The sequence below is a fragment of the Trachinotus anak genome, unplaced genomic scaffold (genome assembly GCF_046630095.1).
Source record: "Trachinotus anak isolate AG129_WGS33_773 ecotype Australia unplaced genomic scaffold, CSIRO_AGI_Tana_v1 ptg000012l, whole genome shotgun sequence".
Lineage (NCBI taxonomy): Eukaryota > Metazoa > Chordata > Actinopteri > Carangiformes > Carangidae > Trachinotus > Trachinotus anak.
In genome coordinates, this window is record NW_027273863.1 from 15,040,253 (window position 1) to 15,105,000 (window position 64,748).

The 64,748-nt window shown below is 40.4% G+C and overlaps 4 protein-coding genes across 7 annotated transcripts in view; 1 reads left to right on the forward strand and 3 right to left on the reverse strand.

Moving 5' to 3' along the window:
* Positions 1–27,690: 27,690 nt before the first annotated feature.
* dsc2l (desmocollin 2 like) lies at positions 27,691–36,775 on the reverse strand. Its single transcript, XM_071491493.1, has 16 exons — positions 36,456–36,775; positions 36,124–36,214; positions 35,755–35,963; positions 35,541–35,645; positions 34,919–35,074; positions 34,356–34,500; positions 34,112–34,266; positions 33,860–33,994; positions 33,533–33,718; positions 33,121–33,368; positions 32,769–32,911; positions 32,028–32,249; positions 30,054–30,275; positions 29,663–29,778; positions 29,247–29,534; positions 27,691–28,784 (listed from the first exon to the last, which is right to left on the reverse strand). Exons 1-16 carry the CDS (start codon positions 36,492–36,494, stop codon positions 28,587–28,589), a joined length of 2,658 nt encoding a protein of 885 aa, XP_071347594.1. The 5' UTR covers positions 36,495–36,775; the 3' UTR covers positions 27,691–28,586.
* Positions 36,776–40,007: 3,232 nt separating this feature from the next.
* On the forward strand, positions 40,008–48,396 carry LOC139629062 (desmoglein-2-like protein). The gene is made up of 14 exons (XM_071491417.1): positions 40,008–40,196; positions 40,930–41,046; positions 41,737–41,892; positions 41,992–42,133; positions 42,237–42,400; positions 42,775–42,909; positions 43,000–43,185; positions 43,325–43,596; positions 43,694–43,836; positions 43,931–44,152; positions 44,676–44,906; positions 45,226–45,353; positions 45,484–45,774; positions 46,604–48,396. The coding sequence occupies exons 1-14, from the start codon at positions 40,143–40,145 to the stop codon at positions 47,561–47,563; spliced, it is 3,201 nt and encodes a 1,066-aa protein (XP_071347518.1). The 5' UTR covers positions 40,008–40,142; the 3' UTR covers positions 47,564–48,396.
* Positions 48,397–52,828: 4,432 nt separating this feature from the next.
* On the reverse strand, positions 52,829–57,235 carry LOC139629494 (tubulin beta-2A chain). 4 transcript variants are annotated; one of them, XM_071492138.1, is made up of 5 exons: positions 57,031–57,235; positions 56,453–56,561; positions 56,140–56,148; positions 55,025–55,135; positions 52,829–54,281 (listed from the first exon to the last, which is right to left on the reverse strand). In XM_071492138.1, exons 1-5 carry the CDS (start codon positions 57,085–57,087, stop codon positions 53,197–53,199), a joined length of 1,371 nt encoding a protein of 456 aa, XP_071348239.1. In that variant the 5' UTR covers positions 57,088–57,235; the 3' UTR covers positions 52,829–53,196. The 4 variants fall into 4 exon arrangements, with proteins under 4 accessions (XP_071348239.1, XP_071348240.1, XP_071348241.1 ...); XM_071492139.1 differs by lacking the exon at positions 56,140–56,148; XM_071492140.1 differs by lacking the exons at positions 56,140–56,148; positions 56,453–56,561; positions 57,031–57,235 and adding an exon at positions 55,445–56,053.
* Positions 57,236–61,536: 4,301 nt separating this feature from the next.
* Positions 61,537–64,748, reverse strand: part of LOC139628853 (solute carrier family 22 member 23-like) — a 30,496-nt gene continuing 27,284 nt past the window's right edge. Inside the window, exons 9-10 of the mRNA XM_071490964.1 lie at positions 64,445–64,568; positions 61,537–63,691 (exon numbers count right to left, since the gene is read on the reverse strand). Coding sequence (XP_071347065.1) covers positions 62,110–63,691; positions 64,445–64,568 — 1,706 coding nt within the window. The 3' untranslated portion in view covers positions 61,537–62,109. The remainder of the gene's footprint in view (positions 63,692–64,444; positions 64,569–64,748) is intronic.

Here is a 64,748-nt window from a genome sequence, read left to right on the forward strand (position 1 = left end):
GGGTAGTTAGGGCTTAGAGCTTTTGATACACCGCGGCTGTCCATCTACACTTCCCCTGTGGATGTCCAATACTAATGAGATGAGTAATTTCCTAAATTGCATAAACAGACACAAAATTCAGCTAATTTGGTGGGTATGGCAAACTTTATTTGTAGGACTATTTGTTTGACAGATGGCCGAGAAAAGATATTATCATTCTTGTTAATTCTGCTGCTATGTGGATAGCATGGAGTAATGATACACCCCACCTAACTGAAAATTTTCTGACAATAAAGTTCTCAAGCATGATCTGCAGCTAGACATCATACCTAAAATGAGCAATGCAATATGGCAGCAGGCAATCTCAGAGACTCCTGGGTTTATAACTCTTCCAGCCTTTGGATTGGAAACTGTCCCGCCAACTAAATAGCCAAGTATTTGGCTGCCTCGTAGCCCAGGCGATTTAACGGGCCCTGGGCTCCGGCTTGCAAGATATGGTTGATCCAATTTAGACCATGCTCAATCAACCTGATTCTACAGGGGACACGGAGGCTGGGTACTGCAGTGTGTGCAAGAATGGATTGCTCAACAAAGCAGCTTTTAAAGGTCATGTTTTTGCTGCCGCCATGCTTACAAGATCCTTATGGAAGGCACCGTTTGCAAACTGAGTGTGTAAATTCATCACAAACCTCCAACTTAACAGTGATTTATGCTGTGAACCTAAGGGGCTTCGGTTTTGACTCAGAATGGGCGTATAAAATGCAGCGTGGCGTCTCCAAGGTCCAGTTTGTGGAAATCTGCACTCCAAGAAGTTGGGGAATCTTTTAAAACTACACTGACATTACAAGCATTAAGTGTTTCGGAGTAAATAAGTACAACCTTCAAACTCTTGTTTCACTGCTTGCTCTTGCTTTCTTTTTGTTGTGGACGCAGTAATTACTTGCTAACACTGCACTTGCTAACACTTGTCACAGACGTATGCACGTGTGCACATCAACAAGGTTTTCCTGCTCCTTTTCAGTATCCTCATCTTTCTCGTGGGGTGCACGAAGTCATGCTTTTGCTTCTGCCATACAAGAAGCCAATTATATTATCAGCATGGGACCTCCGCTTGACATCGCATGTCCTGATGGTATAATGAAATTATACCAGGTTTCACACACATGCTCCCACTGTGTCCTTGACGTTTGGAAATGTCTACTTTGCAATTTCTGTAATTTGGGAGAGGAGTGTATTTTCAAAGATACCGTGGTGTTGAACGTTCCCCACAGGGGACAGGCAACTCTGGCTTCCATTTCAAGGAGTGACTCTGTTGTTTTCCACATTGTGAAACTTGCTGTTGGGTTTTTCTGAATACCAGTGAAACCCTCATCTTTTCTTTTACATTACGGTTGAATCAAAATAATAACTGTAATGTGAGTTTATTGTTAATTACTGTTGGGTCTGTTTAGAGTTTTGTTCATCATCTTGCTAACAATAACAATGTAGTGACCTAGTGAATAGCTGAAATCTGGAAACATTGCTAAGAGCAAGCTTGATTGTTAAGAATGCAGATGAAGACAGAATATAGACATTTTAACCCCAAGTTATAAACATCCATTAGCATTATTGTGTTTTTATGTCCTTTTAAACTGGATATTTCTTGGGTTTTGTATTGTCGGTTGCAGAAAACAAGCAATTTGAAAACATCACCTCAGGTTCTGGGAAGTAGTAATGAGCATTTTTTACTATCATTTGACATTTTATAGACTAAACAATTAATTGAGTAGTCAAAGAAGTTGTCAATAATGAAAATAATTGTTAGTTGCAGCTCTGGTTTATTCATCAAGTTGGATTTCAGCCTCATATATTTTTACAAAACTATTCTGTGATTGAAATACAGTGTTGTGATACAGTGTGAAGGAGAGGTCAACATGGAAACCGTTGACTGTAATCGGCAGCGATGAAGAGAATTTTATTGACTGTTGGAGGGCATCAAGTCTAACATGCAAACTTTTACAGCAGTCAGGAATGTTTGTCGTAAATGCTTAACATGCTGCAATAAAATGTGCCAAACAGCGCTTGATGCTGGGGTCTGAAACAGGCTTGTTATAATGAGATCTCCCACCAACAAACAGATGTGGTGAACCAGCATTCTGTGAAGTTGACATCTGTAGATAATTGGATGGTGTAGCTGTTGTGGAAAACACATTGTGGGCCCCTGTTCCTCAGTGAGAAGTCATTATCAATGTTTATGTTAATAGCTTTGCCATACAAGGCTGCATGTGTTCCTGGACTGGAGGGGGGTTCAGCGTTATGTGCCTTATGCTACTTGGATTTTCAGAAGTGTTGAATATCTGAAACAATCTGCTGTGAATTTCAAAACTTCCTTAACTCACTTACTGATTTGGCACTTGTCACTATCAGTTAAGCTCATGCCTATGCCAACAATGTGTTATTAGAAAAATGCACAGTTACATCAAACTTGCACCTTTTCGCCCCCATACTGTTGGCAGAGGCATTATGTTTGTCTGTAGGCTGTCCATCCCTCCGTCCGTCCGTCCCATTCTCGTGAGCGCTTTATCTCAGCAATGGTTTATGGGAATTTTAAATTTTAAAGTTTAAAGTTTAAGTTTTGCACAAATGTTCACATGTACTCAAAGACGAATCTTGATCATCAAAAGTCAAAGGTCAAGGTCACAGTGACCTCACATTCTTGAACAGATATATCAGCAACGCCCAGAAGGAATTTCATCACGTCTGGCACAAACATTCACTTTGGCTCACAAATGAACAGATTGGAATTTTGTGGTCAAAGGTCAAGGTCACTGTGACCTCGCAAAATACATTTTTGGCCATAACTCAAGGATTTGTACACTAATTATGACACAATTTACCACAAATGTCTAATGGGATAAAATGATGAAGTGATGATATTTTATATTCAATCAGTCAAAGTACAACTTCACTGTGACATCATAATGTTCAGCAAAAACTCTTCTGGCCATTATTCAACACTATAACAAAGGAAAGGGAGAATGTGAACATATTTCCTGCAACTTGACTGGTTCACAGAGGCATACAACCACAAGGTGGTACTGCTAGTTTCCTTGTAAAAAGACACATTTTTGAGGATTGTTATCTGGCAACATAAATAAGAATTTCATGAAGCACTTCGTTTTCAATGTTTCTTCTGTGGAGAACTGCTTTATGAAACATGGATGACTTGGTGGAATAAAATGCTCCTTTTGTGTTGGATAACCACAGATGCTCAGCTCCTGTTTAGTATTCTCTGAAAACTGTTCAATAATTTGAAACCTACTCTGAATGAAGATGGTCTCTGCCTCCCCCTGTGTCCCCTGGAAGGTGTGTACTGTTTTGCAATTTGATCACATTTGATATTCACATTCAGTCTCACGGCAAATGCAGCGATTCAGTGAAAAGTGATTCGAATTTGGTGTTGACAGGTGCCTGATATGCCTCCAGCATCTCAGCAATCCTGTGACCATAAGCGTCCCTGGGATTTTCAGTTTACAGAGAAAGGGTCATTAAAAAACATCCAGGCCATAGTAAGGATGTCACAATACCAGAGATTTGGTAGTCTGTAACAATACCGATGAAATTCTATAATTTTCAATACCAAATTCGATACCACTGCAAAGCGCAAAACAACAGAGGCTGCTGCACACACAGTGTGCTAACACATCTCCATATAGTCAGTGTACAAGCAGCATTTTATATTGACAAACACTGTGACAGACACAAGGTGTGAAAAAATTCATTTAAAAAGTCTGCGTTATATTTTGACAGACTGAACGGTGATGATGGTAGCCTGCTAATGTTGTGAGCACACAGCTCACATTATGAGCTGTCACAATCTTAGCATAAACAAGCTAACATTAGCCTTTGTGAACGAGTGTGGAGTGCTGCTACAACAGATGCCAGCTGTCACAATTCACAAACAATAACAGTAACATTGTTACATGCTGTTAATATAAAGTTAACACCTGAAATTCTCTCACCTGAATTTTGTGTACAGATTCAGATGCCTGTCTGTGAGCCACTTACATGAGTTGTAGGTGTTTCTACCATTCATATGAAATGCTCTGCAGCACTGTTTGCACAGTGTTTTTTTGTTGTTTAACTTTTCCCTGATGATCCGTGTAAAAGACAAAATATCTCCATACACTGTTCTCGCTGTGTGTTTTTTTTCCTTTTTTCTTTTTCCCCACAAGTCTCAGTGGACCTGTTGCTGCATCTGAACTTGCTGCTGCCATTCCATGTGTTGTTATTGTTTACTATGCCTTCTGTCTTCTTTGTGTTTGATTTCAGATGACTTGTAGGATTATTACACTGTCCTCATCATTCCTGGAAGAGTTACATCTCTAGTGCCTACAACATTTAGGGTACGGTTCTTATGACATTCCTATATCCCATATATATGTATATACTGTACAGCAGTGGTCGGCAACAATATCAAACTGACAGTCTCACATTAAGATGTGGCATATATTTAAATAGAGAATCTCCTCCCGCCTGAGATGCTTATTATACTTTTATCCACGTTGAGAGTGAATGACAGTCACAACAGTGTCACATCAGGAGCAGTACCTGGTTCAACAATACATCTCTGTCATAGCAGAAACAGTTACCCACAGAATTGCTTCCTCTGTAGCGATTTTATCTACAAAATAAAAGTGCAAGAATGTTTGGGTTTTTTTTTTAGTTCAAACAAGCTTTTAGCTTTTATTATGAAAAGTTCTGACAGGAAGTTCAAAATGTTCTGTCGCTTCCTTGATAGACCTCTGAAATAGAAATAGTTCTGGCCTGCCATGTAATGAGTTAGGAAAAAAATTGGCCTGAGGCCAAATGTACTTGCTGACCCCTGCTGTACAGTATATATATATAGTTTTGTTGTACAAGAAGTCAGAGAAGAATGGCAAAAGCATTCAAGCTAAAAGTAGACCAGAGGTAGGTACCAGAATAATCTCACCTTCTTCTCTTCTGTTAGCATGGCAGATGGGTCTAAATACTACAATACCCAGGGAGCCTTGGGCGCAGCTGCTATAGAGACACCAGTAAGAGGCGCCTACTGTATTGGTTGGGAATTCAAAAAACTTGGTCATTGCAATGTCGCACCATAGCTGCTGAATTCTGTCAAAACTGACACATAATTTAGAAGTATAGTGATTTAAGCTGTAGATTGTGTTTTCTGTTTTCTCAGCACTGTAATCTTTGTCCGCCATTCAGTGAAATTCAGTGACAGAATTTTAGGTTCAGTGACTGAGTGTAGCTATGCACCTTGGGAATTGTAGTTAACTTCACCCCTGAAAATTTAACATACACCAGTTTGTACCTTTGACTTTTTAATCAAAGAGGATGTTTATCATAGTTTTTGTAACATAGAATTTAGTTGGTTTCATAAATAAAATGGGTTCCATCTACCACTAAATAAGAATTTCATTTTTAAATGAAGCTCTCACTAATAGACACAATTCACTGCTATTTATCAATGCAACTGATGAGTTAAATGGGAAGGGGATTCAGCCTTCGAAAGCCAAGTTTCAATCAGTGACAGCTAGTGTAGATGAGTATGTATAATACTGAAGGCACAATGCTTGAATTAATATGATGTTATCTTGTTGATGTGTTGTTGAACAGGGTTCTTTTTTTTCACTGCAGTGACATCATTTTTATTATTAGTAAAGGTGATATTGACTTGGCAGGTTCAAGCACACTTCAAGTAAACAAATTGATCATGAATTAATAAGGTCACTACTATAATGAAAAAGCCCTATGCTTAAATCTGAATGTGTTAGCGGGATCAGACGACTTGTGTTGAGAATCAGAAGAGTTAGCGAAGGTCGTTGATGCAGAGGAACGAATACCAGAGAGACAGCAGGTCAGAAAGTCAAAGGTTAAGTAGGAGAAACACCAGATATATGTCCAAATATGTTCCAACTGATTAAATTCTTTTATTATTGTACACTATAATAAATCCTTCTGAGGGGTTACTGAAGCACACATTCTCATCTGTGTCTGCCTACACAGATATTCATAGATGTTTATACAGACAGAGAGTCATAGTTGTGGATATTAACTGTAAAAAGCTGTAATGAAAGTCTGTCTGGGTATCTCAAAAGCCCCTATAGACTAGTTTGAAATAATATTAAAACATACCACTGAGTTTTCATTAACAGCTTGGAATGAATCATGTTTCCACCTGCCGTGATACCCATGAAGCTCTCACTATTTTCTAAACAGCCAAATTGTTTATCCATCTCAACATAACTGATATTGATTGCAGCAGCTGAAGACTTCTTGTACAGGCAATAGACTGCTATGGCATGTAATTATCTCCTACTGTCTTATGCTGATAAGGAAAAAAATGCCATGTCTCAAAAATGTTAATCCGGGTATTAGACAAGAGGGAAGATGCGACTGGGAATTAGTTTTCAAACGCTTTCATTAGAGCCCCATGATTGAAATAACTTCTTTGGCTGTGAAAGTTTTGCAAGGCTTTCTCTTTGCTTTAATAACAAATGTCTAGGCAGTGTTTGTACTGTAACTGCATAGTGGCTGAAATTGTTCAGACTGCAAATAGAGAGTGCAGCTTTATATATATATATATATATATATATATATATAAACAGACCTTGGTAATTGCTATCATTGGAACATCTGAGAAAATGTGCTGTTATCTGTGAAAGCTTTTAAGCTATTGTTTAAAGGCACATTTAATGGTCAAATGGAGCTGGGACCACTAATCCAGCCCTGGAAGTAGTAATTTTAATTTTTCAAAATAAATCCAAGCCACTGGTTTTGTGCTGTATTATCGCTATTCATCATTTTACAGTAATTTGGAGAATGTGAATGAGGCAGCACAAAGTGTTTTCCTAACAAAGAAATAAAACACTGACGTACCTAAAGTACTGGCGGTCACCATGCAGGAACTTGGTTCTGCTCCACTCCCATTTCATTTCCTCCCTATGCAGTTTTTTTTATTATATCACTTGTTTGGATTTGTAAACAAATTAAAATATGTGTAGGCGCATGTGTATTTATGTTAAATTAGGTAACAGATAGGGTACACATATAGATGTTGGATGAACATCTTGTTATCCATAGGCCTTTTCCACGTAAGACATTTTGGCTTGTCACAGTGGGAAAGGAACAGAAGTAAATAATAGAATTAATCTGATGACTGAATTCAATTTAGCTGCTTTGGTTTCTGGGCCCTGGTGTTGTGCATGCTGCCTGACTGTCACCCTGCCATGGGGGCACTTCAATAGAACAGAGCCATTGCTAATGTTATTAGTAACACCAGTGCTTTTACTATTGAGACGAGTCAAAATGTCTGACGTGAAAAAGGCCTATTTTTGCAGATTTTCGTGTTTCAAGGAAAATAATTTGTCCCTGGTCCCATCACAAAGTGGCACATTAAATTTCATCTGCGTGTGTGAAATATTTTACCTCTAGTAGCTTGGTGACATAGGGACTGCTGACATGGCCACATGGTAAACGGTTGTAGCTAACTCTAACTGCTAACACACAAGCCAGTAGGGAGCATGGTGGTGCTAGTCAGTCACAAATGCATTCCAAGATTCTTTTAATTTTGTTTTTACTGGGCCATTACTTCACCGTGGCATTTCAGGTATATATCTTTTCATTCTAAAAAGCTGTCTGAGCCTGTTAGCAGGCTTGTTCGTTGGGTTCCTGAAGGGACAATAAGTTCAGAGTTAATTGAAAAGACATATTTGTACTATCCACTTCTTCCTCATAACTGTCTGCAAACCATCCCTCTGTTGTGGAGTAGTTCATGGTGCAGCATCGCAAATAAACTACAATAACATTTGTCAAAGTTGAAGTTGGTACAGAAAACTTGTGTGGATTTACTCTGCTTTTGCATCCACTGATCATGTTAGTTTCATTAAAATGAATTCAGTTTGCAGTTTTAAATGCTGATGTGAGCAGAACTCTAGTGTTTAAAAAGCTGACACTTCTTAGATGCAAAGTTTTTACCAGTCCTGCCTTTAATTCTGGCATTGGTATAAATGTGGCTGCAGCCCTCAATTTGTTTGCCATCCTAACTCACACAGTACTTTGACTGTGCGTCACATTGAATTGGCCAGTGCACAAGCAAATACCAAAACCTATCTACCTGCCCAGGAGTTGACCTACTAACCCACTCGTGAAGCTTTGACCCTTCACTCCCTCTCTGGACAGCACCCTGGGGCCCCTCTTGAACTTGTCAACAGCCTTCCCATGTCTGTGGACTGGGCAGCAGTGATTTATTCTCTGTGCCCTCGCTACAAGGAGCACTGCAGGGTTGAAAGATGATTGTCCTCCTGAGCAGGGGAATAAACCGTGGCATGATGGTGTCAAGAACCCCAGCTGGAGCCGAGAGCAAACTCTATCTCAGGCACAAAGGAGAGAGTTGACCTTTAATCAAAGTAGAGCTATACATATTGCTGCTGTCATATGAACACATTGCAACTCCTGTTTTGGCGATTTTTATTGTGATTTTTTTTTTTTTTCATTATGTTCATGTAACTTGTAAGACATTCTGTAACGTTATGAATGGTAAACAATAGTTCACTTACTAATAAAAACATGTTTCCACAAGAATCTCAAATTATATTGACTTAATTTGTACAGCACCTTTTAAACACAGAAGTAATTAATGTGCCTTACATAAGGCATTGAAATTATTTAAAAAAAAACATCTGCAATAAATTAAATAAAGAATTAAAATGGGGGAAAAAGATATGCATGAGGAATAAAAGTCATGTCACAGTTTCATTGTACAAGTAAAGCAACACAATTTGACAATCATGAAAAAACAATTTAACTATAACTATAGTTCTTCTAGTGATTCCTAGAGGATTCAGTGTTCACTACACAGTCACAATCCAAAGTTATTGTACTGTTGTCCACCACATAGAGTATATGATATATAGGATATCCTGTGTGCACAGTAGTTTGACCAGAGGGGTGCTGGGAAAACTTGTGGAGGGTTTTACTTTTCATTTTTACTAAAGAACATCAGTATCAATCCCTAAAATAGCAAAACAGCATAAAAAATGATGGCTTTTTTGGCACTGCCAAATTTTAGTTAATTTAATTAATGTTTTTCATTATATTATTTCTGCAAATGTGAAGCCAACTTACATCTACTGAGTAAAGTAAAATCCCCTTTCAGAGAGATTCTTGAGGATCTCATGAGGAGCTGCACACCACTGAATAACAGTGTTCTAAGAGCAAGAATAAAGACTGGTTGAGGATGAAGAGCTATAATCTTATGCTGACTTTACCTAGATGTTGACAATTTTGTACCACCAGTAGTGCCATGGTGTCTCACTGCGGTAAGCTTCAGTGTGTACTAAATCATGTCCACCCACGCACACTACATCAACTCACCCACGCCCACCGCCCACTGACAAATCTGTCACGGCCGCTGTCAATGACGGTGCCTTCGCTATGGTGAAGGAGCGAGACTGTGTGTGTGAGAGAGAGAGAGAGAGGCAACAAGCACACATTTGTATTTATGTGTGAGACAGAAAGAGCAATCAATCTGTGTTAGCACGACATGATAAATCCTCTGTGCTATTTTGATTGCTTGAATTTAATCTCATTTTCTAAATACAGGCCATTTGATAAAATTAAAAGAGCCGGGAGGAACTTAAAGAAGCGTGTGTTTCCCACTAAAGTCTATCATACAGTCATTTTTTTCCATTGTCTTTTTTTTGAAGAGTCTGCTGAGCCCATTGTGGTACCACAAGCCGCTGTACACTCGGCAAAGATGAAGGAGGATGAAGTTATTATCTACTGATGTCTCTTTTAAATTCCTCTGTCCTACTGATGTATACTCAACCCCCACTATCTCCCCCACCCACCCCAACCCTCCACTACCACCACTCCTCTCTATCTCTTCCTTATTTGACTTAATGCTGATAAATGAGCCCATTCTTACCCATAGCATTTCTCATTCTGAGTGGCCCGCTTGGATTTACCGGTGCTTACTTCACAGTATCTTTCTCCTTGTGTCTTTATGGAATTGGTCGCAAGGATGAAAAAAGGTTCGGGTTGTGCAGCTCTGGTGAAGGTCACTCACCACAGACCTAACTTCCCAGTCGGAGTGGTTCATTTGAGTTCACTGACTCAAAGGTGGCACTTTCACCGGCTTGCACCCAAAAGGAAATTCAGAGATATGTTGTGTATATTTCATAATCTGTTTTTATTTCATTCCCCGTAAACTGTGTGCAGTGATCTTCAGAGAACCTTTTGAAATGTAACGAGGAAAAACACCAGAGGTGTTTATTGCATTTAGAGAGGAACTGTAGAGCTGCTAATTTTTACCTAGGAGAGTTTAAACTCTTTAAAGCATTGCCATTGAGGTAAATGAACACCATTATTCTCCCAACGGTTTTCCAGAACATTACTATAATTATCATAATTATATACTGTAAAAAAAACAAATTTGCCGAACAACTGGAGCAATATCTCCACAGCCACACTGTTTAGTGTACTCAACACATTTTTCTTCTTTTAGCAAACTTCTCATTCTTATTCCCCTGGAGAGCTTTTTGTGCGGCTCTACATGTTTTGGGTTTTTTTGTTTGTTTTTTTTAAGAGAGAATGGGGGTGGGAAAGAGAAACAAGAAAAAAAAAAAGGAGCTGTGTGCAAGTGTGTGAGAGATGCAGAGCTTTACTGATATTGTTGGCTGCTGTGTGTGACGCTGGGATGCCATATCTGGGTCAGGCCTCCCAGCCTGGCTCAGGCATCATGTGAGATTCTACAGGGAGTACTCTTTAACATCAGCATGGGTGAGAAGGAGATGGATTCTGAGAATATCTTGTTCGGCAGGTGTGGCACGGTAGATAAAACACTCCCTGGTAAGACAGCTGAGCGGAGATTCATCAGCAGCACAGTGGGTCTGAAACATTCACAGGCCAGCTGGTACACTCTCACAGCTCTTGGCACCACAGAATTGCACTTGAAATCTTTCCACTTCTGCCTACCTGTGTCTGTATTATTTTCTGACACAAACCTGTAGTGAAAAGTGATGGTAAAATGCAGCAGTGTACACCCTTGACCCACTCCACCAAGCCGTGCCCTTGTGTTACTCAGGGCCTCTAGGGTGCAGGCCCGCTGATGTACATAGTTTAATCAAACTGGCAGGGCGGGCTGAGCTGACAGGGTGTGTTATTTGAGCACATTGCTCTCTATGGCTGGCCGTCCCACTCTCTTCTTTCCTTAACACGAGAGTCAGAGATCAGTGGTGCAGTGACAGACTGTGTTTCCGGTGCATCAATCCCAGCTACTCCTACGCCCACAGGATGGCTGAGTATGTCTTGATTTTAATGATGATCTGATCATTACTGGATTGTTTATGCCGCTTCATCATGATTACTAAATCTGGCTTTTTCTCAGTATCAGACACGTCGGTAATTATGACCATGTTTATGGAAATGCAAACAGCTCCGTTTTGCCGTACATCACTGAGAGGAAATATTTCACTGCTTGAACATTGTAAATTAAAATGACATGATTCCTGCCGGCAGTGCCTCCGGATTCTTGTGCGCCCCACAAGAAACATTTGGCTGTATTTGTGGGTGGGCATCCTTGTTGCTTGCACTTGGTCCAGCTGCCTGCCCAGTGGGGAGTGGAACCCGTGGGAGACCGTGTGAACCTCTCATGTGTTACACCTTCCTGGTGGAGCTTATCACTGGCAGGTGAGAAGAAGCTGTTTGCAACACCATGTGCTCCGTCCGTGACACATGGTGTCTGTCTGTAGCTCTGCCTAGGCCAACAGCGGTGACAGCCACTGAAGTGCACAGGGGACCGGACATGCCAAAATGGATATCATGGAGGAATGTGCGTGGAAATATTTTTATTCCACTAGTTTTAAATTCTGTACACTTTATATGTATCTGAACCTTTCTTTGAATATCTCAAAATCTCATAGACTAAAGTCAGATAGTTCAGTGTAACATGCTGCTTTGTCTGGGGATGCAGATGTACAAGCGGGTTTCTCCTCATCCTTTTAAGAATTTCCAGCAGACTATATAATTTTAAAGTCAAAGTTAATACTTTGCATTAAAATTTTGAATGAAAAAAAACATTATAATGTTTTGGATTAAAAAAAAATTTAACACACTGATGCTGTTAATACTGTTTTACATATCTGGGCATCAATTAATTGAAATAACTGATGCTAAGTGATTTTGATTGAATGAATGCCAGGTTAGAGAGGTTTCTGTTGTCAGGGTGAAAGTTCCAAGTGAAATCATCATGCAATTGTTTTATTATTTTAAATTTCCACAGACCTGAAAAGATGTAATAGTAGATTTGTACATTATTATCAACATTTCCTTCAATACGTGTGCAATCTTTCTGCATGTGCAGCATCTAAACTGGTAAATATGGATATTTTTGTATTATTAGTACTACATTACATTACATTACATAACCTTATATTACATTTACTCATTTGGCAGGTGCTTTTATCCAAAGTGACTTGCAAGTGAAGGACATCAGTACTTATAGTTTTGCTATAAGCCTGAAGCTAGTTTTAACTTGTTTCTTCCTGTTTAGATCATGAGTCACAAAGCCTGATCAATGAACCCCCATACAGGGTAGAGAGCACAATCATTCCAGTCAGAGTCAGGGTTGGTGGGTTGAGTACAAAGAAGACAATCATCCCACTACCACCCACCATGGTCACTGCCGGATAGCGTCTGGATACTGGTAAATGGCCATGTGCGTGGTCATCCACATGGTGAGTCAGTCTAATTCGCTTTGTAGGTGAGTAGGCAGCAGTCAGGTCATCTCAGCGGGACTCGACTCAAGCAAACATGCAGCAAAGTCTGGGCATCTGGCTTTTCTATCTGTCTTTACAGGGATCTGAAGGTTTTGTTAGTGTCAACTGAGAGAGATCAGAGAGTGGCAAACAATAAAGGCAGGTGAGGAGTCCACAGACACAAGTATGGAGCATGAACCTGTAAAGAGAGGAAATCGTAATGGTTTTGCATTGTTTTGTTCATCTGATTCAGCGAGAGAAAACTCTTTGAATAGAAAAGGTTAAATCAGTTCATCAAGAGATTTTGTACTTGCACTGTCCAATATTTTCACTGCTGTGTATCAATACACTGGAATCAATACTTAAAAGCTCAGTCACTAAACAACAAGTGCCTCCTTATCACAATCTCCCCTGCTCCTTTCCTCTTCTTTCTCTCTCCCCATCTCCCACCACTTGTGCACATGTACAGAAATGCACACATGCACGCATGCTTGCTCATCCCTGTTCTCCAGGACTAATTACTTTAAATGAAAAAAAGCTCTCCTTTGGGGCACCAATTTCACCCAGTGTCTGATGAGCAGAAATTACATGTCTAATGGAATGGAATGGTTGTGCAAATTGAAGAAATGAAACACACTTTTTTATCTCGGTGCCACCTTAAATTAGGTTTTAATTTGGAACACACTCACACATAATGGAGTGCAGTAAGCCTTATTTGGCATCTTTCCTAATTGCCTGTGGCTTTCTTATTTCTGTAGGTCGCTTGCAGTATCCATTATCAACCCCACTGACCGCCATTTTAAGCAAGATTCCTTGTGAGACAGGAATATAGTGTCAAGGCAGCTATAGCCTAAAAGCTGGGTGACTGGTTGAGTACAAACCCTTTTCAAACGAGAACTGTAAGAATCAGACTCCGTGCCCTGTTGTTCTGCCTCTGGAAAAACGACCTGCTGCCTAGGCAGAGTCGTCTTGCATGCCAGAAATATTTCCCCACCTCTGGAAAAGCAACTTGCCAACCAGGCAGAATACCTCGACATGGTAGAAATGCTGCCCTTCTTCTGGCTGAAGAGCCTCCCTTTGTGGAAAATGACCTGCCAACCAGAGCAATATGGACCTGCCTCTGGCTAAACCATCAGCCAGCCTATGCTCTGTCTTTCTTCTCTTCTAGTTGACGGACTGACTATCCACAGGCAGGGCTAGATTTCTACCATGTAACACCTTTCCAAGCACTTTGTTTTGACCAAGGTGGAGCGATATTCCTGCCATGTGATGAACTCTACCTCACTGACAGGTTGTTATACCAGAGACTGGGCTTTTTTTGGCTCGCAGGGACAATTTTTAGCCTAGTTGGCATGTCATTTTTGAGTCAGGCAATTTACAGCTTTATATTAGTATTGTAGACTGACAATGCTGTAGGCACTCACAAAGCATCAGCTGATAACTGTATGAGTGGAAGCACCATGATGAGGCAAAAGAAAAAGGCATTCATCGTATTTAAATACATTTACATATAAGTACAACTTGTAATATATACATAAAATTAATTAAAAATTAAATTAAAAGTGTTACCTCACACAAATGCATTAAATTCATAACCCTAGCATAACGGGAAAGCTGGAGGAGGGGCAGCCTGATACATCACCCTTGGTCTTTCAAGTTTTCATTTACATATGTTCACCTCCCATCATCCTTAATTCACCCCATGAACCCCCTCCGCCCCCATCCTGCAGTCCATACCAGTTATGGATTACTAGTTAAACAGTAAACAGCGCCCCCTACAGTGTAGAAATATTTGGTTGTCACATAAGATCAAATGCTTTTATTATAAATAACTACCTGCACTGACACCATGACCTGTACCACACACAAACATGGAGGCCGTTATATTTTTCAAGGTTTTTCTTTTTTTTCTTCCTCTTGTTCTTTTGGGAGGAGGGGGGGTGGGTGGGTGGAATAAGCTGAGGAATGTTTGCTTTGCCTCCTCCATCTGAGCACATCTGAAAAACATGGCTGAGTCGCAAAAAAAAAAAAAAGTGAAAGAAAAGACGAGATACAGCTGGTGGAGTTAAAAATAAACAGAAACTGAACTTACGTGACGAGACTTGGTGGGAGCTTTAGAGGCAGCTTCGAGAGGCTAATGGCCCAGAGGTCACAGTTCTGTGTGTGTGTGTGTGTGCGTGAGAGAGAGAGAGAGAGAGAGAGAGAGGAGGAAGCGAGAGACGAGAGAGAGTTGATTCGGAAAAGTCTCAGAGAAGTCCTGAACAAACTTTTCCAATACAAAAGGCTACTGCAGATATAATAAAGTGAAATAGAAGATATAATATGATTACAATCAGCCCAAAATGTGATGTGCTGACTTTGTTAAAATACATACTCTCCACCATTAAAGACATCACACCAGTCCCAAGGAAAACTATTAAGCTTCTTAGGAACAAAAGAAATCAGCATTAGTTCATTCACTCATTCATTTTCTCATTCATTTTATCTGCTTATCCCTGTTCAGGATTATTGGCAACCACTTCCAGCACACCAACTGGGATTCAGTGATAAATGAATAATGTCATTATCTGGTTTTATTAGGATTCTGCTGCAGCCCACTATGTGCTTAAGAAACATGAACGTACCCAGATGTGGTGTAGTGGTGTGTGTGTGTGTGTATGAGAGTAAATTACAGTATGTCATGAATAACTTACAGTGCAGTCTGTAATCATTACGACAGTAATGTGTTTTTCATTGTTTGTGCTCTGCTCCTGCACACTGGATTTCAAATGAAATAACAACAGTGAGGTTAAAGAGCTGACTTAAAGCAGCTTTAAGGGTGTTTGGAGGTGTTTACGTCCTTACTTGGTGAACAGTGTAGGACCTGTAGTCCATTTTAACATAAGGGGCTGAAATGTCTTCATGATTAATTGGCTGTGGATGTAAACACACTCAAGTTTAAACTGAAAGTCATCTTTTCAAATCCAATGTGCTGCAGTATAGTCAAGAAAATAACTGTTATAACTAATAATGATGTGCAGCACTGGAAATGTTAAGTGACAGGAGGCATTGTCTTGGAAGCAATCAGCGTTAGCTTTAGCACTGAAAAGATTATATAAAAAGGTTGGGGTTAGACCATGAGTGGCAGCTAATGAGTAAACTAATGCAAAAGTTAATGTTTTGAATTATGTACTGTTCACCTCTATTTGTTATTCATATTTCACAGTAAATTGCATAACTGTCTGCATCCAGTATCACCTCTTCACCCTACAACAAACTACTTTGTGCGAGATAATATTCAAAGCTTAACCCTCAAAATAATTCACCATCACAGAAGAATTCATCCTGTAATAAGGGATTATACCACAGATTACTCTGCAGAATTTTTTAAAGCCATGAGCTGGAATGGCAAAAAGTTCTCTGAAAAGATTTAGCATGGCATAATATAAGCATTGATAGATAGATAGATATGGGTTTAGTGGAGTGGAGTTTAAACTGCGGAGAGTAGAATTGGTTCTTCAGAAAAAAACTTTTTCCTTCACTTGTTGAAGATGATTTCTGTGTGGGCTTTAACATGAGAGTTTTATTTCTCGATATACCAACGTTGCCTGTTAGGCCAATTAACCCGTGCCCCCTCTGCCTGCCTGCACAATTTTCCCAGCACGTTGAGAAACTGCCGGCATTTTCAGAGATACAGTGTTTGCAGAATGAATGCAGATGCTACTCTAAACTAGGTGGTCAAGGGACAAAAGAAGAAATGCATTACATTTACTGATATAGCGTGGAGTGTGTTGCATGGAGAATTACCTGCAATAAATGAAAGCACGGGGAGGAATGCGAGAGAGATAAAGTGAGCGGGTACAAAATAGAGGAATGTGCCCACCATTTGCAGATTTGTTGTGTGAAATAGCTGGCCATTATCTGGACAGCCAGGAAGGTTTAGCACAGTATGAGGAATGCTAAGGTGTGTCCTGGCGTGTAATTAACAGATAAAACCGTTGGTTCATTAAATGCATATGCAGCGTCATGCATTAACTATGCCAGTATTGATCGTGGGGACATCTCCACGCACCTCCCTCCTCACCGGACTTCTGACACACTACATCCATCACGCCACCTACCTCCACCATATTTATAGAATTTTAATTAGGTCTGAGCTCAAGCCAACATCATTAGCTTTTCTCTCTCTTTTTTTTCAGCAAACAGCCAATGCATGGTAATAATGGTCTTCTCCAACAGAAGCAGTGGGTACTTATATCAAGGACACCGCACGAGAGAAAGAGAGAGAGAGAGAGAGAGAGCGCAGGACAAAAGGTTGACAGTTTAAAATGACAATGAAAAATGGGAGCAGCGGAAGAAAAAAACAGCATAACATGTGGAATGCAGGCAGTAATGTCACCTTGGAATAATTTCAGTATGATTAAGCGAGTAGCTTCAGCCATTCCTCTGTGATGACAGCATCTGAAAACAGTCAATACAGCTGAATCCCAAGTAGGTGGGTGTGAAGTTTTGGTCCTGCTAACATGAAAGACAATAAAGCTAAGCATCAGATATTTGTAAAAAATAAGTGAATAAATAAACCCAAAAAACGAAACAAAAAACATCATGGTGGAAACAACAGATGTTGTTTTTACAGAGTACTTTTTCTGAATAAACTCGGTGCCAAAACTTCAAAACTAGTTTGTATTAAAGGAGCTATTTGTAAGTTTTGTTATTGCTAAATAGCTGTTGTTAGCACCAACAGCTGTTTACTCACCAGTCTCGCAGAGAGCTTTTTTTTGTTTACAAGACATGAGGTTTTAATACACCCTCTGAGCAGCACTACTTCGTCAGGGCAGACTGGATGTTACAGTGACTCAGCATCGCAAAATGACAAGAGGCAAAGAGGCAAAAAAGAGGCTAGCAGGTTAGCATGCTAACCTCAATAGAAGAAAAGAAGTGATAGAATTAAAAGCAAAACACGAGAGTTGCTTTCCTCTTCTGGAGTCAGCTTTTGGTGAGTAAATGAACGTAGTTTGATGCTGAACTCGCAATGTTTCTTCTAGTCTGGTAAGTAAGTAACGTTGGCTATGTAGCAATAGCAAAACGTGAATATAGCTCCTTCACGTACATGCAAACACCCATTTTTGTGTGTCCTCAAAAGTGGATGTTGCAGAAATCTGGATAAGCACGTGCAGAAAGTACTCAGCTGGACTATTGTAAAAGGAACCCGGATCCGGATAGCTTGTAAACTTTTATCCAGGTGTCTGATCGCTTATCGCCCGGACTGTTCAACTCCAGTCGCACATGAGTTAGTCAGAAAAACAAACAATATGGTGGTAAGCTTTCATCTTCCATCACTGGTGATAAGATGGAAAAGTCATATCCACACCAGTGTATTACAATGCAGCAGAGTCTTGGCAGTCATAAAGTAAAGTGGCTTCATGCCCAGCTGTTCAGATAATGTAATCAGTAGGCCTGTCATAGAAATGACTGAGACTGACTGCGACGTTGAGGAGCCAGGGAGACGCCTGTGCAGACAACAAACAATGATCATAAAAACCTGATTAATCATATATAAATGCATATTGCAAACCAAGATGATGTAGGCCCTATCATCCAAAAAAGATCATCCAAAAAACTGGATCTGACTCATAAGCAGGAGAATGCATGAAAACACTCACTGCATAAGTGTGTTTTACCAAATTTGCTCTCAGCTGGGTAGAGGCACTTTTCAGCAGCCTACTGTATATTTATTCTGATCTTATGACTCACGGACGTGACCCTCGGGTCTTTTGGGAGATGGCATTCACACACACATTCACTCACAGACATATACACACGCTCAGTATCACACAATACTCACTTAAGGGTGACCTAATTAAGCCTGAGGGTAGGTGTAATTACATGCAACCTTCATCTGCCCTATTCTCTATTGTTATGGCTACTTGCTGCCTATGGACTGAGTCACTGTGTGCCCACGGTGCTGTCACCCAGGGACTCTACTTGTTCAGCCCATTAGCTGTGTAATTCCACAGAGACGCAAATATCATTTATAAAGTTCTGAAGAGATTTTTAGGCTGCTGTGCTGTTTGACTAATCCATTCGCTTTTTCATGGAATTTTATATCAGACCTTCACTTGGTCTGATAATAACAAATTATAAAACAATTATTCAGACCAATAATGTAGGTTGTCTTGTGTTTTTGGGTGAGCAACGTTTTCAAGTGTGATTTCCCAGAGACTGGTTGTGCATTTCGCTTCTAATTAAAAACAATGGGATAGTGTATCCGGGTGTATGACTATAGCTGTAAAACCAAGAGTGTGATTGCTAAAACACACTTGTATGCTATCTGAAGGCTAAGAGCCGGCAAGCTCTTTACCTGTTTTCTGATAGCAACAACCTTGTCCATTAGTCTCCGGATTATTATTGGAAAATGTTTTACCTCATAATTATACCTACGCAACTGGGAATATAGGTAATCTTTTTCACCATATAACCCTCCAGCTGTATTAGTAGAGGTACTTTCCACTGTGATGTTGATGATAAACTCAGCAGAAATATGACCAAACATTTTACATAGTTTAAAACAACCCATTTTACATCCAGTATGAAGTAATGTGACATTTCTTACAGTGCAGAAAAAGGTAAAGGTGTCAAGGTGGGGGGGTGGAAGGATGAGAATAAAAAACATTTGACAAGTGTTTTCTTTTCATTTTTATCTATCCTCTATCTCCAACTTGTAACACTGTTTAATATGCACTAAAAATAAATTGTGATTCGTATCATGCATTCAATCTTTTAGCAACAATGGCTCCATTAATGCCTTCCCTGAAAGAAGGTCTAAATCAGGGCAGTTTGATCTATGTGAGTTATAGAAGGGGTGATGGAGGTCACAGATAAGAAATGTTATCACACAAGCTGTCATCTGTGGCAGCAATTCGCTGTAGGCCCCGTTAGTAATTAATCACAGGCTCCTGGTAATACATTCATTCGATCTAAGAGGGATTCATCGAGTTGGACAGTGGCCCTCAAAAGGTCAAACTCCCCAGGTGTTGGTCAGCCTTTGAGCCCTGTATTTGAACGATGCATGGGGGGGAGTCCTCTAGTCAATACCAGTTAATCCCTATGCACATATTAAATGAGTCACTGCCAAGATTGAATTTAAATGTGTACCTTATCAATGTGCAGAAAAAAAATTACCACAGGGATTTAAGTGTGACAGGAAATACAACACAATAATACAACACAATAACCAAGAGATAACCAAGATAACACAATATCAGATACAGAAATACATATTCTTATGAATCAGTAGCTCTCTTTATATGAATTTACCAAAATTAAATATTTTAATGAGATATTACAACATAGTCGTAATAACAGTATGTCAGTATTAGACAAAATGAAATGATGAAATTGGAAATGCTGGAAGTGCTCCTAAAATAAAAGACACTGGTTTTCTAAATTGCACACAGAGGTCCTGTATACTGTCTGGACACATTTCACACCGTTGAGTGGAATTTAAACAATGCAACAATTCATTCCACAGTGTTGGACTTGCTGATGATGAGGCTTTGATTTGACCTCTTGGTGGAGAGAATGAAAGGTCAGAGGAAAGGAATGACTGCCAAATATACTTGCATCGATTTCTTCTCCTCCATCATTCCTTTACCTGCCACTCACAATAGATGGAGTGGATTCTGGGGTGTCGGGCACGTAATCAATGACGGAAGAAGAAGGAGAAGAGGTAGTTTTGGTGGGAAGAAGCCCAGGGAAAGAAAAGGAACCTCACCCTTGTTTAAAGGGAAAGTGTGAGGTTTGTCGGAGACAGAGCATCACGACACGCAGCGAGCAGAGGAACAGCAGGAGAACAGGTGATTCTGCATGTAAAGCAAATAGGTCAAGGTTGGCCGTTTGCTGAATGAGGTGTGTTGCGAGCAGGTGTTAAAAATGACACGTTTTGGCAACACTGTGACAGCGTGTAAGCACTAAGGTCGTGTGCAGACTGACAAGAGCACTGCGGTAGATTAAAACACGAGCAGTGTATTTGCAGTTATTTGCCGAACTGGGTTGTGTTTCATCTTCTCACAAGTACCCACAGATACACGCCCACACTGGGCGGGTTTCGTTGTCTGTGGACAGAGCCAGGCTAGCTGTTTCCCCCTGTTTCCAGTGTTTGTGCTAGGCTAAGCCAACCTCATGTTTAATAGACAGATTTGAGAGTGTATCAGATGCCTCATTTGTCAGAAATCATTTTACCCAACTCTTGCTGTGACACATTGAAATTTCGGTACAAATGCCTGCAATGGTTGATAAACCTGCAGCTCTTTATCTCCATCATTAAACTGGAGCTTTTCTACATAAAATCTGAGCTTTCAATGAAAACACTAACCAAAGATACTAACAATAAAGCGATTTAGCTGTTTTTCTACTCTTTTGGCATTTGGAAACAGCTGCACAGCAGTACATAAAGAGTGTCAGCCAGCTAGCATGGGAGTTAAGATCGATCTTCATTTTAAAATTATATAAAATGTTTATCATATGCCAACCAAGGGAATTTCGTTGGCAGGCGCTACACCTTTCAATCTGGAACACAAGATCAATCTGTAGACGTACAGTGCCCTGCTGTGATTTATTTTTTGTACCGATAATCAGATTTATTAACTCAGTTGAATCAGGTCTTCACTGACATTTATCATTGGGCTGCCAATTGTCTGGGAATGAAAGCCAAAGCGAACTCAATGGAGCACGACAGATTTGTGTGATGCTGCGTCTTTTGAGCCAGTTGCATGAGATATGGGGTCAACCGCAGTACTCATCATCATTTGCTGTTCTATTTGTGCTCTGCTCGTTCTCCACCAGCTGTGTTTTTATGTACCAAACCTCCTTATAGGACCAGGTTGATCCAAGCTTGACAAGAAATCAATAACTTGTATTCCCTTAGCATCAGTGTTAGTGGATATAAAAAAATGTCTTTTGAGCTAAGTCTTGGAACATGAAGGGGATCGACATGTAAGGGGTGTCAGTGTGGTTTAACTTCTTTAGACTTTGGTATAAATAAACAACAAAGTGGCCACAGGATTTAGTAAGAGATTTGCTGCTGTGCAGTATTGGATTTTCTGCTACCACTGTGGCTACATTTATTCAAAGATAATGAAGTTGTATGTGTGCACAGTGTGCATGTTTTTGTATATTTTATCCCACTGGGATTGCTGATGCAGATCTTGGGTGACTGATACGTAGCTCTGCTTTGCTATGGTATTTGTAGAACATACAGAACAATTCTCTAGAAATACATCAGAAAAAAATGGTGATGTTTACACTTGGTCCAGTAATCCTGGTTTTTGATTTGGAATTTGAGTGGTTACTCATGGTTTAAAAACTTTCCAAGTATCCTCATCAATATGCAAATTTTTTTGTTACGGTCATCGAGCTCAGAGGACTGAGGGGGCCGAGATTTGGTTGCACACTGTGTATCTACAGCTTCAACCTTTAGCTCATCTTGTTTTGACACCTACAGTGTGAAAACATTCCTTGAAGTCAAATGTGCAGTGGGCCAATTAAATTCCACACTAAGACTGTGTGGTTATCAGGGCATAACCCTTGTGTGAGACTGTGTTTTGTAGTCTGCTGAAGTCTCTCTCTGAATCAAACCAAGAGACTGGCAGTGAGGCAAAAGCAGCAGCTCACACAGAAGGTGGTCTGATCAGCTTTTTAAGGTCTTCACTGCAGGGGTTAACTCACTGAGAGCCAGAGTGAGCCTCCGCCTTTGCTCCGACCTAATGCCTAACGTCAGTCCCCAAAAATCAACTCACAAACACCCTCATGAAAATTGTCTCACCTCCTTGTGTGTGTATGTCAGGCACTCTGCCTCTCTCTGTTCGTGCTCTTAATCTACCTGTTAAACCCCCACCCCCAACCCCCCTGCTCCTCACATGTCTAACCCCACCTATTGCTTTCTTTCCACGCAGGCACCTCTGCTGATCCTGGCATATTCAGCTGTTAAATCCTAGCGGTTGGTGAGACGTGACAGTAAGATTTTGCAGAGGGCTCCCTTTGATTATGATAACGACAGAGGGAAAAAAAACACTTTGTCAGGTTCCTTTTCTTTCCCATTTCCATCAGATAAATGCAATGGGGCCACTGTGCTAATACGGCTCTGACGAGCAACAGCGTCACACTGGGACTCTTTGTCAGACAGCAACTCTTCTTTCTTCTCTGAAGGCTTTCTGGCACCAACAACGCCCCTCTGAAATCACAGCTGTAGTGTTGTTGTTCTTTTTTTTTTTTTTTTTTTTAATGAGTGTGTTCATTAAAAAGATTATGCTGTGCTGTACTCTGACATACAATAGTTGCACAAGTGATTTTCTAAGACCTGAGACAAGCTGTGAATTTCTCTCAGAACACTGTTTAAAGCCTCAGCACCTCACCCAAAGTCTGATCTGTAGGGTAAGCCTCAGCTGGATGAACAGTAATGAACAGGAACTGCACTTTATGAGTTTTGCTTGCACGATGTCTGCTGCTGCAGCTTGACGTCTAGTTTATTGCACTTCAGTACTTCTGTGTACAAGCAGATATCTCGACCACACACCTCAACAGTCTGTTGATGTGGTTCAGATGTGTGACGGCAGAGATGAAAGGGCTGAGTCGTGGTCAACCTCAGCCATTCACTCGATACAGCGATGAGGAGGAGGCTCCACCCGGCTCTTACTGTGGTGGACACTTGATGGTGAAGCACAAGTTCGATGAACACAGCAGCTTGGTCCCACAGGGTTACATCTCATTAGGAAAAAATAAGATGAAGTCAAGTTTTCTTGTGTGTGTGTGTGTATGTGTGTGTGTGTGTATAAACACACATACATATGGTATATAGGAGAGCAGCAAACAAAGCACAAAGGAAGCTTGACTTCATCTCTTTTTTCCTCATGAGAATGTATGTTATTAGTATCATTATAATAGTATTTTCAAAACAATTTCCCGAGGAGTTTGTCCTCTCTTTCCCCCCGCCTATGCTTTTACTCATGTCCTTGTGAAACAGAAATAAAGGCTTCTGTTCCATAATATCCACATGGGCTCATCATTTAAATCTATGGAGAACAATGACATGTTTATTCAGGCAATGTTTATAAGAGTCAGTCCTGTCATTGTCCTTTTGGAGGTATAATGGTATCTATGATCAATGAGATGACTGGGCATCAACGTGGAAAAACTTACCTCAAAATCATGAAAAGAATTAGAAAATAATGAGAATAATAATAATAATTGCATCTAAATATCACAAAATATCAAGGAGATGACAGATGCATATTTAGATTGTATATATGTATTTTACTGTTAATAATCATGGGCTTAATTGAATGACTTCATTTAGTATTTATGCACCTTTTCTTTTGACTGTTTATCACTTGAATCCGTTTGTCTAATTAAGACCCAGATGTCTCATTGAGGCTTTCCACTGCTAAACAGATTTATCTAATTAATATGTAAGCTGCACATTTCAACTGAGTGTGAATAATATGGATGGCAACTCCAGGAGGAAACACAATACCTCAAACAAACGATGTAACAAGTCACTTAAGCTTGTGCATAGTTAATACATGAAAAGTTTGAAGGTACAGTACATTCTGCCAAACGGCTCTTTAGAAGTAGGCGTTGTGATGACAGTACAACCACACATATTATCTGACTTTATAAAAGCTACCACACTTTTTTTCCTCTTAATTACATTCTGTCTTTAGTAAAAGTCGTTATGTTGACCAGAAATGCCATATAATGTTTATAGCAGTAGCCTTTGAAATTAAGTTCTGCTATTCGTTACCTACATTTAGATTATTGTCAATAAAACACTGTTCCATTTAAATGACAAAAGCATGACACAATCCCGCTTTGAAGTATGATTTAATTGTTATGTTCTGTAAAATATAATTATATTTTAGTGCCAGTCAAATATACTAATCATTAAAAGTGTGTGCCTTAAATATCTATCTCCATCTTGGCAGTTTCTCCCACTGCATTGGCACACCACAGTGAGGTGATTGTGGTCAGCTCCAATCTCACTTTAGTCATAATGACCATTGAGGTGCGATGAGAAGCCCGATCATGTTAGATAAGTGACACCGAATATCAGTGAAGGGGACTAAGAGCACGTGATAACCGCACAGTGTCTGGCATATGCCACATCAAGGCACGATGAAGGCTCCTGTCACAGCTTGTCACATCACTTCACTTTAACTGCGCTGTCGTGGCTTCACAGCTTAATTGAAGTGATCTCAGGTGTTTGGTTATACATGTGATAGAGAGAGAGAGAGAAAGTGTCTTGACTGAAATCAGCCACCCTCTAAAAACATCCCCCTCCCCAATGCCAGCCGCCTCAACAGCTAGTGTGCAACTCAGATGAGAGATAAGTGTGACACCTAGTGTTGGTCGCCATAATAGCATCTTGTATTTAGAAGGGCCCTCCATGAGGAAAGTGCAAATGAGACATACATGATCAGTGACAGGAGAATCATTGGAAACAATACATAATTGCACTCTCTTTCATGAATACATCACAATAATTTCAATGTGGCCTATATTGCACACACTTGCAGTCATTACATTATTCACAAACCAATGTAAAACCCATGTATACATGACCTGGTTTGTGCTATCCCAAGACACACCATGATGGAACTACTTTGTGATGTGCATCGATAGCAACTGAAATATCTTGCACATGCCATTTAAAACTATAAATCGCGAGGCTGAGTCAACAGGGGGTTAAGAAGTTTGTGCGCTCCACGTTCTTGGCAGCTGAAGGCACTACTCCATACTGAACTCAGATGGAGCCAAGTGTCCTCAGACACTCTGGTGGAGGGTGAAAACATCCTATCTTGAGAGATTGTTTTCACAGTATGCCGAAAACTAATTACAAGCAATAAATTAATTTCACGCTACTGCTTTAGAATTAATTGCATCTTTACAGAAGTGACTGGAAGTGATGGCTCAAGCAGCTCTGATAAGGGTGGACATACTAAGTGGTCTATTGAATTATGTGGCTTATCAGTGCCGTTGCTTTACATGGGGATGCACTTGATAATGCTTAAAGAAATTATCGAAAATTCTGGTTTGTTGTCAAATTAATTGCTGCTGAGGTATTTTTGTCATGCAGCACCATATGTTAGGACAGCTGAGCACGTTGTTTTGAGAGGTAGGCCTATACAGAAATATTTCTTTTAAACCGCATAACTATATTTATACACATGAAAATGTTGGGGAAATAGTAATTCATTGAAGTGAAAGATTGAGGCAGAGTGAGATCTGCTACTGTCACGTCAAACTCTTTCCTCCCTAGTTCTCAGTTTGAACCTAGATGATACATTTGACACTCGCTGAATGGTAAGTGCCTATAAATAAACTGTGCGTCAAGTGATGTTTGCTTGTTCAAGCAGCATTTACTCCGAGGTCTCCGAGATCATCACTGTGAGCACTTCCTTAGTCAGAAAGTCCTAAAAAGACAACACAGATCATGACCTCCTATATCTGCCACGTGTTTCTGTCCTCAGAAATGTATAAGTGTTTCTAAAAATGCATAGGGATTTGAATCATTGCAGATTTCTAGAATATCAGTCATATACAAGGACTTTATTCTGCAGAGAACAGTAATTAAAAAGGGGGAAAAAAGACAGTTTATTAATGTTAAGGGTAATAGAGCTGTGGTCTGTGCTTGGAGTGCCTTCTTTAGATATTTGGGTTAACTGCTTATTGTCATTATTTTGAGTTATGTGACTTTTTGAGATTCTCCTAATTGGCCCCAGTGGGATTTTGAGCAAAAACCCTTGATGTTCACATCTCGTTCTCATCCCCCTGTAATTGTGACAGTATTATTGTAATCTGCGCGGATAATATTGTTGTATTTTTAACAAGATTCCAGTGTTTCATCATAGCGAGGGACCGGTTTCATTCCAAGATTTAATTTCCCCTATTTTTTTTCTGCTCTCTGCTGTCATCTTTGATACTCGTCACCACAATCACATGACAGATGGTCCCTTCTAGACCCTATAATTATATTTCCAGCTTTAAATATATAATTCATCACATTGATGCATGATTTGCATGTTATCAGCAAAAATTGGTGAATTGTTTTCTAGCACCATTGCTTTTTTATATATTTTCTATAAATTAATAATCTGTAATCTGCCTAAGCGTAATAAGATCAAGAACTCCAGAGGGATTTCAGTCTGGGTTTCAATACATTTGTTATACTGTATTATTTATTTATGGAGGTCTGTGCCTATTGTAGCTAAGCTTGTTATCTACAGAATCTCACCATTTTAAATCTGTTGTTAATAATGAATTAAAAGGGATGTTGTTTGGACCCTACAGTGACTGTGGTTCAAAAAAATATGGTTCAAAGGCCAATGAAAATTTTTATTGTTCACAAAATAAAGTAGATCACAATTACTGTATGGTAAAAATTTATGGCAACAAGCACAGACAAGATTAGATAATTATGGAAAAGGAAAAATGACACCAACCGAAGTTCACCAACCTGATCTGGAGGCTGGAGGTAAACATTAGCCAGGAGGTGAGGAGTTTGGCAGTAGGCGCAACATCGTGTCCTTCATATTGCTCAGATGCCACACCTTGTAAATCATTCACCAGTGTACACACTGAGACTGAGCACAATGACCAACTGTTCCTGCTCTAAAATGCTGGTCTATCTTTCTGCTTAAATACTGAGCCAAAACAGCACAAGCAAGCTTTTTTTTAATTCATTTTACAAGTTAATGTTAACATAAATGTAATATAAGTGCTGTAACATGGAATCAAAGCTGAGAGCAAAGCCTTTAGTGCATACAGTTGAGTTACAGTTTAACCTTAAAATGCTTATAGTCTACTTAATAACGCATTCATTTTATGGCTCTTATTCAAATTTATTCCTTTAAATTAAGCTCATATAAAACTAAATATGACACAGTAAAAAAAATTCACCAAGACAGAATTCTTTAATGACAATGCATAATTAAAACCTTAACAAATGAATACACACATATGGGAATGTCAGATCCCCTTTAATTATCAGGTTTAAGGATATTTTTCAGAAGTTTTTTTCTTTCTGTTAAGTCTTGCACTCAGACACTTACAGGGAGTGTCAGTTACACCTCACTCCTCCCATTCACACCCAAGTGCTGACTACTGCAGGATTACAGTCAGTGTTGCAATAGCCTCTATGACAGAGGGCTGAAACTACGCCCAGCTGACAGTCAGGAGTTGTGCTGGAATGTGTTTGCATTGATATATACCAGGTGTTTTTGAAAACCAGTGAAAGTCAGTCAACATTACTGTTTATAACTGATAAATTATTGTAAGAATGTAATTTCAAGAAAAACGCAGTTCTGTTATTGTCTTTTTGTCATTTAGGTATTTCTTTTCCTCAAAAAAATATATCAAAACTATCAAATATAGCAGACAGTTTAAAAGCAGCCACACATGCAAAATTGTATTGTCAAATCATTAATACCAAAAATACCCAAACTTGTTATCGACTGATAGAAAACCCCACAGCCCAACATTGCATATATGAATTCAACAACCGTCATAACTTTGCAAGATGTGAAAGGCAAACAACACATTAATACACAGTAATACACACCATAATAAGTATATACAACTTAGTTTTCAGTGCAAAAGACTTTTACCAAAAAGCAGCGAAGAAAAAATCTTACAGCAAAATGCAATAGCAGAGCAGTGCATGCACACACTGACACGCCTCCTTGTTCTTTTTCTCATTCATGTTCGGGGGCATACCAAGCATTAAGATCCCAGGCCTGTCTACATCCTGCACAGTGAAAAGTAAACACCATTACTTTAGTGCTACATTGTTCATGTCTTTTTGCAGACCTCTGCCAGAGTTTTGAACTTTGGTCCGAGTGTGTTTAGGAAGTCGAGATTCCCATCGTCTCCGTAGTCACTGCAACATCCCACAGAGCCAGCTGCAGAACCCACCCCCTCAAACCCGTAGCAGTGGACAATGTCATCTGCATACCGTCCATCCTCCTCTGTTCCCATATAGGCCAGTTTCTACAGAGACAGAGTGGAAGGGAGAGAAAGTGTGTTATTACTCTGAGTGGACGAAGCCTGGGTGATGTGGAGGGGAGATACTGCACCACAAGGCTGCTCAGGATATGATTGGCAGTCAGATATTACACAACGGGCAAACAACTCACCAACAAATTAGAAAAATAATATTTCTCACCAAGAAGCTGAGAATTATTAAAGTTTACAGAGGATACTATCACAGCTTAGAGAGCAAGATTATATTACACATGAGAGTCACCTAAGCTCTTCCAGATAACAAAGAAGTTATTAAACCTCAGAGAAAAAAAAGGTGCACACATCCGGACACATTTAAGTCTGCCACTTTCTCTCACTGTTTGTGCCAACATCCAGTCATAGGCATATTTTTATATATGTGCGTGTGTATGTGAGTGTTACGTTTTTTGTTTTGTTTTGTTTTTTTTTTTTAAGAAGTCTTTAACTTACCTGGTGTAGATAGTGGCCATTTGTTTGCCAGGTGTGCAGAAAAGTTGAGTCCTGGGCGAGGTATCTCTGGTCAAATCCACTTTCAACAGCATGATCTACATACTGACTTTCATGTCGAGTACCAAACTGATACTGGCCAGAGGCGAACGTATTAGCACCACCCTTATATATCCCATTCTCATGTGTGCTTTGAGCTCCAAATGTGCTTGAGCTCTTCGTCCCCTGCCATCCTCCTTTCAGGTCCTTTGTTACTTGTTCTTGGGCTGGGGGAATAAAGATACTAGGATCCTGGAGAGCAAAACAAAACAAAACCAACTAAGTAAACAATAATTAAATAACTGAAGCAAAGAACAAAATGTTAAGATGAAAAGAAGCTTTCTTTACATGGGTACAAGCTTTCACTATTGTGTCCTTACCACTTCATCCCCTTTGCCCTCAGTGTTTGATGGGAGCAGGATTCCAGCACTGTCTCCTTGATCTTCAGGTTCCAAGGGGTCCCTCTTTGTCACACAGAAAAAGGCAAGGAGTAGAACTGCAACAACAAAGCAAGAATGTTAGAAATGAGTGCACAAGGAGTGCATTTTTCTCAATAAAAAAAAATGCTCCATGTGTGGCATGCATCACAAGAGTGAGCATAATGGTATTGTAGTGTGCAATATACAATGCATAATTCAGCAACAACAGAATCTTAAGCTGTCTATCACTCTCCCTGCACTTTTACACATGAGCACAAAATTCCTGTTTCATTATCTACACAGTGCAGCCTACACAATTCTGCTGTCAAGTGTATACCAGTGGGGTACTCACACAGTAGTAGGAGGAGAGCCAGAGGCAGCAGCATAGTCAGTAAAGCCAGTCCCCCTAATGACACAGAGCGGTCCTGGGCCAAGCAGACTCCATTCCTGCACTTGCAGATTCTTACTGTCACTGTCTGTACTTTGCCATTTCCCTGCAGATCCTTGATGTCCACAGGAACCGTATAGAGCCCCGTCAAAAGCTTTTTGGTAGGACTCAAAGTAGCTGCCGTTTCTAAAGAGGAAATAAATAAATAACAACTTTATCAAATAAATAGCAGAACAGAACATTGTGCAGATGTTAATGCTTCAGGACAGATCAAGTTTTGATTATGATGATTTTAACCAATATTTCATTTGTAGTTTTTACTCCATTACTTTTATTTGAGGGCCATTGTTACAAAACATAAAATTAGCTCTTAAAATATGATCAATTATTATAAACTGCTCAACTGTATACAAAGAAAGAAGTTGCAATGAGTTCCACCTCAAAGTGCTGGATCATTAATATGTTACTTGAATGCAGAACCTTTACTTGTAATGGAATATTTTTAGTGTGTGGTAAGGAATCAGAATCAGAATCAGAATCAGAATCAGAATCAGTTTTATTGCCAAGTATGCTTTCACATACAAGGAATTTTTTCTGGTGATTGGTGCAATTGATCAGCAACAGTGGGGCTCTCTAGCCTTGTTGATGAGGCTAATAGCAGATGGGAAGAAGCTATTTTTGTGGCGAGAGGTTTTGGTCCTGAAGGACCGCAGTCTCCTGCCAGAGGGGAGTGTCTCAAAGAGTTTGTGTCCAGGGTGGGAGGAGTCAGCTACAATCTTCCCTGAGGCTGGGCAATATGGACCAAAAATCATATCCCGTTATTTTTAGGCTGAATGGCTGAATTCTATACAAAATGGGCTAAATGTTCAATTTGAATTTAAAGCCATATGTATGAGGTCACAAGCACTTTTATTAAAATACAGGTTTTCATTTTCTGCTTAACAAACCATAGCTGTGCAAATAACAAATGTGCACAGAAATAAGATAACAGGCCTACCCTGTAGTTGCGACTGGGTATATGGTATCTGGGGTCCAATGTTTTTAGCAGCTTTTTTAAGCCTTCTTGTTGCACGGTTGCAACAGGGACCATATCTTTGGCGACGTGGTAGGCCACCACCTTAGTTCTATCGCACCATTTGGCAAATGTCTTTTCAAAAGGCACAGCCCTGTTAAACGAAACTTTCAACGAGCCTTGTTTCGCGGCTGGGGTTGGAGCAGCAGCGCACAGTTTTACACTCTTCATACAGAAGTTTGTGATACTGCTGGAGATGATGGAATAGATTAGAAGTTCTCCCGCCTTTTGATTAAACCTGCTTATAGCATTATTTACAGGCGGCGTGGTTTTGCTGCTCATTTGAAGTCCTGAATCAAATGAGCAGTGAGAGGAGCACCTATGGAGGAGAGAGGAGCTAAGACGGGCACAGATAAAGGGATGAAACGATCATAAAATAACGCAACACCAAACTATATCGGTATAAACAGTATTGTCAAATACTATATCTCATTTGAAAATATACTGGTAAACACATAATATGGATATATATCGCCCAGCCCTAGTGTGTGGTACAGTATATGCAACTTTCAGTTAAATTATCTGAATTTTTTTTTTTTTTTTTTCAACCACTGCTGTTATCGGTATCAGCCTAAATAATTGATTATCAGCTGATTGCTAATACGTGCCTCTACTTCCTTCACTGGAATTATTCTGTTAGCTTTTGTGGTAGAGGTTTGTTTTGATAGCTTTCAACAAAACAAAGGTGTTCTGAAGATAGTAAAGATATGACTGGATTACTGAAAATTATGTTGTGCAACAAGTACAAGCTTGTACAGATGTTTCATTAATGTTTTACTGTGGCTAAATATGTCTACAAGTATTTATTCAAACTATCCCCCTGTCAGACAGAGGTAGATCAAATGAGCAAAAATACAACCACCTACCATTAAATCTTGTCAGAGACCATTTGCCATCATTGTCTGGTGGCAAAGAAAAGGTGAAAGGGGAAGAAAACGGAGACTGGTCTTTGTCCTCAGCCATAACCAGCACAGACCCAAGCTCTCCGTCCTTCTCACATATTATCAGCTCGCCAGTGTGGGGCACTGGCATGTTGTCGTTGACATCCTCCACCTGAATGATGACTGTTCCTGTTCCCGTTTTTTGGCCTGAAATACATTAGAATTACATTACTACTCATACAAGACAAAAGCAGACATGTCAGTACTGCAGGAAAACATGATAGACCTAGTTGGTCTCATTCTGACATCACTTGGGGAAATGTTGAATTCTGACAAGCATTTGGGATAAAAGCCCAGTTTCTCCCATCATACCAGGCAACTGTGAGTCACTGTTCTCAAGGTGAGACAAAGCCCGGGCAAATTTGTTTGTTCAGACAAATACTGGTGAGGGTGGAGCTTGTTTTCTTAACAATACCAACAAAAGACGTGACAAATATGTTGTCCACAAACGCTCCCAAAGCACCATTTTCTTGGTGACAGTATGATGGAGGAAGTTTATGAAACAGGTAGTAGATGTGAATAAAAAACTGGGGAAGAGAGCAGCGTTGAAGGCTGTTATGTCTTTATCCATCAAATGCTGATATACTTCAGATGTACTTGAGGTTCTGATATTTTCTGTACAGAATCCATGGGAAAGCAAGTGTACAGCATTTACAAGCAACTTACTAGCATCAACAGCCTTCATGGTGATGTTGTAAATTCCATCCTGGGCGAACGGTGACTCTCTGTCGATTATGTTTGCAACCTTCAGCTCTCCTGTATTCCTGTTGACATTGATCCAGGAAGCTGGGTCTGAGGCCTTGTAATACCTGTGAGACAGTGGAAAAATACTTGTGTACTACAAGCATATTTTTCAGTGCAGCAGTCAAAGTCTGCCCTCCAGTGTTTAAGAGACGTAACATAAACTTCAGTTGGGGACTTGAGAATTAGTTGTGATTGTGTCTGTTATTATTAGTACCAGTACCATACCACAGGAAAAGTTTATTTCTTTAAGGAACATTTAAGTAAGATTACTTACTTGATCCCATTGCTGCTCTTGGTCTCAGGATCTACAGCCGTGTAACTTCCTATCACTGTGCCATTTGCTATGTTCTCTTTGACGGTGAAGCGGATAGTAGGAGCTGTGAATTCTGGGCCCTCGTCAACATCAGTGACAGTGAGATCCACAGGGATGGACAGCCACTGGGCGTTGGCATTGCTCAGCTCAGCTTCATTACGTGCCGAAATCTCAAGCCTTACTTTTTGATTCTGCTCATGATTTAAAGGCTGGAAAAACAAGGAGAGATGTGTTATATATACAAATCTGTTCTCACTGCTCTGTTATGGGATTTAACTTTCCATAAGATGTGAGTCTCTACATCATCTGTGTCATGTTTAATAGTTGTACCACTACTAATTTCATAATAATAATAATACAAATTTTTACTCACCTTTGTGACGTACAGAAGCCCATCGTTTGTTTTGGGGTCAGTCTCCATTCTGAAATTGCCATTTTCATTTCCTTTAGTGATGACAAATTTTGAAATCCAGTTTGGTGTGTTTATTAGGTCCTTGTCCTCAACCGGAATTCGAAGGATAAGTTTTTCCTTTTCGTTTTCATTGACAGTGGCTGCATACTACAAGGAAACAAAAGGTGTGTTCCTTAAATTAGACAACCAATCTTTGCACAAAACAAGTTTAAAAGACCTGTTATTTTTCTTTTTACTGTCACAAAAGACATTAAAAGAACATTTTTTAAGTAATTGATAACCACTTACAGTTGTTTCTTTGAAAGTTGGTGGGTTGTCGTTGATATCACCCACAGTAATTGTTGCTGTTCCTGTGGTGGACAGACCAGCGGCTCTCCCATCCAAATCTTGGATTTTAATTTTTACCATGTGCTTGTCTTTTGCCTTAGGAAGAATGTGACAAAATGATATGAAGAAAATATAAATAACCGTGTTGTTTATCATCTCATTTCTATGTTGTCTTTCAGAGTGAATAATTAAGACAATGATGGCAGAGCTCACCTCTCTATCCAGGGTGTTAGTCACTGTGGTGATGACACCTGTCTGCGAGTCGATGGCAAACAGGCCTAATCCATCCAAGAGAGTATACCTGATCTTTACATGATCGGTATTTTCTTGGTCTCTGTCTGTAGCATTCACCTTCCCCACTGTTGTCCCTGTGGTGTAAAACATGATCATTTAGTTTATCATCCTCACTGAAGGTCAAATAACGCAGGATTACCGGTGTGCATTTCATGCGCCTCACCTGGTTTGCTGTGCTCAGGCACAGTAAACTGCAACAGGCCTGCGAATTGTGGAGCGTTGTCATTCATATCATCTATATTTACTTTGACATCCAAGGGTAGGTCTGTCTCCATGTTTGTGTTTACATCAAAAACTCTGGTCGTCAGCTGCAAAGAAAAAAGTCCGTTTTACAAGGTTAACATGCAAAAATACAAAGAAGTACAAAGCTAATCATATGGTTTTGTGTATTTTCAAAGACAGTCAAAGGTCGAATCAACATGATAAACATTATGGTTTTACTCTCGTAACGAAACTCGAATGAATCAATTGACAGAAAATTAATCAGCAGATATTTTGATATTCAATCGTTTCAGTCATGGTTCTAGGAAAAATTCCAAATATTACTGTACCTAGTTGCAACTTCTCGCAATTTCTTTTATATTTTTCTTAATGTGATAGTAAATTTAATGTTGGATCTTTAGGACATTACAACTTAACTTTTTTGCTGGTTTATGACATTTTATTGACCCAAAGATAAATCAATAAAAAAAGTAACTGGTAGTTACAGCCCTCTTTCACACTCACCACAAAGTATGGGAACTCCTCACGATCAATTGCTTTGTGCACAGTCAGCATCCCAGTGTCCTTGTTGATAGTGAACAGGTTCACTGGACTCTCAGTGCTACCAGGTCCACTGATGGTGTAGTACACTTTGTGGTTTCGTTCGGAATCTGACACAATCTATGACAGAAAACACATGAAATTCCTACATAGACAAGAAAACAACAAACAACTGCAAACAATAAACAATAAACAGCAACAAATAAGGATTCTCTTTTTCTGTCTGTTAAGACGACCCTCCGTGGCCTATCTAAACTTGTGATACTTCGAAAGGGATCAAGGGTAATGGGTGAGAAAAAAAAGTGACTTCATGATAATCTTGGGCAGATTCCAACAGAAAGTCTGGTAATGCAGGTGAAAAAAACATGACAGGGTTTAATCACTGCATACTGTCAACTGAAAGTAATGTAATTAACAGGTGTGTCTGGGTGTGTGCATCAGATTCCCTGGAGAAAAAAAGAACATGTGAATCAAAGAAAGATAATTTTATGGATTTGTATTCCCAATAGTCGAAAGTCATGCAGTGTAAAGCTGATTGTGTAGCCTATTATGTAAATGTAGCTTGTGTTTTCAACATGAAAATTACCTCTTGAAGTTGTTTTGGGTAAGGCCCGCTATCATTCTCTAATATGTGAATGGGTGGAGGACCCCATCTTCTTTTGGAGCGCTTCAGGAAGCCTTCGCCTTTGTACTGTGACATGCAAACAAAAGGAAAATTACAACAACAACAACAACAACAACAACAACAACAACAACAAAAAGAGTTCAATATAAATTCACACCAAACACACCAGTCTTACCTCTCTCTTCTGCAGCTCTCTGTGGAAAAGGTGAACTTCCATCTCACTTTCCGGTCCCCCGTCGCGGTGAGCCCACACAGAAAATGTCCGCCCGCTTGTTGCCACAGATACAGTATTTAAAGCCACTATAGCTCCATTTGTCTTTATTGCAAAACTTGGGTCCTTCAAAGTGAAGTGGACTGAGCTGGTGTCGCAGTCGGCAAGTTCAACTGAAAGGCGAAAACGACAAAAAGATAAATAATAATTAAAAAAAATTTTTTTAAGGGTTACAAAACAAAAGCCATGCCATTAGTTTACAAGGAAGAACTCAAGGTGTAATGGGCAGAATGGTTACATAACGAGTTCATAAACAGATAATCATAAAAGTACCTTTTGTGACTTCGTATCCTTCCGGAATCGTTCGTGGCACAGGCACGTTCAGATTGTTCGGGATAAAACACGAGTCCGCACCGGACACGACCTGAAGTAGAGCCGTACTTACAGTGAGCTTCAGGTTAGAGTGAGTCGTTAATATTAATGACAAGTGTTCCCTCCGTGGCAACTCGGTTTATATTTCTTTTTCATGTTCACACAAGTTTAAAAGTGAAAAGAGTTACATGGCTATTAATAAAGGCTTCTTTAAGCACAGGGGATACTGAGAAAGACAGAAAGACAGAAAGAAAAAGAAAGAAAGAAAGAAAGAAAGAAAGAAACGTACTTACCAACATCAGACAGATGTTGAAAATTAAAACAATCGCCATTTATGAAAGCGGGCCGGACTCCACCGAAAGCGAATCGCTAAGACAGTGACAGATGATTGAGCTGTGTCGCAGTTTAAAGCAGAAAAGGAGCCGCTCGCCTGTCCCTGCACTTGTGCCCTCAGTGGGAACAGGCAGGAGTTTAGTGAAAGCCGCGGTGTCTGTCTGTCGCTACTGGCCCTGACTCAACGGGCCGACACACCTTGGCTGCCACACCCAGACTGTCAACCTCCCTGGTAAGCTCAGCAGGCGAGGCACCTTTGGGCTGTTCTCTGGGCGGTGTTGCTATTGTACTGAACACGTCAACTTGAAAAAAAAAAAAAAAGTTTGCAAAGATATGCATGTTTCTTTTTTTTTTCTGCCAGCAGGGGGAAATATTGCCTAAGTCTTCTGGCAGCTAAAGTGAATCTGTAATCAATTTTGAGGCTGTTGCAAGACATCAAAACCCCACCATAAAATTCCCCGTGGGATAATTATAGTCGTAACATATGAGATAAAAAAAATGTCTATAAAAGCACTAAAGAGTCTTAAAGGAACAATGGCATGATTTCTGTCAAATCTGAGCAGGTGCTCTTGAAGTTGTTTAAGCTATAGATGAAAAGTAAACACGTTCATTTTCATTAGAATTAATCCATTATCTATTTATATTTGTGAATGTGCTCTTGGAATTATTACTTGTCTGTGTGTCTGCTTGTCTTTCAAAAGAATCTGGCCTGAGAAACCTCGCCCAGGTCCTCATGGAGATTGACCCCTCCATGCCCCTCCTCTCTCCTTTGCAACTCTGTTGTAGGAGGAACAGAACTGGGCTCCTCGCTTAACACCACAGGAATGTGAGCTGAATGAAGCCTGGTGTGGGGGAGGCTCCGCTCTCACAGCGAAGCGCTCACTATCTCTATAAACTGCTGATAAAAGCAAAAGTGGCCAGAGCCAACAACGCTGGGCCTGTGTCCTTTAAAACATGTTCCCATTTGGATCTAGTGTAATGGGGGAGATGTTGTTGTTAAAAAAAAAAGTGCATTGGGAAGTGAGACTTGCATGGGGGCTGCAACAGGAAAGGTGAGAAAAATGTCAGGAAGACTGCGTTGGTGGAAGTCATGGGCGTGGACATAATGAAAGAGCTTGGGACTGAGAGTCTTACCAGTAAATTCAGGACAGTATTCGGCAAAATACCCCCCTGTCTCTTCCAAGCTAAAAATGAAAGTGGTTTATTGTTGCACTCAGGCTTTGGTGTGTGTACAGAGCACACAGTATACGTGTGTTTGAACAGATAACCTGTTGTGTTGCTGCTGATTCTTCTGATGACACCGTGTGACCTCTGCTTCCCACGCTGTCCACTCATCGTGATATATTGTGTCAAAAATAGTCAAAACCGGCATGTGTAAGTTTCTGTAATTAACCAAAAGTTGTACTTTTCTGCTGAGTAGTACAGTTTAAAGAGAGTCATTATAGTCAAGCCATTATAGCATGTTTGTCCCCTCAGGTGTTTTATTATAGGTGTAGCAATGTGGTGTTAGGGACTCTATTAGGGAGGTTAAAAACTAAAAAACAAAATCCAGTTCAGTTTATGACTGAAATATCCCTGAGGCAAGAAAGTTTTACACCTATAGCAGCTACTCCACCCATCAGTCCACTCCCTTTGGATGACTGCCAAATGAGAGGCAGGGTGGGGCGTACACGTAATGGGTTAGTATTTCGGTGACACAAGTTCCTTCATGATGTTTTTTTTTTTCTTTGAGTGACGTGACTGTGTAGTTTCTGCTTATATGTGTGCATTTTGTAATACAGTCGTATCCATTATTATTGTGTGAATCAAACTACCATACATAAAATACGACAACTACCCTGCAATAAATACTGAGGAAATGAAGGATACACGTTCAAGTGTTGCTGAAAGTGTTTGAGGGAGTTGTTGGCTCATTTTTATAGTCAACATTTGCTACTGAGTTGTACTGTGATGTACCGCAAAGTGTTTCCAATATGTAGCGTACCTTCATTGATATAATGGAACAAGACCTCAGTATTACACAATACGGATTAAGAGAAACCTCAAATTGCAGCTTTCAAAAGAACCAGGAAGGTAAATGAGCACCTCTCTGAAGGAGTTTCAACAAAAGCTGACCATTACAACCCTCACGAAGGTGTAGGTGTAGGTTTTAAGGAGGTGTACTTAATAAACTGGCAGCTGAGCTCCCAAGAGCATTTGCTTGTGTCTGCTTCAAGTTGTCATACCATACCGTTCTTTAATATGGACTAATACATTGCATGATTGCAACTGAAGCCTAAAGTAACATCCTTTCTAATACACTGCACCCATACAACAGCATAAACATTCGTTGGTCAGTCAGAAAAGGTTGTCCACCGACAGCACGATGGTCCCTGAGGCAATTTGTTTCTCAGGACACTGAAATGTTGACCATGCTGACAACCTCCATAATCTGTTTGGTCACTCACGCTGGACAGATATGTGACTCACCTCGGGCATACGGCATGTTTTCATACCAGAGTCACTGTGCTGCGTTACAGAGACTAAAGGGGGAAAGAGTTGCACATAATTATAAGTGGAATTCTTTCTTCCTGTCTTTCGGTCTCTTTTTCTGACTTGCAACTTTTATCACTTCTCAATCATCACACCGTTCCATTGACATGACAGATTGATTGATTGTGTTTTTGGGCGTTGACTATTAAAGCCAATGAATGATACATTATTTCTAAAATGCAGTCACCCTTGTTGTGAATTAAACCTGCTACTTAGAGTTCTAGTGAACTGTGAGACGCACAACTGTAACACAACCACGTCACAATCCCTTCTGTGGGAAGTGATGGCCCAATTGTCAGAGACATCTGATATTGCAATCACACATTTCACTACAGGGAGTAAACGCTTCATGCATCTTGAAAACACCGTCTCTCACTGTGCACCTTTTCATTTGTCTCCTTTCTGTGTTTGTTTGTAAGCACCAAATACACAATCACCAGTCCAGGGTGTAGCTGAATGTCTCCAAGTGGTGAACTCAGAAACAGAGGTGTAGATCCTACTCCTTGGGAATTTCACGGGTGAAGGTGAAGTTTTGCAGATGAGCGAGAAAGAAAGCTGGTGGGGGGGGGGGGGGGGGGGGGGGGGGGGGGGACTCCAGTACATTTTTTTTTTTTTGGAAAGCTGAATATCAAAATCAAACACAGTGGACTTAATCCTTCACTGCAAACTCAAGATGGAGATATCATCCACTTTTTTTTTTTTTTTTTTTAAGTTTATTGTAAAACACATTATTCTACACATTGCCCTTTCAGATTTAAAATAAAAACGTGTCCAACTGGTTTGGACAGTTTGTTGCCAGGTCAGTAATGACTTCCTCTGATGCTCAGTCCACGGTTTTTGGTTTTTGTTTTTTTTTTTAAGACAATAGGCCGCACACAAATAATACAGCTATGCAGGCAGTCGACAAAACCACCCCTCTCCCCGCCTGTTATCAGCGGTGAGCAATCGGAGCGAGCAGGGAACCGCCTATCGCTCTGCTGTAATATTTCTTCTGCGCCTCCAAGGGGTCAAAGTCAACACGAAAGCACCAGGAGACCACAGATAGAGTCAAGCTTACGCGAATCTTATTTCAACAGGAGGATCGGTAACTTCAGGTATTTTTTTTTTCCAGCTCGATGGCTCCACTGCTGAGATGCAGCATTTTCACCCTGCTGGTGATCGTCCTAACGGTGAGCAAACGGCGAATTCTGTAAGCGCAACATGTTGTCAGGTTCGCTCTGGTTTGTGGAATAGCGGTGTGGGAACAGGTGTGGCCCCTGCTCTTCTCCCCTGTGGCGTTAACTTAACGTCGGATGCTTTCGAGCCCGTAGTGGAAAGTTAAAACATCGAGGGTCCAGCTTGAGGATACGGGAGGAAAACTAAATGCGTAGTGTCCGTGTTTACCCTCTGCTACTGTGTGAGGTCACGGTGCAGCTCTGGCTTTATTTCCTCCTCAGCATCGTAGTTTAAAACTGAAGGGATTACAGCCTTAATCCATTCTAACTATGTGGCGGAAGTTTTTTTTTTTTTTTTTTTTTTTTTTTAATGTCAGGTAGAGGAAGTTTTACACTTTGAGATGATTGAACTATGGTAATGTGGAGGGTATTAAAACTGGCCTAGTTATGTTGTAAGACTTTCAACCTTCACATGCAATGTACAAGAGAGGATGACTCCTTTTATGGACAACAAGAAAATATTTAATTTGATAATGAGCTCACATTTTGTGTTTGTGTGTGTATGTGTATGTGTTTGTTTGTTTTTTTTTAACTTAATAAATCTATAACCCCTCATGATGTAAAGAAAAAAGGTGTTAACTAATGTCATGTGTATGAGTCAAGAGCAACAATGCGCCATTTGATTTTGTAATCATTGCACATTACTATTAATGATCAACTTTTTCCCCCCTTCTTTGTTTCCCTACAGCCGGTTCCTGTGGAGGCAAAAGGAAATGGACTGCACAGACAAAAAAGAGAATGGATCCTAGCTCCCAGAAAGCTAAAGGAGAACTTTGATTACACTGGCTACCAGTTTATTGCTAAAGTATGTACTGTTGTTTAAAAAATTCTGTTAAAATTGAATAGCTTAAGTCTTCATTTACGTCATCATCTGGACATTACAAAATATTAATTTATTTATTCATTTCTGTTCGTAAAATATTTAGGTCATTGACAAGTACATCGATAGTACTTTCCACCTCACTGGTTTAATCCTGTGTTTTTCTTTAAACCTTAGCTCAGGATGAGTTTGTGTGAGAACAGCTTTCCAGATGCTGGCGAACCTGCAAGTTCAAAACGAGTCAGTTCAGACCTGGCGCATTATCATAAATATGTCTTTGTTCATATGTTTAGACGTGCACACCTATGTTTGATGTTCTAAAGCTTATCTAGTGTCATTCCTCAGCTAGATATTGGCTGAAGTTTTAAGGCCTGAGGCGGCAGGCTAATTTTTAGATATAAATGCATGATCCTGGCTGCGAATAAAAAGTGATGAAGTAATGTAATAATGGTATGTGTGTGGTTGTTCTCATCATAGCAAAAACAGTTTGGTCCCAAACCTCAGCTTAGAGTATATATTATGTCGCTGTCATTTGCATGATAGAATACAATGGGAAAAAAAGGACGTTATTTTATGATTAAAACTTACAGTAAATAAGTTGCCTTTAGACTTGTCCTTGTGAATTGAAAGTCATAGATGTCCAAATCATTTTGTGTCTCTATATTTGTGTTTCAGATTCACTCTGATAAGGCAAACAATTCGGTGATACGATATTTTTTAACGGGGCCTGGTGTTGACCTGCCACCTCAACGTAGATTTTCTGTTGACGCTGAAACTGGCTTTGTGAGAGTCCACTCCATTCTGGATCGAGAGGATATCCCCTTCTATCATGTAAGAGCATTTATAAATCCTGTTTGTAAAATATAAAGCATTTCCAGTCATATACTCAGTGATGAAATGGTAAAGTGGTTCTGATATCTTTTCTTGCAGTTAAGAGGGATGGCAAAATTCTTGGACGGGCGCCCTGCTGAAAATGATATCGACCTTAATATTACTGTTGAGGATGTCAATGACAATGCACCAATCATTCAAAAAAAGCAAGTCGGATATGTCAATGAATCTAGTGCAACAGGTATTTTAAGACACCAATATGAGTGATATGCCACTGGAAAACAATAGTATTTTCACCAGTAATCAATCATCTGTATCATTCCATTCGCTTTGGTGATCTCTAGGTACTTTTGTCATGAAAGTGTTTGCTACTGATGCTGATGAAGAGAACACAATCCGGTCCAAGATCGTCTACCGCATTGTGGAGCAGAGTAACACAGCCGGGATGTTCTTCATCAACTCTGAGACTGGGGAGGTCAGGGTTCGAAGGAACACTCTAGATAGGGAGGTGAGGCACTTTAACCACCCATGAAGTTTCTTGAAGTCTAGTCTATTTATTGTAAAAGCTTGTCATAACACAAAAGTCAGATCACATTGTGACTCTCACACTCAACCCTTACACGCATTTTCTATTAGCTCTTATTACTAATAGGAAAGGTCATACTGCATACACGCACCAGTCACGCAATATACACATGTTCTGTTTTACACCAGAAATATAATTCCCTGTTGGATCACAGTCAGTGTGGGAGAAGCGTTTTATAAATGTTTAGAAATATTTAAGCAAATATTGAGACAGAATCATGGGAAACTAACAACTAAATTAATAATTAAATGAGTCAGTGCATTATATCTCTGATCTTTTTCATTCTTTTTTGTAAGACAAAAGATACATATACGTTGACTATCATGGCCACTGACATGGGTGGACAATCAGGAGGAAACTCAGGAACAGAAGATATTGAGATCAGAATTCTGGACATAAATGACAATATTCCAACGCTGGAAAAAGAAAAGGTGGGTGTGACAGAGCGAAACACTTTTGTGCTCTTTTTTAGTAGATTTTTTTTAAAAGTATAACTGTATTTGCATTTTTTTTTTTTGCAGTATGAAGGGAGTGTGGAAGAGAACACCATCAATGTGGAAGTGATGAGGATCAGAGCTGTTGACATGGATCTGATTCACACTGACAACTGGCTGGCCGTCTTCGAAATAATTTCAGGGAATGAGGCAGGCTATTTCAGTATCACCACTGATAATAAGACCAACGAGGGAGTAATCATGATTCACAAGGTAAAAAATTGTAGTCTGATTTTAATGGACTATATAACCATATAGAGTGAAATGAAGAATGTGACTTAGCCAGTAGAGTAACTTTATTATGAAAGCTAATGTGAATTGCATATCCTGTGCATTATCTGTCAATCTATAGGCCCTGGACTATGAGGAACTGAAGGAGCTCAACTTAGAAGTGGCTGTGTCCAACAAGGCAAAGTACAATTTTGGTAGTGTAAGCAAACCGACCCCCACTAAACCCTACCCTGTTAAAATCAACGTGATCAATCAGAAAGAAGGCCCTCGTTTCCAACCAACTGTCAAAGTGGTGTCTGTCTCTGAAGACCAATCTTCCATCTTCATCAACAAAGTCATCACCACCTATGCTGCTATTGACAGTGACACATTAAAGACAGCCACCAATGTGAGGTACGGCCGCGTACAGTGGGGAAAGATGTTATGAATTGATTTTTTTTTTTGGGGGGGGGTTTTTTGTCCTCACATGTATGGATTTTCATACTTTCAGGTATGCAAAACTCGATGATAAGGACAACTGGTTGACAGTTGATAGCGAGACAGCAGAAATCAGGCTGAATAAACTGCCTGATAGAGAGTCCAAGTACTTGATCAATGGAACATATTATGCCAAAATTATATGCGTCACCAATGGTGAGTTCTGTATGACAGTTGTCGTTATTCCACTATGGACATACTGTAAACGGTGTTCAACAGATTAATGCAATTTCTCTTTTTTGACTTTCAGAGGGTTCCTCAAAAACTGCCACAGGGACCATCGCCATTCAGGTGGAGGACTTTAATGATCACTGTCCAAAACTGACCACTACAACTCACACCATGTGCCTCGAGGACAATGTGATCTACGTCACAGCCGTAGACGAGGACAAGTTCCCCAATTCAGCACCATTTGATTTCACTGTGATTCAGGAGAGCAGCACTGGGAAGTGGACAGTGGAGCAACTGAATGGTAAGACCATGTGAAGAGGACAGTTACTCCTTATCAAAGTTGCAGCTAATCGCTGTTCAATAGGCATGGCTCTTCAAGGTTTATATGAAACGTTAAAGATTTCTAGACATTCTTTTTAGCACACTGTGATTATTTCAATGTATCATAGTTTTTTTTTTTGTTTGTTGTTTTTTTCTTCATTTTTTTCATGTTCACACATTTGTGTGAATAGCAAAAAGCATTTCATTGTTTGCATTGTCACTAACATTGTTAGGGTTTGCACTGTACTTAACTTTTTTTGTTTTCTTGCTTTCCTGGAGAGCACTTCGCCATAGACGGCATTCAATTTAGACATTGTGCATTGAACCATTTTTTATGTTATTACCTACACTTTTCCTGCTTTGCCAAGTAAATGTCTCTCATGAAAATGGTCCATCTTGGTTTTATAACTGATGTATGACAAAGAGAAAGCATTATTACATATTGCAAGACACAAACAAACTTGTGCAGCAAACTTTAAAATTTGGGGCTTTGCCGTTCTTAGACACCGCAGCCATTCTGCGAGACCAAGCCAATTTGTGGCCAGGCATCTACAAAGTGGCAGTGGACGTGAAGGACCAGCAAGGAAAATCATGTGCTGATGTTCAGATGATGGACGTAACTGTGTGTACCTGCCTTGAAAACACTAAAAGCTGTGTGTCACGCCGGACATCGACTGCAGGTTTTGGAGCCGCAGGTATCCTGCTTCTACTCCTGGGACTGCTGCTGCTGCTGTGTGAGTCAACTATTAATGATTTCTTTCCTCCTCTTGTCTGGTTGGCTCAATGATAATCTTTAATTTTCATATACAAGGTTGCCTGACCCAACATGTTGTGGGGTGTTCATAGAGATTTACAGAAAGGATGGGTGTGTGGAACAAACTTGCGAAAGTTAGATTATACCTCTGGCATATGTTGCACATCGTTTTTGGCATTGGTTAAATCCTTTTGTTGAATGAGGTTAATTCCTTGAGTGATCATTGGACTTTTTTGATCTGATCAGTACACTGTCCTAGAATTCATTCTGATTTCTTTCCAAATGTGTTAATTTTCCAGTGATACCCCTGCTGCTGTTTTTCTGCCTGTGTGGAGGTGCTGCAGTTTTGGGAGATTTCAAGCCTATTCCATTTGATACGAAACAAGGGCTGATCTCATATCACACTGAGGGACAGGGAGAAGACAAGGTACTTTGATCAGTCCAGTGTTGATATGAATGGATCTTATTGGTGCTTAGATATTTCAGTTTTGAAAATGTGTTAATCACATTTGCATAAATTTCTGTATCTCTGATGCAATCTCCAATTTTTCTCACAGGAAGTTCCTCTTCTACAAGTCCCAGTGGAAGTTGATGGTGTCTCAAAGAATGCCCACAACTATGGGGTAAAGGAGTACGGAGAACTTGGGGGAGGATTAGCTGGAGGAGCAACCACTATAATAACCGATAAGAGGGATCAATACGGCCATTATGTCATTGGGCAAGAGGAGAGGGAAATAATTGATACAGGAATGGTGACAGGACAAGAACACCTTTTTTCCCAATACAGAGCTGGGGCCTTTGATGGGATGGCTCTGTCTAATCAGTTCCTGGAAGAGTACTATTCAAGTGTGAGTATCTTCAAGTTTACTTGGAACCAAACTTTAATTGCTATATTGTTCATCACAAAAGGGTAGAGTTTAGATGATCATAAATACACTACCGGTCAAATGTCTCATCCAGCATCCAACCACACTCATGATGTTCTCGCTACACTGGAAATCAAACACTGTTTAGAAAGCCTGTTCCAACATTGTTACATAAGTCCCCAAAAATTTGTTGCACCATGGCTCATGGAGTTTAAGACTGTGCTGGTCTGCCATCATGTGAAACCACCTTCTTCTTTTCTTCTTTAGTTTTGGCTCATTGTCTTGATGTAGGATGAAATTCTGACCAATCAGTCTGTCTTCCTTTGTTACTTGCCCGTTTTGTACAGTAATGCATCAGAGAGTGTAGTAACACAGTTTGTTTCAACACTGCCTTTGTACAGACAGAGGGTTTTTAAGTAACCACCAAAAGCTGGGGCACCAGTAGGAAATGTTTGCATTAACTTTAAAGGCTTCATTTACTTTTGTAAGTTAACCAGTTTCTTAATCCCAGAAAAAGGCCCATTCCTATGAGTGTTGGCGACCTAAACTTTTTTTTTTTTTTTTTTTTTTTACCTTAAGCAGTTCACAGCTTACCTTTGTGAAATTTAGGGTCATTAACTGGACTTGAGCTGCTCAAATTTCAGGGAAAACTGCAAAAAATGTGGGTGTTGTAAAACATTTGACCGTTAGTGTACATATTTAGTTATATAAAACACGACCAGTTTTCATCATAGTAGAAGCTGTAATACACACAGAACTCAAATGTCAGTGTTACTGAAGTCCAACTCATATATTCTGATTCTATTTGCAGAAATCAAACCATGCTGCACAACAGTCCCAGCAGAAGGATGGACTGCTGGTCTATGACTATGAGGGTAATGAGTCTGTGGCAGGTTCTGTAGGTTGCTGCAGCCTTCTTGAAAATGATGATGATCTTGCCTTCCTGAATGACCTTGGGCCTAAATTCAAAACCCTGGCTGAGATCTGTCAGGGATCAACCATTATGAGTGGCTGTGTGGATATCTCCCAAGTCAGACCGGTGTCTCCAGTCAGACCCTCCTCCCACACACATGTCCATACTCACACAGAAACAATCAGGGACAGGGACCACCTAAACATCAACACCATCAACACCTCCAATGTGGCATCTGGACTGTCTACTGTGGTCCAGGAGGAGCAAATCATTGAGAGAGCCCAGGGTTCAGCAGCTGTCCAGGACAAGATAATGATTCCAAATCAGACACTGTTCATACAGCAGCCCACTATGTACTATGCTGCTACACCCATGTATGTAGTCGAGCCCCAACCCCAAGTGGTGCTTGTAGCAGGGGGCACCCAGCAGCAGTCAGTGGCTCAAGTAGGCCAAGTTGGACTAAGTCAGGGGCTGGTGCAGGTTGGTGGTCTCCAGGGCTCTCAGGGTTTGGTCCTTGTGGATAGGCAGGGAGGAATGGGTGGAGTGACAGGGCAGGTAGCACAAGGCCTTTCACAAGGAACCATCTCCAGGTCCAGAAAAGTGTTGGTGGTGGAGAATGAATCCTTGGGTGGAGAGCACGGTCTAGCGCAGGGGCCTACAGAGCAGGGCTTTGGTGTCAATCAAGGTGTGCAGGTGAAAGCTCAGAGTTTTTCTCTGGGTTCACACGTTTCAACAGGATCAAATGAGGACTATGCCCAGACAGCCACACCCAAGTTGCAAGGAAGTCAGAAAGTGGTTGTGCAACATCAGAAGGTATTAGTCACTGAGAGAAATAGTGAATCTAGTACAAGAGCATGAGGCAAACCTTGTGTTTTGCATATCCACAGATTTCACAATGGTGAAAGGATAGTCTGCTTTACCTGAAGTGCAATACTGCATGTCCTCTAGTGCTGATAACACTACTGATCAGAGTAGTTAAGAAATAGTATTGACTACATGAATATCTTGGCCATAAAAGGCAAGGATTTCCCATAGTATTACTAGTTAGGAAAATTACTCACATTAATACTACATAAAGCATTGATCTCTCATACGCTACTTGTTAAACTTTAGTTGAAAACGTATGCGTTACAGTATTAGTGTATTCAATGCACCTGAGATTTTAAGAGGCATCACATGACCTCTGCTCTTTCGCCTCAGCTGAGCCATCTCTCGATGAACCAGTTACTTGAGGCACCAAATGACAGCCCTCTATTTATTTACACTAGCGTGGTTGCAGGACAGGAACAGTCACAGTAAAGAAAACAGAACTAGATCAGTCACACCTACAGTGTCTACTTACCTATCAAACAAAAACTGCGAACCTCAGACCAAGTCTCCTAACCAAAGAAAAACTGGAAGAAGCAGGGAACAAACAAAAAGGCCACCCACCTACTTCTCTCAGGGAAGAAATAAGTGTACACTAAACAAAGTCTAATGTCAGATCAGCGAGTTCCCTTCATATTGCAGCTCCCAACCTGCCAGGCTGGAGGAGGGAAGGGAAAGACAGGACTGGTTCTAACTGTTCATTTATCCCTGAGGGCTGCATTTGGGAACCAACCACCAGCATTCACTCTGCTGTACAATCAATCTAGCCAATCATAGCACCAGGACTGCAGGTCAGACATAGCCACACCTCAGTAAGAACAAAAGGAGAGAAAAACACAAAACATGTAATGCACAAGTACATGAAAAAAAATATATAATAACCTTAGACAGATTGTGAGAACCAGTAATAAACCAGTTACTATAATAGATGTAGTTTTGAAAAGAAGAAATTTAATTATTTGGAAGCTAATAATCATGTCACTGGTATGGATCAATACTATTTTCAAACAGCAGTTACTTACTCTTACTCATCTTGCTCTTTTTTGATAAAAACAGCACAGAATCAGTTTCATAACCAGTGTGTTCTGAAAACAGTGTGGTCGTAGAATTCCCGTTGAAACAACCACACAATGCATTTCAAAGCCACTCGGGCAGAAGCAGAGATAAAGAAAAGTTTCTGTACTTAGTATCACATTGCATTCATCCATATAGACTTTAAAAAAAACAGATCCAGATCTGCTGTATATATTTGCGTGGTGTATTCCTAAAGATTCTTGTTTTGCCTTTGTAATATTTTAGCTTTAGCCATGCCATAAACTGTTCAGCTTATCTTTTGGATTGCTGTACTTAGTTAAACTGTAACTAACAGAGAATTTTTATATGGGTGGCTTCCTTGGGAACTGCATGAAACTGAGATAAATGTCATTTGTACTGTACAACTGATGAAAGCACCGTTGGCGGAACAAACAAAGTGTTTGAATGATTTAGTTAACGAAGGAGGGATGAAATCTTTTTATCGGTATGAAGCACAGTCATTATAGACTATAAAGTAAAGGAGACAACACTACACAAATTCTCCATTGTATTGTTGCACTTGTATTATTCCTACAGAATATGTGTGGGTTTTCCATGTTGTTCCTGTAATAAGATAAGTAACTCCAAAATATCTTAGTGCCAAAGCTGTTCATTCTTTTTTACATATGTATATTATGACATAATTCCAGGATAGATTTTGAATAGGTTGTTTATATGGTGTGTTTTTGGGTGTGTGAAGGTTACATAATTTGGGTATGATGGGAAATGCAATAGAGTATGAGCTTACCAAGCACTGAAAACATTTGGTAGAATGACGTTTGATACTGCTGTTCTTGCTTTTGATATATATGTTTGATTTTCCCTGGTTCTAATGGGCTGTATGAATATTTCATAAATTGCTTTAGAATAGTACAGTACTAAAGCAGCATTATAGTAAGGATGTTTTCTTTTTTTTAAGTTTTGCACCTTCTATCAGAATAAAATCAAACAAAAAATGTTGTATTGGTCTTTTTTCTAATTTCACAATATTGTGACATTCAAAAGATTATATAAAACACAATTTTGAATATATTATAATACAGATACTGTTAAATACTGTACATCAAACACTAGTATATGACCTCATCTTTACATGTAACTATATTTTTAATAATCAGATGAACAAATGCTTTGGAGGGAGTGTTTGAACGACATTCATTCAAAGAGACAATTTTTGCTGATGCAGTGTTTTAGTCGTCTAGCTTTCACCATGGAGGACATCATTCAAATCAACTGTATTTGTATACAAAGCAAATCAGATGCAAAGAAGTACATCATTCCACTGAAAGTACTCCATTTGAAAGACATGTTTTGGTGCTAATTGACAAATGCACATACCTAAACCATTCAAATACTGACTGTTGAGTCTGTCAGGTTAAAAAAGGTGAATTCAAATCTTGACCTACAAAGTTATGGTGTATTTCTCTGTCAGTTAAAACTTGATTGAGTCAGTGAGGTTTAAAGGTCAAAAGGATTTTGCTGCAAGCTTTTCCAAGCAGGCAGCAGGATGACTGTGTTGAACACATACAAGCGGTTTCTTTGTAGCTGACTAGAAAAGATTCACTCATGCTTCACGTCAGCAAAGAAGAGAAAGTAGAAAATCCGGTTTCCCTCATGGGTTAGTGTGCAAGTAATTTAGACGGAGAATGCAGGCAAAGTCCAAAAAACTGACCAGAGTGGTTTTAAATGAGATGTGGGTGGGGAAAAGCCTGGTTTTCATCTTTCACCAGAGGGTTAGAAAGTCAGAGGGTTATTTATTTATTTGCATACAAGAATACATCCAACACGACAGGATCATGATCATACTGTTGTGACGCTGCCTGAAGATAAAGAGCATTGACAATCAGTCATGCAGTCAGTAGAAGAGGGTATGGTGGGGGTTTCACAGTGCACAGGTTGAGTTGATGTGCTTTGTAGAAAGCCCTAGAGTTACCTCAGTTTTTACTGCAGCATTGTAACACATCGCAATAAGAAAAATGCCACTTTCTGATAAACATGTAAATACTAGAGAGTTAATATGTGTCACAGAGGCTGCTTATTTGTTATAAAAGAACACATGGCTTGTTATCGTGTTGTCGGAATGCTGTGTATCTCTGAGAGAAAGTCTCAAGTAACAATACAATTATTAAAAAGTAAAGGAAGATTCAAAAGAGGTTCTTCTACCTGTCCAGACAGTTACTGCTTCTTCCTTTTCAGGTCCTGTTGTCTCACACTGATGCAAATGTGAGTTCAGCTTTACTAACTTATAAATATGACTTAACAATTTATTTTCAAATGCCACCCCTGGCAGTGCGCATCTTTTTCAATTCACGTATTTATCCTTGCTTATGTCAGAGCAAAACATTTGCATTAAATGTATTTCTTTGCTTTTAGCAATATACATTTCTCCATATTTAATTCAGGGCTGCACAGTGGTGCAGTGGATAGCGCTGTTGCCTCACAGCAAGAAGGTTCTGGGTTCCTTCTGTGTGGAGTTTGCATGTTCTCCCTGTGTCTGCGTGGGTTCCCTCCAGGTACTCTGGCTTCCTCCCACAGTCCAAAGACATGCAGGTTAGGTTAATTAGTGACTCTAAATTGCCCTTAAGTGTGAATGTGAGCCTAAATGGTTGTTTGTCTCTACATGTCAGCCCTGTCATAGACTGGCATCCCGTCCAGGGTGTACCCTGGTCTCGCCCAGTGTCAGCTGGGATTGGCTCCAGCCCTCTGCAACCCTGCTGGGATAAGCACTATAATGGATAATGGATAATGGATGGATGGATGGATGGATATTTAATTTACTGTCCTCTGCAGAAAGTTTCTGCTGCCGTTCAGTAGATGGTTATGAAATCTACCACAGACCTGAAATTTGTTTTGCCAATTGACTGTCTACTTGCATTTGTATTGTACTTGTAGGCTATCTCACCAAAACAGAAGTGTCCCGCAGATAACAGGGCACCTCACAAACATTGCTTCCCAATTTCACATGGAGCTAAAAGTAGACACAGCATTTAAAACCTCTGTGAGACAAGTTGGTTGACCTGTTTTACACCACTTGGGACTTGAAAGGCTTATCGGTCTCACTGGAGTTGTCCGACTGACAGCTTGGAATGGATAAGACGTATAGACTTTCCCTGTTTTCGCTTTACCTTCTTCTATTATTATGTTTCTAATATTATCTTTCCTCTGGGTTATTTGTAAAGACTAATATTTGCTTTCGCTCCAACTAGAGAGGAAAAGGATTTGAAACAGGATTTTCTTCTTTTTTTCATCTTCCCTCTAGGATTTGCTCTTCTGGCCATCAGTCTTATCAAAGCAGATGGTTTTCATCAACTTTCAGATGGAAAATTCTTGCTTTGACAGCCAAGACTGGGGTGTGGCAACATGTGCATCATATTTCAAACCTAAAACCCATAGAAACTATTTCAACAACAAGTTTCTGCCCTCACTGAAGGAATCACAGTGTGTCTTGTCAGGGTGCCCAAGCATATCAGCAAGTTTCATCAAGCCACTGTCATGGTATGCACTGGACTCTTAGATTCTAAGTGATAAATGTGTTTTGTCTCCTATTACTTTCTCCACATTTTTTCTAGAAAACTATTTTTCTGCTGTTGCTGGACTCCTCCCTGGTTCTTAGGAGATGTGTCAATCAGATACATATGTGCCCAATAGGGTCATAGATCAAAATGTCACAACAGCTTTCGGCATTTTTACGAACCTTAAACCGAAGTGAATGCTTCACATTTGAGACGTTGCTATTCATCATCTTAATGGACCAAAATTTATCCGAAAATAAAATGTGTCTTGATGAAAATCAACCTTGTTAGTCAGTGTCTTACTATCTTCTGAATTTCTTATCTTGTCTGTTGCTCACAACCCAGGTCCCATTTGTTTCTATTTAAAAACGTTCCTTAAATACCACAAATAAACAGTATCATTCTGGTTTTAAAGATAGTTAGAAGGTTTCTGACACGTATGGGCATTATAGTTTTTTTTGTATTTACAACACCAAAACAGTGTTTACCATAGTGAGGGAACGTGTTACCTCTTGCAGCTGTGTGGTTCTCCGGTGGGTTTTAAATAGTTTTTGGGGGAAAAAATGAAGCTCTGTGATACAAAGGAATAAGCTATATGATGCTTTAGATAGTTTAGGGCCTATTGCCCTCACACCTCTGCAGCTATCAAATAAAAACATGACATGAAGTATTGACAGGAGTGGATGTTTTATTTGAGACTTGAGACAGTGAAAGCATGTTGAAGTAAATGTTACAAAACTGTGTTTAGGACAAGACTTCTTTTTTGACACTGGTAAAGCATGACTTGGAAAACCAATGCTACAATACTTGCATATTTTTAAATTCTAATACCACTCATGATCTTTGTCATTAAAAGCCATATCTATATGCAGCATAGTTTTTGCTAAACAGCTATATTTCATCATGATCTGCACACTGCAATATGTGGTCGAACATCTGCATCTCTAGCGTGCTTCTTGTGATCTCACTGCACTGTTCAACAACAATTACTATTTGGAGGGACTGGTTCACTCACAATGTCAGGTCAGTGTTTTGTAATCAGTGGCGAACATCATGGCGGACGTCCTCCTCATCCTCTATTTCATCTTCTTCGTATTCACCCATCTCATCAGCGGTGGCATCCTGGTACTGTTGATACTCAGACACCAGGTCGTTCATGTTGCTCTCGGCCTCAGTGAACTCCATCTCATCCATTCCCTCTCCAGTGTACCAGTGGAGGAAGGCCTTGCGACGGAACATAGCCGTGAACTGCTCCGAGATCCTCCTGAACAGCTCCTGGATGGCCGTGCTGTTGCCAATGAAGGTGGCGGACATCTTGAGACCACGAGGTGGGATGTCGCAAACGGCGGTCTTGACATTGTTTGGAATCCATTCGACAAAGTAGCTGCTGTTCTTGTTTTGCACGCTCAACATCTGCTCATCCACTTCCTTCATGGACATACGGCCCCGGAAGATGGCTGCCACAGTGAGGTAGCGTCCGTGACGAGGGTCACAGGCTGCCATCATATTCTTGGCATCGAACATTTGCTGTGTGAGCTCTGGCACAGAGAGGGCACGATACTGCTGACTGCCCCGGCTGGTAAGAGGCGCAAAGCCTGGCATGAAGAAATGCAAGCGAGGGAAGGGCACCATGTTGACAGCCAGCTTACGGAGGTCAGCGTTGAGTTGGCCGGGGAAGCGGAGGCAGGTGGTCACCCCGCTCATGGTGGCTGATACTAGATGGTTGAGGTCTCCGTAGGTAGGTGTGGTCAGCTTCAGAGTGCGGAAGCAAATATCGTACAGAGCCTCATTGTCAATGCTAAAGGTCTCATCTGTATTTTCCACTAGCTGGTGGACGGAGAGAGTGGCGTTATAGGGCTCCACCACAGTGTCGGACACCTTTGGGGAAGGCATGACACTGAAGGTATTCATGATGCGGTCAGGGTACTCCTCGCGGATCTTGCTGATGAGCAGCGTGCCCATGCCTGAGCCTGTACCTCCGCCCAGAGAGTGGGTAAGCTGAAAGCCCTGGAGACAGTCGCAGTTCTCAGACTCCTTCCTCACCACGTCCAGGACTGAGTCAACCAGCTCAGCCCCCTCGGTGTAGTGACCCTTGGCCCAATTATTTCCTGCTCCACTTTGACCTGCATGTTGGAATGTTTAAAGTTAAATCATGTTGGACAAATAATGGCACTGCTCTCTGCTAAGGTTTTATAAGTTGTTACTATATTCATCCGTAGATTGCAGTGAAATTTTGTACAGACGTACATGGTCCCCAGAGGATGGATCCTAATGACGATAGTAATCATCAACTTTTCAGCTGGCATTATAACATTGACATTTCTGGAATTTAGCAACATAGCTATTGGCTGCATTGTCATTAATTTGATACACACATTCATTTCTAGACATGGTAAATGACATTCCTGGTGGCCTATAATTTTTTGCTTCAGGTTTAATTACACATTTATTATTTATAAAGCTTAAAGACAGTTCTTCTGTTTGTGTGATTCCTGGTCCTGGTAAGAAGAAATGGTTAGTCATCCTGGAATGCAGGTTTTTTTGGCCCTTGTATCTTCACTTGTGATCGGCACTGCAGCAAAATCTCCTAGTAGATCTTTTTTTTTTTTTTTTTTTCGCTGAGTCACCACAAGAGCTATCTCAGTGTGACACAGCTGCACATGGAGAATGCATCACAGCACCGGCACATCGCTGAGAGGCTGCGGAAGCTTTGTGCTGGGAATATATAGTACTCTGCAGCGCTCTGAAGTGAAACTAAGCACAGCTTGACAGGATTTGACAGCAGTTGCTGACATACACACATATTGTGAACAGATATTGCAGCTGGTTCAGGATGGGTCGACATCGTGATTTGTTGTCCACTCACCAAAGACAAAGTTGTCAGGCCTGAATAGCTGTCCAAATGGGCCGGAGCGAACTGAATCCATGGTTCCTGGCTCCAGGTCCACCAGAATGGCACGGGGGACAAATTTGCTGCCTTTGAATGAAAAAGAGCAGAGGATAGAGGGACAGGGAGAAGTAATGGATAGAAGGCTGGAGTAAGATATCGACAGTCTCATCATGGCAGAGCATTTGTAGTGAACCATGGAAAAAAATTCACTGTATTTCAAATTATTATTTTCTCCATATTTATTACGTATATATACTGACCTAAAAGCATAACTGCTTGCTAATATAAACATGTAGGTGAACAGCCTTTATGTTTAAAGGACACCACAGCCTGTCAATCACGCTGGATACTTAAAGACTGCATGGTGCCTTCTATTGTTTGTTTCTTGCACTTTACCTTGCTCCACCCTCTCCGTCTGTGACCCTTCTTGCAAGCAAACTGCTGCAGCATGCTGCACTGCTTATTCTAGACCAGCGGGGCTTTCGAAGTGCTGAGCTCTGCAGAGTCCATTCAAACAAAGGTGCAATCTTCCCCTAACCGTGCCTCTTTTTCATCTCATCCTCTCAAGTCTTAATGTTGCTCGCCTCTGTAAAAATCTGCCAGCTTTTCCTCTTTAAGGAGAAATCGATTAGTGGGATTGCTCAATTAGTCTACATGCAATATTAAGCCAGTGGGTGACACTGATGTCAGCATGCAACATGGAAACAAAGGATCAATAATTCCTGCTGATAGGAGATAGGACAGGGGTAGACAGTTGTAGTGAATATGCAATATTGGCATTTGTGGATTTCCTATGCAGGCCTTTCATTTAGCCAAAGCAGATGAACAAGTTAATCTGAATCCTGGGTACACACAGAGCTGCACTGACTTGTCCTCCTCTGAAAGGCTAAAACACAGGAGCTAGTGCTTCATGATTAGGCCCGTCATTCACCAGGTACCGTTTGATTGCTTAATATACAATGGCTGCCTATGAGCAACAACACATGGTGCATTTGGAATGACCTTCAACATGCCACGCCAATAAAATCAGACACTGAGATGAGACCAAGGCACAGTGAGCTCGGGGGCAGCTATACAGAGACTGCAGGTACCTGTACTCCCTATAGAGAGAGAGAGAGAGAGGGAGGGGGAGGGAGAGAGAGACACAGGGAGACAGAGACATGGAGATATTTTAGCAGGTTCACTGTCCTAATTTTCCCCTGCACTCATGGTGGGACCTACTTTCCCCTTGCAGCTAAATTAGTGACATAAGCACACTGTGGCATTCAAATGAGGTCTGTGTAATGTAAGGTCATGCAAGGATAATGAGCAGCGGGAACAAAGCTTTACGTGATGGTAAATTATTCAGATGCAAACATGTTATTTGTTTAAAACAAACATGGCCTTTTTTTTTTTTTTTTTTACCTGATGCTTCATTGTAGTAGACGTTTATCCTCTCCAGCTGCAGGTCACTGTCACCTTGGTAACTACCGGTGGGATCGATGCCATGCTCATCACTTATCACTTCCCAGAACTAAGATGGAGCAAACAGAATCACTAACTTCAATTATCGGGGTTCATTTAGTGGCAGATCCAGGCATGAAAACGAGTTACAGCGTGTGTCTTATTTTAGCTGTTGCGCATCCGCTCATGGCGACGAAATGACACGCAGCAGTGGGGGCCACATCACTGCGGCCGCTGACTCCCAGCAAAGCCCAGCCCGATCGAACCCCACCCTTCACATACATAAACAACTAACAATCTGTCTCAAACTTTAAAAAAAATAAAATATATATATATATATATATATATATATATATATATATATATATATACATATATATGTTTAGTCATTTCTTTTTCTAAGAGACGGACCATTTCAGTCAATCCATAAATTATTCAATACAAAAATCCGAGGAAAATAACACGTGTGATGTTCCGCATTAAAATAACAACCACTTCGTTAATCTCCCCCTTCCTAAATTCAGTGATAATATTGATACCTTCGCCCCAATCTGATTTCCACACTGCCCAGCCTGGATGTGAACGATTTCCCTCATGGTGCGCTGCGGATGCGGGCAGAGAGCGTCCTGTCTTGACTTCACCGGCGTCCAAGTCTTCAGTCTCTAGCCGCTGTGTTTCTAAAAATCAGCACTTGCCTCATTTCTAGGGCGAGTGTCGAGCCGGCGAGATAGATAAACGCGCTGCTGGTCGGATGACGTTACACACAGCGCAGCATCCAGTATCCCCGTCAGCCAATAGGAGCGCCCCGGTTTGATGCAGTGGACCAGAGGATCCTGCTGCATCATCCTCCTGACATCACCCTGTCCCATGCAGGGAAAATGTGGCCTTTTTTTTTTTTACTCCTATGAACTGAGGTTGTTCTATAAAGTCTAAGCGATTGTTTTCCCTGCCAGAAAATGTAAAACTTTATCAGGGTGATACTGACTGACTTGGTCAGAGATGAGTGGACAACATGTTAAGAAACAACTATACAGTAACCTACAAAGCAGCCTGTTGTTTAAAATGCCAGGTTGAAAAGTACAGATTGATACTTCAGGCATTTTAACCCTCACTGTAAAATCATGGTCATGTTTTAGTGTAAAAAATGCAGATATAGCGACAGAGAGAATACGATGACCAGGGATAATAATGAGCTGTTGGGGGTTTATTGACACCCTCAACCAAATCATCCCCGCCCACACCCAGGTTTGCTGTGTGCTGATTTTATTTTTGTTTAATTTTTTAAAGAATATGCACCACGTAAACATTATGTCAAGTCATATTCAAGTCATATTTTATTTATATAGCTTTGCCCAATATCACAAATCACAAATTCACAGTCCGGATACAACACACACCGACCCTTGAATCTGATGAGGAAAACCTCCCCAAAAATCCTTAAACGGGAAAAAGATGGAAGAAACCTGAGATTCTTCTCTCCATAATAAATGGGCAGCTGTAATTTATACATTTTTACGCAGGGCGCCCGCTATAAGACAGTTCCTCAAGAGTGGGTCAAAAGCCGTGATAGTGGCATGGCTCTACGGACTGGCAAATTCAAACTGACAGCTGGTCCAACACATTGGCTGAAATATCTCAACATGTAGCCTAGTGGATGAGATAGTCATGGTCCTCAGAGGATGAACCCAAATAACTTTGATGTCATCTGATTTTTCCTCTTATGCTACTACGGCCTAGTTTAGTACAGACATTAATTTTCCCCTCAGGATGAATTGTAATAACTTCGGTGATTCCCAATATTGCTATTTGTCTAATACTTCGGTTTATGGCAAAATACCTACAAAACAAATGTCATTCCCCTTGTGTTAAGTGTTAATTAGAAAATGTTAGCATGCTAATAAACTAAGCTAAGATGGTAGACATTTCACCCACTAAACATCAGCGTGTTATCATGATGGTGAGTATATTAGCATGCTGACATTGCCCAAGTACACCTTCATAGAGGCGCCAACAAGGCTAGACTCTTAAGTGATTTCTAATTAATCAAATGAACACAAAGTAACACAGACAACTTTCAGGGCCCCAGAGGGTCTGGGGGAGTTACTTGCTCTGCCTGGTTGGTAACCCTTGTGATTTTGAAACCCTATTGGATGATTTATAAAAGTGTAAGAGAGGAGAACAGGACTTTTTTTTTTTTTCTTTAAAAGTCATTCTGTTAGAAGCAGGGCCTCCAACCAACAATGAAAATACTTGAATATTATTTTTGCTTGGGATCAATGTTTACTAAAATCCAAGGTTGCTATAACAGAAAAAGCTCACTGATATTCATAGTTGATCAATAAATAGTGGTTTATTTTAACAACAGGTATGGCTTATATACAAGTGCATTATGTCTGTTAAAACAAAAACAAAATGAAACCAAAGAATTGGAAATTATAAATGGTACAATCCATGTTTTTTTTTTTTTTTTTACATTCATTCAAATCTCCCGTCAAGAGATTTGGAGTCGCACGGTTGAGAGAAGCAAAACCTGAAATGTGTACACTGGGGACTTCATGTCTCTGAGACTTATTTACCAAGTTCAAAACTATTCACCAGTCCATCCATATTATGAGCCAGGATCTTTCATGTTATCCACACATTTACTATTTACAAAGACATAACCCATTCTTCTTTCTCTTTGCTTTTCCACCAGTGAGTGTCTGCCTGTCTACCATATCGCTGGTGCTAACATTGCTTTGGATTGCTTTTAATTTTGCTCCAAATAAAGTCAAACCAAATGCTTACTAAGAATGACGAAACTGCCTCCCATCAGCACTGTGGAATAGCTGCATGGGAGTTTTGAAAGCAAAAGCAACAGATCTCAGAGAAGACTCTGGTTGTATTGTGCTGTGTCATTGTCTTTACACTGGTGTTGCATGGGGTTTTGGCGATACACGGTTCAATATCTGCAATATGCACACTGAGACAGAGAGACCAACACTCACAGACAACGAGAACTCGGAATAATGTGAAGCTACTGACCACTGCAGTCAACCCACTCTTTACTGCAGATGCCAAGAATTCCTTATTAAATCCAGGTTCAACATCCTGTTCCACAAAGGAGATTACATGTGGGTCTATTGCAAAAAGTTAATATGTAACCAGTCATTTCTGTATTGTATTCAAAATCCCATTCCATTTTCCCTTTTTCTTTTTTTTTTTTCTTTTGTTTTTTCTTTTTTTTTTTTTTCTTTTTTTTTTACTGTCGAGATGTCAAGTTCCACCAAATCTGACATCACATGATTGCAGGACATTGTGCTTTGAGGCTTAGCAGCATGGCATACTTATATGTTAGACATTAAATGTTCTCATGAATCTATCAATAAATGGAAGTTTGTTGACTCGATGATCTGTTAAAAGATCACCCTGAATCGATCAAAAATATAGCTTTCATACTTCGATTCAAGCTTCATTTGAGAAAAAAAACAACCACAGGCAGGTTCGCCCACTCACTTTGATACCAAAAGATTCGTAAGCCTTTGTCAGTGCTTGTCTCACTTGGATAAAAGCAAACGAGAATTTCGGTGAGATGAGTACCTGTAAGGTTCTTCGTAAGTGTACCACAAGATGGCAAGAGTAACAGAAGACCTCCTGTTAAGTCTGTTAACTGTTGTCTTTGACTCCTGAATGACACCTTAATAGATCACCAGTACTCCCTGGATAAATGTCATATGATATACTGTGAGAGGGTTTTTAATCACATTTGAAATGACGAGACATCATTCAGTTGGCTCTAGAGTTTTACAGTACAGTGTTATTATTATTATTACTTATCATTATTATTATGAGGATTGTTGTAAACAGTGGTCTATCTGCAATCACACATCGTTCTTTGACAAATATTACAACTTCCATTGTATGAAGTATGTAACTACAACTGTCAAAGTTACACACATAGTTAAGTCAAGTATAATTCTGTCCATAGATAGACATGGACTTTGGACAAAAAAAAAAGTGCCTCCTTAATCAAGAGTCTGTCAATTTATGATCATGAATAGGTTTATCTATAAATAAGGATTTGACCTGTATTCTAAAATGTCATTTTGACAAATGTATGAAATATTGCATTTTTTAAGGTAAACTTAGTTGTGCATGTGAATGTATGAACACACTGACATACATGAACTACGTTAATGCCAGAACATGGTTTGGGAAACACACTGAGAAGGTTAGCAATGTTGTGACAGTTGGAAATCACATCAAACATTTTGTCATCCATGGGTTTAATTTCAAAAATAGCTTTTGTCTTTTTTTTTTGTTTGTTTGTTTTGTTTTGTTGTTTTTTTTTAAGGTTTGCTAGTTTGTTTTGCTGACACGTTCACAATTATTTTCATGCTTTGTCCCCACTGCAAATAATAAGGTGCCACCACACTGAGGTGCCACAAATACTGTTAGAATGAAGTATAGCTTTGTACAATAAGGGCACGCCATGGGAGATTGTTCAAAATAATACTTTGAATTAAAAAAAAAAAAAAAAAACCTGAATCAAGCTCAACAACTAATTTTCCATTTACTTATAATATCACATTTACAAATAAAAGCATTTGCATACCATAAATTTCATTGAAACAATTGGAAAAATAAAAGTTTCTTCAAGACCGACAAAATATGGGTCATTCTTTTCAATAATAACACTGTTCATACAATGAACCACGTGTTGGCGAAAGCAGTTTAGCTCAATCTCATCTCTCCATTCTAATTCGTCGAATGATGATACAGCTTTCAGTCTTATCAATTTGAGAAAAAATTTCTGAAGTTTGAAATAGGGTTCTTTTGATTCTCTTATACAGTCTATGGCAGGGGACTGCACTAAACAGTATTTCACAAAATACTGTGTCAATACTAATGTTTGGCACTATCTCTACATTTAATTTTGGTCAGAGTAGTTTTTGGCATTGTATTTAGAAAAATCACTCCAATTTGGATTGTTTAACTCTATAACAGCAAAAAGTACTTTGTAACATTCAGATTTTCTTGTCCACACAGTTAAGGCGATTTTTTCTTTTTTTTTCTTTTTTTCCTTTTTTTTTTTTTTTTACAAATATGTTAGGACATGGACATTTTATTTGAGCAAAAGTACCAGTGATTAGATTTTCTTTCTGTTTGTTTGTTTGTTGTTAGCATCATTGCATTGCTCACCAGTCCCCATGACACACCTCAGTGATTGTGGGTATAGTTGTAAGTCTCTTTAAAACGACAGACAGTGATTTCCCATTCAATTACATCAAAGTAGTTTATAGGCTGGTGATTTCCAGTGACATTCAAAAAGATCAGAAGATACTGTCACATTGTCACAAACCAGCCTCTGGCACTCTCTCACTTGCGTGGTCTCATTTATTGGCTAAATGCAGGAAGGGAGGGTTGGGGGTGGGGGTGGGGGTGGCGGGGGTTATTGAGAAACGTATAACTCTATAAGAAATGTCTCAACTCTCAACTCCAGGTGGGGACAGTCTTCATGAAGTGCCTGAAGTCTGAGCAGGACAGTTCTTGCGCCCCCACCCACCCCCACTTGGGATATTTATTGGGCTGCCTCCTTGTGCAACCATAAAGCTTCTTTTTCTGGCTGCAACACCAGATCACGACGACGCCACGCCGTTTACAGTGTTGTTTTCTGTGCTGGCACTGTCCCTGATGGGGAGGACACCAGAGTCTATGGGGGAGGAAACGGTGCAGTCCATTAGAGAGGCGGGGGTTGCTTCTGTAGAGCCTGAATCCGTGATGGAAGTTGGTACTGAATCTAAGATGAGGGAAGCAGCTGAATCTGGTTCAGTGTCTGTGACAGTCAGACTGGTTGATTCTGGAGTGGAGGTGCGCACAATGTCTGTGACAGGAAGAATGGTAGGAGACGGTGCAGTGGTGCTGACAGTCTCTATGACAGGAGGAGTGGAAGAGTCCTGTGAGGGCGAATGGCCTGAGTCAATGGGTGGAGGTGGAGTGGGTGAAGGTGAAACAGTGACTACGCTAGGGGGAGTAGGGGAAGGAGGAGATACATCATTAACACAGGGAGAGGTAGAGTCTAACTGTGGTGGTTGGGAGTCTATAACGGGAGGTATGGGGGATTCTCTAGTTGAGGGAGGAGATGAAGATTCATCTGCTATTTCTAACTGGTTGGGAATATCAGAGTGTGTGCTAATGGAGGGTGGAGGGTCAGTGGAAATGTTGCAGTCTGTCATAGGAACAGGAGAGGGGGTTGGGGATGGAGGGAGGCTGTCATGCATAGGTGGAGCAGTGGAGTCGTAGGGAGTAGTAGCAGGAGCTAAAGTTTCACGAGTGTCCTCTGGCAAAGTTGGGTCAAATTTCAGGGTGATATTGTCAATGTCATTACTTAGGGGGTGTGGGGATTCTAACATGGAGCTAGGTGGGGGCTCGATGATGGGTGTGGTGCAGATTAGTAAGGAGGCAGGCATAGTTTGAGTGACAGGAGGGGTGGAAGAGTCCAGTGAAGGGGCAGGGGTAGCAGTGGACTCTTTTGCAGGAGAAGCACCGGTGTCGTTCATCTCAGGAAGGGTAGAATCCATCAAGGGCTCAACAGAATCCTGGATTATTGCTGGAGGTCCATCCGCGTCAGCTAAAAGTGGGTCTGTGATGCATGGGGCTTTGTGTAAAGGAGTGGAAGAGAGCAGGTGCTCTTTGCTGGCGTGTATGATGCCGTCTTTAGCCAGTGCTGTGATGGGGGTCATGGATAAAGATAAAACTGATTGACCGTTGGGGTCTTTAGGCTCAGGCTTGCCAGGGTGTACCTCCATGAATGTGGGGGCGGACATATCTCCGACCGACGGAGCGGTCAAATCAACAGCCGAAGAGGCGGTGGAGTCCATGGTGGACACTGCAGTGGCAGCTGCCTCGTGGAGTGGCGTGTCATGCACCCTGGTGTAGTCCCTGCTGCTCTCAGATTGGGCCAGCAAGAGGCGCTGTTCTCCAGGTTTCCTTGGGGGAAGGAGAGGTTGACGAGTGTAGCTCTCGCCATCAGCCAGGGTCTCAGGGAGGGGCTGGTAGCGGGTCTCTGGCAGCAGGAGAATGCAGATGATGCAGATGAGAGTGCAGCAGGCAAAGATAATGTGATGAAGGAAATAGCCCTTCTGATTGTGGAGCTCCATGATGGGTGCAGTAAGCATGCCGAAACCAGCGCTGGCTAGCACCAGGCCCAGACCACCACCCCTATGGGAAGACAGAAGACACTTGGTAGGATTTCAGATTTGTCATCACACACACATAAAACCTTATAAACGTATAAACCACCCAGAAGGGAAGACCAAGTTCACTAGATCTAAATCTCTTCATAAATCAAATCTATATGGTGTTCTGCTGAACTATCATCTAAATCATTTATATGAAGGGAGGCTCTTATTTTTGCCGTAGGCTTCTGTTGACGTATCACTGCCATTTTATCAAACAGCAGCAGAGAGTGCTGCAGTACCACCAAACGCCCTCCCATACATGCAGTCTCATTCCTCTCCTGCCATTGCCTAAATTCACCACCGAATGGAGCCCTTGGAGCACTGTCGGCAGAATAACACCCCTTACATAACCCCAGATAATGAACCTCCACTGCTGTGTCATATATTCTCAGAGGGGATGGCTAATTTGTACAAGACGTGGATTACATTTGACACTGAACTGTGAGACTCTGTTGTTTCCAGCAGCTCAATGATTTCATACTCAGCCTTTAACAGGAGGAGCAGCTGATCCATCTGTAGGAACACGTTATGACAACTAACCACTTGAACATCTGAATTACATGCTAGTAAGGTGTAAAAAGAATTTGCACCCGATTTATTTTTCTGATTACTTGCAGATTTATGACTTTAATAATTGTATTACGTAAAATTTGTTGACAAAGCCAGTGTTACGCATTTAAAAAATTTCACATTTTGTCCTCCTCCCATGAGGGTACAGTTTCGGTTGACTTACCTGATCACAGTGGGTGTGATCTCAGCACAGAAGAAGATGCTCAGGTTGCTAACTGCGTGGGAGGAGAACATGCCGATGATGGAGAAGGCGATGGAGAAGTTCTTATTCAGCGTACCTGAGCTATCTGCAGACAAAGCAGGAGAAATGCACACATGGAACTTGAGGCTCAACAGTGCTATACAGAGGACAACAGTGCTATACATGAAAATAAGGGCCTGAAAAATGTTCTGAAAAATCTTTTTTTCTTTTCTGCCTTTCAGAGGTACAGAGGTATTTTTAAGAAGAACAGCATATTTGAAATATT

Excerpts from the sequence above, each read along its gene's own strand:
- dsc2l (XM_071491493.1), bottom strand. The coding sequence starts at position 36,494 with ATGGCGATTGTTTTAATTTTCAACATCTGTCTGATGTTG. Across the intron at positions 32,250-32,768 it reads CATGAAGGCTGTTGATGCTA|GCCAAAAAACGGGAACAGGA; the intron begins GTAAGTTGCTTG and ends AATGTATTTCAG. Across the intron at positions 28,785-29,246 it reads ATGGCCACTATCTACACCAG|AAACTGGCCTATATGGGAAC; the intron begins GTAAGTTAAAGA and ends CTGTCTCTGTAG.
- LOC139629062 (XM_071491417.1), top strand. The coding sequence starts at position 40,143 with ATGGCTCCACTGCTGAGATGCAGCATTTTCACCCTGCTGGTGATCGTC. Across the intron at positions 43,837-43,930 it reads AATTATATGCGTCACCAATG|AGGGTTCCTCAAAAACTGCC; the intron begins GTGAGTTCTGTA and ends TTTGACTTTCAG. Across the intron at positions 45,354-45,483 it reads AGGGACAGGGAGAAGACAAG|GAAGTTCCTCTTCTACAAGT; the intron begins GTACTTTGATCA and ends TTTTTCTCACAG.
- LOC139629494 (XM_071492137.1), bottom strand. The coding sequence starts at position 55,340 with ATGTTTATATTAGCAAGCAGTTATGCTTTTAGGTCAGTATATATACGT. Across the intron at positions 54,282-55,024 it reads GCCTGACAACTTTGTCTTTG|GTCAAAGTGGAGCAGGAAAT; the intron begins GTGAGTGGACAA and ends TCCAACATGCAG.